We start from the raw sequence: 72,089 nt of genomic DNA, 5'->3' as shown, positions 1-72,089 counted from the left end.
GCCTTTATTACTTAGGCCATGGGGTACAATCTGTGTCCCCCACCCATTGCTGCCCTGGTTTCAGGCCAGCAGAGAAGAACCCTGTGGGCAGGTCTCCCCACCAACACCCCACAATGGACCCTGCTATCTACAAGACCCACTCCCTACGGCAAACTCACCCATTCCCCTGTGACCACAATGGCTCCCTGAGACACAGATCCACCAGCTCTGATTGGACCAAGAGCTCCAACTAGACCAAGAGCTCTGATTGGACCAAGAGTGGCCCTCTGAGACACAAACACAGCAAGGACAGATTGGACCAAAGGCAGCTCCCACAGACACAAAAACCTCTTGTACCTGTTGGAGGAAGATGGGTAGATGCCAGTGCAAAAATACATGCAACAACATAAAGAACAATACGGTACCCCCAGAAGTAGCAATTCTACAACATCAAGACCTGAACATCACAACATAAAAGAAGCAGAAAGAAGCAATCTTAAAAATAACTTTATGAAGATGATAGAGGCCTTTAAATGGAAATAAAAAATTTCCTTAAAGAAAATGAGTAAAAAACAAGATTTGGAATAAATCAATAAATCCCTTAAAGAAAGCCAAGAAAAACAAGAAAAAGCAATTAAATAGGTGAAGGGAAAAGTTCAAGACCTGAAAAAAGAAAAAAGGCGCAATGAAGAAGACAAATATGGACCCTTCCAAGACTGCAGCTGCTCAATGAGACAGAGCCTGCCACCGCTGATTGGACTAAGAGATGAGTCTTTGTTCTCATAGCCAAATACCGCATCCTCTAGGTTTTGGGCCAAGGGGCACAACCCTGTACTCCCACACCACCACCCATTGCAGTCCCAGTTTCAGGCCAGCAGAACAGGTCTCCTGCAGAAAGGTCAGAATATCACCACCACCACCAGATCCTGGAACCCACAAGTGCCAACTCCATCCAACCCAACCAGCACTGATTGGACTAAGAGCTGCTCCCTGAGACAGAGAGTCCATCAGCACCAACTGGACCAAGAGCCCTGATCAAACCAAGAGCTCCCATTGAAATAAGTGTATCCATCAGACCAAGAGACACAGACACCAATTGCACCAAGTGGAGGAAGAGATGGATAGACACCGGTGCAAAAATACAGTCAACAACAAAAAGACCAATATGGTACCATCAGAACCCAGTTGTTCTACATTAGCAAAAACTGAACATTCCCACGCAGAAAAAGCAGAAGAAATCGACCTTAAAATTGACCTTAAGAAGATGATAGAGGCCTTTAAAGAGGCAATGAAAAATTCCCTTAAAGAAATCGAGGAAAAGGCGAAAAAATGGAAGAAATCAATAAAGCCCTTAAAGAAAGCCAAGAAAAAGCAATTAAACAGGTGAAGAAAACACTTCAAGATTTGAAGACTGAAATAGAGACAATAAAAAAGACACAAACTGAGAGAATAAGAGAATGGGGGTGGGGTAGAAGAAGGGGAGGCAGGAGGAAGGAGAAACTGCAATTGGTATGTAAAATAAATAAGGGGATACAAATTAGAAAGGAAGGAGTCAGACTTTTCCTATTTGCTGATAATATAATAGTATACATAAGTGACCCCAAAAATTCTACCAAGAACCACCTACAGCTGAAATACACCTTCAGAATTGTTGCAAGATACAAGATTAACTCAAAAAAAATCGGTATCTCTCCTGTATACAAATGATAAAGGGCTGAGAAAGAAATCAGAGAAACATCACCCTTTACAACAGCCACAATTAATAAAAGTATCTTAGTGTAACTCTAACAAGTGAAAGACCCGTATGAAAAGAATTTTAAGCCTTTGAAAAAGGAAATTGAAGAAGATATCAGAAAATGGAAAGATCTCCCATGCTCATGGATAGTTAGAACTAGCATAGAAAAATTTCAATCTTACCAAAAGAAAAGTCTACAAATTCAATGGAATCCCCATCAAAATCCCAACACTATTTTCCATAAGCCTGTAAAGAAAAATACTCAACTTCTTATGGAAAAACAAAAAACCCAGGATAGCTAAAACAATCTTGGACAATAGGCAACTTCTGGAAGCATCATCATCCTTGACCACAAGCTCTTCTATAGAGCTACAGTAATAAGAACAGCTGTGTATTCATATAAAAATGCATATGAAAGGAATCAAATTGAAGACCCTATTATTAATCCACACACTCATGAACACCTGATTTTTGACAAAGAAGGCAAAAACTGTACAATGAAAAAAGAAAGCATCTTCAACAAATGGTGCTGACATAACTAGATGTCAACATGTAAAAGATTGCAAACAGATCCATATCTGTCACCATGCACAAAACTCAAGTCCAAGTGGATCAAAGACCTCAACATAAATCCAGTTACACTGAACTTGATAGAAGAGAAAGTAGGAAGTATTCTTGAATGCATTGGCACAGGAGACTACTTCCTAAATATAACACCAGTAACACAGACACTGAGAGCATCAATTAATAATTGGGACCCCCTGAAAATGATAAGCTTGTGTAAGGCAAAGGACATGGTAAATAAGACAAAAGGACAGCCTACAGAATGAAAAAGAGATCTTCAACCCCTCATCTGACATAGTGATGATCTCAAAAATACATAAAGACTTCAAGAAACTAGATATCAAAATACCAAATAATCCAATTTTAAAATAGAGAACTCTTAACAGAAAAATATCAAATGGCCAAAAGACATTGAAGGACGTGCTCAACATCTTCTGTCATCAGAGAAATGTAAATCAAAACAACTCTGAGATACCACTTACACCTGTCAGAATGGCTAAGATCAAAAACATTGATGACAGCTTATGTTGGAGAGCATGTGGAGCAAGGGGAACATTCCTACACTGTTGGTGGGAATGCAAACTGGTACAGACACTTTGGAAATCAATATGGTGATTTCTCAGAAATTTAGGAATCAATCTTCCTCAAGACCCAGCTATACCACTCTTGGGAATATTCCCAAGGAATGCTCAATCACACCATAAGGACACTTGCTCAACTATGTTCATAGCAGCATTATTTGTAATAGCCAGAACCTGGAAACAACCTAGAAGCCCTTCAACCAAAGCATGGATAAAGAAAATGTGGCACATATACACAATGGAGTACTACTCAGCAGGAAAAAAAAAAACTGACATCATGAGGTTTGCAGGCAAATGAATGGAACTAGAAAATATCATCCTGAGTGAGGTAACCCAGACTCTGAAAGACAAACAAGGTATGTACTCACTCTAAGTGGTTACAAAATATAAAGCAAAGGATAACAGGACTGCAACCCACAGCTCAAGATAAGCTAGCCAACAAGGAGAATCCTAAGAGGAATTCATGGATTGCCCTGGGAAGGGGAAATAGATGATATATCCATAAGTAAACTGAGGGTGAGGGGGATAGTAGAGGGTAGGGGGTAGGGGATAAGGTCATAAGGGAATAGGAGATTCAAGCTGGAACAGGGACATAGTGGGGGAGCAATGAAAGAGACACCATGATAAAGGGAGACATCATGGAAGAAACTGGATGCTAGGGAAATTCCCAGAAATCCACAAGGATGACCCCAGCTTTGACTACTAGCAAAAGTAGCCAGGGTGTCTGAACTGGACTATGCTGTTAATCAGTTTGGTGAATACCCTAAATGTCATCATAGAGCCTTTCTGCAGCAACTGATGGCAGCAGATGCAGAGATCCACAGACAAGCACCAGGCCAAGCTCTGGGAGTCCAGTCAGAGAGAGGAAAAAGGGATTCTATGAGCAAGGGACATCAATATCATCATAGGGAAATCTACAGAGACAATTAAACCAAACTAGTGGGAACTCATGAACTTTAGACAAACAGTTGTGGAGCCTCCATGGGACTGAACTAGGTCCTCTGAATAAGCAAGACAGTTGTGTAGCTGCATTTGCTTAAGGGGTCCCCTGGCAGCAGGATCAGGATCCATCCCAGGTACATAAGCTGGCTTTTTGGAGCCTGATACCTATGATGAGACATCTTACACAACCTTCATGCAGGGGGATGGGCTTAGTCTTGCCTCAACTGAATGTACCAGGCTCTAATGACTCCCACAGAAGGTCCCAACTTGTCAGAGGAGGGAATGGGAGGTGGGCTGGGAGGGAAGTCTGGTAGGGTTTAGAAGAGAAAAAAGAGGGGGATCTGTGGTTGGTATGGAAAATGAATAACAATTTTCTTAATTAAAAAAAAGAAATGTACTCTATATCTCTTGCTCATATAATCCCTCCTCTCTCTCACTGGTTGGACTCCTGGAGCGCCACCTGGGGGCCTGGCCATGGATCTCTGCATCTGCTTCCACCAGGTATTGGATGAGTTCCATCATGACAGTTAGGGTGTTTGGCCATCTGATCACCAGACTAGGTCAGTTCAGGCAATCTCTGGACCATTGCCAGTAGTCTATTGTCGAGGTATCCTTGTGGATTTCTGGGGACCTCTCTAGCACGCTGCTTCTTCCTATTCCCATGGGGTCTTCATTTATCATGGTCTCTCTTTCCTTGTTCTCCTACTCTGTTCCTGATCCAGCTGGGAACTCCCACTCCCCTAAGCTCTCTTTCCCCCAACCTTTGCCCTCCATTACTCCCCTTAGCCCCAGTTTGCTCATGTAGATCTCATCCATTTCTCTGTTGTTGGGTGATCCCTGTGTTTTTCTTAGGGTCCTCTTTACTAGGTAGCCTCCCTGGAGTTGTGAGTTGCAGTCTGGTTATCCTTTGCTTTACATCTAGTATCCACTTATGAGTGAGTACATACCATGTTTGTCTTTCTGAGTCTGGGTTACCTCACTCAGGATGATATTTTCTAGTTCCATTCATTTGCCTGCCTGCAAACCTCATGATGTCATTGTTTTTCTCTGCTGAGTAGTACTCCATTGTGTATATGTACCACATTTTATTTATCCATTCTTCACTTGAAGGGCATTTAGGTTGTTTTCAGGTTCTGGCTATTACAAATAATGCTGCTATGAACAAAGATGAGCAAGTGTCCTTCTGGTATGATTGTGCATTCCTTGGGAATATGCCCAGAGTGGTATAGCTGGGTCTTGAGGGAGATTGATTCCCAATTTCTAAGAAAGTGCCATATTGATTTCCAAAGTGACTGTACCAGTTTGCATTCCCACCAACAGTATAGGAGTGTTCCCCTTGCTCTACATCCTCTCCAACATAAGCTATCTTTAGTGTTTCTGATCTTAGCCATTCTGACAGCTGTAAGATGGTATCTCAGAGTCATTTTGATTTGCATTTCCTTGATGATTAAGGATGTTGAGCAATTCCTTAAATGTCTTTCAGCCATTTGAGCTTCTTCTATTGAGAATTCTGTTTATCTCTATAGCCCATTTTTTAATTGGACTGTTGGATATTTGATGTCTAATTTCTTGAGTTCTTTATATATTCCGAATATCAGCCCTCTGTCAGATGTGGGGTTGGTGAAGATCTTTTCCCATTCTGTAGACTGTTGTTTTGTCTTATTGAGACCATGATTGGAAAAAGCACAGAGACAAATAGCCAAACCAGCAGAAACACATGAACTGTGAACCAATAGCTGAGGAGCCCCCATGAAACTGGATGAGGCCCTCTGGATAAGTGAGACAGCTGATAAGCTTGCACTGTTTAGGAGGCCTCTAGGCAGTGGGACCAGGACCTGAACTTGGAGCATGATCTGGCTTTTTGGAACCTAGGGCCTATGCTGAGATACTTTGCTCAGCCTTGGTGCAGAGAGGAGGGGACTTGATATGCCTCAACTGAATCTACCAGGCTGGGCTGAATCCCCAGGGGAGACCTTGCCTTGGAGGAGGTGGGATGGGGAGTGAGTTGAGGGGGTAGGCTGGGGGGTGGGAGGAGGGAGGACAAGGGAATCCGTGGCTGATGGTAAAATTAAATTAATTATAAAATAAAAATATTTATTAAAAAAGGAAAAAAAGAAATGTAGAATAGTACATGAATTCCCTTTTCCCTTCTTTGATTTCTTTTGGTTTAGTATTTCTCTTTATGACCTCTTCCCCTTTAAGAGGTAGCCAGAACATTTTTTACAGCAATGCCCACCAACAGCCATAAAAAAGCTGACAGGTAATGCTTTGTATGATTCTTCTCAACTTTATGGCCCTGAGAAAAAAAAGCCTTGTAACCTTGCTATTGCCAAGGTTTATGGCCTTATAAACTGGAAACATTTGAAACTTGAGGCAGAACAAAAAAGGGACATGACTGGACATCATTTGTGTGAATTTTTTCTTTACCTCTGAGATTAGAAATATCCTAAATTCCCTTGGCCTCACTGTGGCTTTTCACCTGAACCCAGGAGGTGGCCTTGCAGAGCTGGACTCCAAGGCCACCAACACTCCATAATTCAATGCCTTTTCTAGTCTGGAAAGCAAAAGGGCAAATGATCATGCACTGATTTTTCTTACTCTCAGAGTTAAATTAATCCTCTCTTCAGTGTTGATTCAGCACAGGAATGAAACTTAATGAAAGGGAAATTAATTTATCACTTGAAATGTTTGCCATTAGAGAAATGTATGGAAAATAAACAATCCCATTGCCAAGATTAAGGCAACAAAAATTTCTCTTATTGACAGTTGTTTTGTATATATTGATGAGTCCCATGTAAAGAACCAGAAATCATTACATTGAGAAACAAATGTTCATTTACATAGTGATCAATGCAATGACATAAAATTCAACCCACCTCTGTAAATCCTGTGGCCCACTGTATCATATGATCAGACAGAAACAGTTGTTGACTCTGCGGAGCTTTTGGAGAAAATGTTCCAACTTTCATATTTTGTCTGAGACCAGTTGGAAAATTCCAGACATTGAAAATATCATACTTTTCCTCTAATTTCATTTGTGAATCCAAAACCACATGGTGTCCAACACTATTTGTGAAATTGATTTGCTTGAGAAAAGGGAGAAGCTAAGAGAAATGTAAAAACTTATGATGAATTCAGTCCCCTAAAAGTTCTACTAAACCAAATAAAACAAAATCTCTAATTGACTTTAATCCCTGAGGTGAAATGCAAGTTACAACAAGCTATTATTATTTTAATGATGAAAGCTTCCAAAATGACACAAGCATAATATTTCTAAACTGTCAGTGAGTGTTAAAAGAAAGCACTGGCGCATACAGTCATGCACACAGGAGGGCACACATAAATAAATAAATAAATAAATAAATAAATAAATAAATAAATAAATAAATACACCAGGATTACTAAAGAATGCTGACTGTGTCAAATATCCAAAATTGACAAATGTGAACCACTAAAGAAAAAGTTCAATTCTCAGTTTGCAAAATTTGATGTTGATCTCCAAAGTATAATAGAAAGGTCAGTTATATAACATAGCTATTGCTTCAGTATTTTAACCTTAAGGGTCTAGTAGCATTTGACTATTTATGATCTACTTTTCCTATTTCTGTTCAGAAATGTATTTAGGGATAATGGGGTATCAAATTAACATGGTCCTGTTACCAAGAGAAGATTCTGAGGTTATTTTTATCACAAAGTGGATATTGACATACACACATTTTAACCATGTTATTGCCATCCATTCAGTGTGGACAATGACATATGTCTGCAATGATATTTAGACAAGAACCTACATTGACTCTTTCATGTCCTTTTTGGTAAAATCTGGCACAAAGCACAATATTGTATTGAGTGTTTTTACTAAGCCTCAGTGTGTCACAGTGCTATTCTTAAAATACACAGGAAGAGAAATTACCTTCCAGGGGTGGGCATTCCACTCTTCATTCCTATAAGACTGAATTTGTCCTTGTTTGACAGTCATCTCATGGAGACTGTGAGCCACAGCATACACAGAATTATATATGTTGTAAGCCTCTTCAGTCATTTCCATTTTCCACAGATTTGAAGGAAATAATTCCAAAGAAGCATTGAATAAACAATGACCTGATATTTTACAGTCAGGTAAAGATAAAGAGCAATTAAAGAAAGTATTCCACAAAATACTAAGACAATGGTCTTCTGGGTATTTAGAAGGAGTATATGTATGGATAAATTTTCTAAAAAGAGAAATCTCGTCATAATGGTTTCCAAAAAAAAAGAGTGCCATGAAATGAACCATAAACCAGAGGTTCTATAATGGTACCAACATACAATTGTGAATTCATGACCAAAACTTTCCATGTTTTTAAGGAATATATTGCATATAGCATTATGCCATATACAAATTCTGTTTCATCATAAATGATAACCACATTTGCAGATGATATTAAGAGCAAGTGAGAAGTTTCTTTGTATGCATATTGAAAGTAAATCAAACTTTTTGACATCATTTTCACAAAAGCTACACACATATTATTCCTTTGAAACTCTTTCATAAAATCTGATAGAATCTGAAGTCCTTTATGGTTATCCATGAGGAACAACCCCACCCAGGTCCAGCTGAAGTGAAGCATCAAAGAGACAATGCCAAATGTCAGATATGTGTCCTTTGAAGCTGTCTGGTAGAGAGAAGAAAGCTGGCCTCCGTCACTCAGGATCGTGTCAAATGGCCCAAAACTAAGCTGAAGGGATTATCAAATCAGAAACAAGAATGAAAATATTGATATAGAACACAAACTTGCACCTGAAGAAGCACTTGGGTTCAGTAGGGACTAACTTGTCTTCATGGTATTTTAAAATCCTATCTCATTCCTCAAGACATATTGAGAGTTCCTGATAAGACACAGAGTTATCTAAATAGGCTCTGTGGGCTCCACCCTCTTCACCTTCTACATCTAAAGGCAGAGTATGTGAGACTACATAACCAAATGCCTGACTTCTCTTGGACAAGCCTCTCTCCTTTACCTGAGATAACACCTAAAATATTTGCATTTCAGTACTGTTTACTTGCTCCCTCATGGCCACATCTCTCACCTGTGGATATCTGTAGAGATTTAGCAGTCTCCCAATATGGCTAGTTATTTCTTGTGATGTTCCCGTAAGTAGAGCAGCAGCTTTGTTCTCCCTTCTACATGTGTAATTGGGAATTTTGATTCCCATTCCTGTGAGCCAATGAAAAGCTTCCCTGAGAAAATCCCATTCATAGTGATCAACATAATAGAGATCAAATCCTAGAGATGTGTTGGGTAAAAGATGAGGGTTCCTGTTGATCTCCTCAATGGCAAATATGAAGGCCAAAGAACACTGGTAGTTCTTCAACTTGAACCTGCATAGAAGTTTTGTAAATATTGTTAAAGTGGACCCATTCCATACTGCGTTACCAGCTTGATGCAACTGCTTTTATAATTTTAATGTCATATTTATACTAACAAATAATTTTATGTAAGCCCAGGAATGGTTATAATTTGAATGTGCAGCACATATTAAGCAATGGTTTCCTTACCTAAAAGTCTTAAGTAAATCTACAAGTCACTGGGAGAAAAGCTGAGTTGAACAGATAGCACTGGTGATATCTTTGAATAAGGAGATCAACATGGCAGACCCACTAGTGTTTTGACACTTTAGGGAAATTATCATCCAATGAAATCTTTCATTTTGAGAACCTATTCTGGTTCTCCAATATTGTCCCCATAGCTTATGGTTATGAATTAGCTATAAGAGAACATTATTCCTAAACCAGAAGATTTTTCTCATACTGTATATTGAACTTTCTTTCCTCTAGCAGTTGATAGGAACAGATAAAGAGATGCACAAATATTAGGCTAATCTCAGGGGACCCAGCAGAAGAGGAAGAAGAAGGATTGCAGGAGCCAGAGGTGTTGAGGACAGCAGGAGAACTAAGGAATCAAAGAGCCAGACCCAAGAGGACTATCCAAAAGCAGGACTCATAGGGGCTTAGAGAGACTGAAGGGGCAAACCAGGTGGCCTGCATAGGTCTGTACGAGGCCCTTACACATATGCTGTTGTTGTTACCTTGGAGTTTTGTTGGAATCTTAACACTGGGAGTGAAGTGTCTCTGACTCTGTTTCTACCTCCTGAGATAAATTTCTTTCTACTAGTGAGTGTGAAGAGTGGAGCTAAAGGAAGCTGTAGTTGTGATGTATTATATATTATAAAATTATTTTTTAAGAAAAAGATTAATTTATATATGTGCTTTTAAATCTGATATATGCATATAATAATGTATATGTAGACATAAATCATGTTACTGTTTTTAAGGATTTTTTTCAATCTTTTTTTAATTAAGAAAATTTTTTAATTCATTTTACATACCATTCAAAGATTCCCCCTCTTCTCTCCTCCTGCCCCTCAACCTCCCCCTCCCAAGACACCCCTATCCCCCCCTACAAGAAGGTAAGGCCTCCCATGGGGAGGTACATTTAGTAGAGTCAGGTTCAAGCCACTCCCCCTGCCTAAAGGCTATGCAAGGTGTCCCATCACAGATAGTGGGCTCCAAAAAGCATGCTCATGCAGCAGGGATGGATTATGATCCTATTGCCAGGGGCCTCCTGAGTAGATCAAGCTACACAATTGTCTCACAATGCAGAGGGCAAACAAAATCCAAGAATACATCAAAAATTATCCACCATGACCAAGTCGGCTTCATCCTAGACATGAAGGATGGTTCAACATATGAAAATCTGTCAATGTAATATACCATATAAACAAACTGAAAGAAAAAAAAACACATGATCATCTCATTAGATGCTGCAAAAGCCATTGAAAAATTCAATACCCTCTCATGTTAAAGGTCTTGGAGAGATCAGGAATATAAGGAACATACCTAAACATAATGAAGGCAATTTATAGCAAGTCAGCAGCCAACATCAAATTAAAAGGAGAGAAATTCAAAGTGATCCACTAAAATCAGGAACAAGACAAGGCTGTGCACTCTCTCAATATATACTCAATATAGTACTTGAATTTCTAAATAGAGCAATAAGACAACAAAAGGAGATCAAGGGTATAAAAATTAGAAAGGAAGAAGTCAAACTTTCACTATTTGTAGATGATATGATAGTATACATAAGTGACCCCAAAAATATAGGGAACTCCTATAGCTTACAAACATCTTCAGTAATGTGGCAAGACACAAGATTAACTTAAAAAATCAGTAGCCCTCCTATATACAAATGAAAAATGGGATAAGAAAGAAATCAGAGAATTATCACCCTTTATAGTAGGCACAAATAATATAAAATACATTGGGGTAAATCTAACTAAGCAAGTGAAAGACATGTATGACAAGAACTTTAAGTCTCTGAAGAAAGAAATTGAAGATATCAGAAAATGGAATGATCTCCCATGGTCATGGATAGGCAGGATTAACATAGTAAAAATGTCAATCTTACCAAAAGCAATCCACAGATTCAATGCAATCCCCATAAAAATCTCAACACAATTCTTCACAGACCAGGAAAGAACTATACTCAAATTCATATGAAAGGAAAAAAAAAAACAGGATATCTAAAACAATCCTGTAAAATAAAGCCAACTCTGGAGGCATCACCATCCCTGACATCAAGCTCTATTATAGAGTTATACTAATAAAAACATCTTGGTACTAGCATAAAAATTGACATATGTACAAATGGAAACAAACTGAAGACCCTAACATTAACCCACACACCTATGAACAGCTGATTTTTGACAAAGAAGCCGAAACTGTACAATAGAAAAAAGAAAGCATATTAATAAGTGGATGTCAACATGTAGAAGATTGCAAATAGATTCATATATGTCACCATGCACAAAATTCAATTCCAAGTGGATCAAAGATCTCAACATAAATTCAGTTACACTGAACCCGACAGAAGAGAATGTAGGAAGTAGTCTTGAACACATTGGCTCAGAAGTCTACTTCCTAAACACAACACCAGCAGCAAAGACACTGAAAGCAATGATTAATAAATATGACGAAACAAAACTGAGAAGCTCTTGTAAGGCAAAAGACAAGGTAAATAACACAAAAGGACAGCCTCCAGAAATGAGAAAAGATCTTCACCAACCCCACATCTGACAGAGGGCTGAAATCCAAAATATATAAAGAATTAAAAAAACTAAACATCAAAATAATAAATAATCCAATTAAAAATGGGCTACAGAGCTAAACAGAGAACTCTTAACAGAAGAATCTCAAATGGTCAAAAGACATTTAAGGAATTGTTCAACATCTTCTGTCATCAGAGAAATGTAAATCAAAACAACTCTGAGATACCACTTAAACCTGTCAGAATGGCTAAAAACAAAAACATTGATGACACCTTATATTGAAGAGGATGTGGAGCAAGGGGAACACTCCTGCATTGATGGTGGAAGTGTAAACTTATACAGCCCCTTTGGAAATCAGTATGATGGTTTCTCAGAAAAATGGGAATCAGTCTTCCTAAGACTCAGCTATACCACTCTTGGGCATATACTCAAGGAATGCTCAATCTTACCACAAGGACACGTGCTCAACTATGTTCATAGCAGCATTATTCATAATAGCCAGAACCTGGAAACAACCTAGATGCCCTTCAACTGACGAATGGATTAAGAAAATGTGGTACATATACATAATGGAGTACTACTCAGCAGAGAAAAACAATGACATCATGAAATTGGAAAGCAAATGAATGGAACTAGAAAATATCATCCTGAGTGTGGTAACCCAGACTCAGAAGTACAAACAAGGTATGTACTCACTCATTAGAGGATACTAGCTGTTTTTAAGGATATTACTAACCACTACAGACTCATTAAAAACAAATAAATGAACAAATGGTTGTTTAAAGAAATAACACAGTGTTTTTGACATATATTTCAAGCTAAACCACAGGCATCTTCATACCTTCAAATCTGTTGGATTAAGTAACTACAACAGGACTAGTTAAATGTTATTACAGCTTTTAAAAAGTAGTGACCATCTCATATTTTTGAAAGGTGGGAAGGCCTATTTATCTATGTGATGCAAAATTGTCTTCATACATACTTAGTAAAGAATTTTCAATGTGTCTTTTTCTGGATCACCCACACTCTGCTCAAAAAATACCTTATCAATTTTTGTAATTAATCAGAATAATTTCATTGGTTCTCTAGTGTTAACATGTATTAATTTGAATTGTGGTATCATTGAGAACTCAAAAAGAGGAGATACTCTTGAATAAATATTCTCAAAATAGATTGTAATTTAATGTGTTAGGCCTATTGAGTCTTATGGTATTAATAAAAAATAAAATGCTAGAATGATGTAAAGTTTGAAATTGTTTTGTTAAAAGAGGGATTTATATATAAAGATTATGACATACGATTGTTTCCAAAATTGGGAAAATCTACAACATTTACAAGTATGAAATTATAAGTGAGTTAAGGTGCACATAGTATAAGACTTAAAAGTAATAAAATCTCAGTGAAATAAGATTAACAATTATTAAAAAAAACTGTACATAATTTAAGTTGAATTTTTCACTGTGTCAAGTCTACAGTGAGAAGAGTCAAAACACAGAGACAATTCCTTCAGTGCTTCCAAAAGAAATCACAGCATGGGCAAGCAAAACTCTTGACTTATGATGCTCACTGAGGGACAATAGCACATGAAAGGCCCTGGAACTTGATCCAGACTGGCAGAGTTTCACATATCACCTTACCAAGCAAAACTCATGTTAACAATGATGCTAAACATATTTGCTCAAAATTTACCTCTTAGTGTTTCCCACAACTTTGTAACCTAGGAGAGACAGTAGCTTATTATGAACTTACACAGGTCAACTCAAAATATCTCAAGTGTTTCCACCAAACTACTGTCCTTACAACAGTAACCAAAATCCTTAGTCTTCTACCATGCATGACAAACACTGCCATATATTTTAGATGGTTTTCTTGCCTATTCTCATTCTATAATAAGGGGAAACTGCCCCAATTATATTTCTAACTACACTCTCACTAGGAATTATAGTAGTCCCAGCAGTCTGAGTTTGTGTGTTGCAGATGTGACCACTTTGACAAAACACACTCCTGGCATGAATGCTGTCAGTAAATGTCTGTCTTATGTTCACAATCTTTGTCATCTGTTTACTTTTATTTGACACACTTAGAAGGACCCTGCTCTGAAGCAGCCTTAAGAGAGAGCTGTATAAACACATAAGATGTTCTGATAACCTCTGAAAGAAGCTAAAGTATCTATGCTAGCCCATATGATAAATAATTTCAACACCAAATAACCTAACCATGGCACTTGAAGAGCTAGACGAGAGCATATAATGACCTCATCATAATGAAATAATTCAAGTTTTGCATAAAAGTGTGTCTAGTTATGTGAATTGAGATAAATGTATATTTTTGAATATATTTTAAAATTACATCTACATGATGAGATTTTATTCACAACATAAAGAAATGTCCATGGCAGGATGTGAAGTTAGGGATGGAGCCAGAAGTGGAATAACTTGATTATATAGTATTTTATTCCTACTTTATAGTTTGAGAAGCCTCCAAAAACAATTTTGATAACACTTGATAAATTTTCATGTGCACTAAAAGAAAATAAAGATTGTTTGCTTATCATCTTTTTAATTATTACATGAAAGATGACCTAATAAGAGGTTAAGCCACAAAAAAATATTGTAATGGAAAATATCTATCACTGGACCCACATTTAATGACCTCTTGTTATGCTGATCAGAATGAACATGCCTATCAAAATGAGAGGAAAATAAACTGAAGAGGAAAAAAGACAAAATAAACCCACTTCCTGAATGTAATCACACAGGCAAGCAACTATAATTGGATTTCTCTGGACACATTGACTGTGCCCATTTCATCCTAAGTTATGAAGGCATACATAGAATCTACCAAGTTTTCTACTTGATATCTTGATCATTTTCCCTGCTCTACTTTCTTCAGATGGTGACTTAGCACTTCACTCAGGTTTTAGCAAAAACCCACTCACACCACAAAGACCCAAAATTATCTTCACTCACTTAATCTTCTAGCACCTGACTCTCCGCTTTGAACTTGCTTCTGCATTTCCATTATACAGGGTTGTGTTCTAAATTGAACACACACCATCTTTCTTCATTTCAGACCTTAATACTTAGATTCTACAGCTACAGAAATGTCTGCATGGATTAGAATAAATCTTGAATTTATAACAATGAATCCGACAAAGGCATTTTTCTCCAGAGGAGCCCACACAATACTATCAAATATCTGCCAATGCCCTCTAATCCTACAGGCATCAAACTAACTAGGAAACAGCTCTCATTGGACACCATTAACATCAATGTGTTTTTCTGAATATATCTGAAATAGTTTGCAAATACTTAGAAACAAGTGTCAAATGAGGAAAATGAAGGTAAATAAACAGAATCTTAAAGATTTCTAATCAAAACTAAAGAAAAATATTATGAGTCATCTATACCTCCACTCCAAAATCTCACATTCCTCCTCTCCAATCTGAAGCAGCCAGCACACACAGTTACTGTCATTGTATATCCCATAAGGAACTCTGGAGTCACTACAGTCATTGACATTACTTCTCACAGGAGAACAACTACACTTTGGAAATTACCCAAAGCAATGTGTCAACTTTGAATTTAATGTTCCTTCTGCAGAGAAATCCATGACAATATTCCACCCTTGACAGCTAAAGGCAAAGCAGAGCAAGTTAGAGAGAATTGGAGAATCAAATGTTAAAGAGCATTAATAAATACAAAGTGCCCTTCTGTCCTATAGAGAAGAAAATGGGTGAACAGAAAACCTACCTGAAAAAGAATTATATGACAGCAAGAGTAGTAAGCATGGAAGGGAAGTAAAAGGCACATTGATGAGCATCCAAAGTTCCTTGAGGACAATGCAAACTGAATTCTAAAAATGAATGAATTCCTTAAAAGCACTTACTGTGTGGTGTTATATATTTCTTTAATGTTAAAATCAATCATTTTTTTCCTGAAAAAGCAATTAAAAGGAGGAACAAATGCAGCAATCACCACATTTCCATCACTGTATCGATTCCATTGGTTTTTCAAAGAGCACTGAGAAGCTTCTAAAGTTCTGGACTCTTCTTCTAGAACAAGAGTCTGCAAGAGCCAGAAGACAGAAATCCAAGAGAACATTGTCATACAGAAGTGTCTGCCACTTTGTAAGCATGGGGACATGGATTTGAAAGTAGCCATCAGCTGGATACACAGCTACTGTGTTTGTGAGCATAAGCTTTTGTAATATCCTTGCTGAGTGAAGTCAATACTCTAATCACATATCTTTTTGTCAGACCTCTTCTACTCTGTGGAGAATTCCGGAACTGTCTTCACTGACTACTCCTATATATCACTCTGTATTCAAGATAAAAACAAGCTTCAAAATATCTTTGGAGATCTTCTTTATCCTCGGGCCTCATGATTATACATATGACAACAGTCAGCAAAACCCCAGGGATGACTCCTCTAGAGTACACTTCCACAAAATCATCTTCCATGATAGTTTACATGCAAAAGTGACTTGGGATGATGCAAATGTTTCCAAAAGAGGAAACCATAGGAGGTAAAAGGAAAACATCCAGAAAGTGTTAAGCCAGAAATGGTCCATTGAAATCAGCAGGATACCATGTTCTCTAAAACTGATGATTTCCTATGCCAATCTAAATTATCAATAGACTGGAGGAATCATAAAACTCTTTCTACATGAGTCATTCAGGTCTACAAACCAATATCCCATCACAATCTCTCTACAATCTAAAATACTTTCTGTCTCATTCCAGGGAAAAGGACAGGAAGAATTCATCAACCCCGAATCAGTGACTTAATAACAATGATGCAGCTGAAAGTTTTCCTGTGTCCCACCCAGTCCACAGCCACTCAGACCCAAGTAAACACACAGAGGCTTATATTAATTAAAACTGCTTGGTCATTAGTTCAGGCCTACCACTGACTAGCTCTTACACTTAAACTCAGCCCATTTCTGTTCATCTATATGTCACCATGTATTCCATGACTTTACCTGTATGCCATTACATGCTGCTCCCTGGACAGCACACTGGCATCTCCTCACTCAGCCTTCCTCTTCCCAGAATTCTCCTTGTCTGTTTATCCCTACTATACTTCCTGACTGGCTACTGGCCAATTAGCGTTTTGTTAAACCAGTGTACAAAAGCATTATCCCACAACATTTCCCCTTTTCTGTTTCATTAAAAAGGAAAGTATTTACTTCTATCACCATCTGTAATTAGAACCACTCCAACCCATTTTTCCATTTCCACCTTCAGATAACTAATGTTCTCCTCTTACTCTCTCTTTTGCTCCCACATGCTGCACTGGGTCCTTTATTTTTGTGGTTTCTTATTTATGTCAGTGTGTGGATTCACATCTGAAGATGTGTAACTAGGAACCAAAGGAAAGGTCATTGTTGGAAATAATATAATCATGTGATTTCAATTCAGAAGACCCTAAGTTTGAATACCCTTTACAGTCATAACAAAAGGAGCAGAGCTCACACCACTACAAAAAATGTTTTCTGTAGTTTATAGGCATGTCATAAGAATACCAAAGGCTGTGAAAGTAAACATTAAGCAAAAAAAATACAAAGTAGAATATTATTGTAATCAAGAATACCATTAACTCAATTAAATGGTATAAAATGCAAAAATGTCCTTTCATACAGCTTATGATAAATTAGGCAGAAAAAAAAATGTCACAACTATCAGGAAATGTGCAGCTAACATTGTAACACCTATGTTTCTGAAGCTTGGTTTCAATTTCATACATTTAACTTTCATACATTAATTAAGAACAAGTTGTGTTCTCTGAAGATGCCTCCAAGGTGATTGACTTAGCAAGAATGATCTACCTTAAATGTCAAAACATAAAGGCATGCACAGTTTCTCAAGCACATATAAAGGGGACAGGTAGCTCTCTATCAGAATGCTTTCCTTCCTACAGTCTCACTTAAGGCAACATATGACCAGCTTTAAATCAGCCTTTCATGATCCCCAGGTTGTGTTGATATTTGGAAGTCTGTGGAACTTGTGAGAATTTGATCCTGACTGGTGACAGTATCTCATTGCATCAGAACACTGAAGGTTGTACCACCTATGGTCTTTGCCTTCAGTCTCTACATCCTTGTCTTCTATCATGTGAGGGTGGCTGATGTCTCTCTCTCTGTAACTCATCCAAAGCTTCAAACATGTCTCCATGGCAACATTGTACTTACTCTTCTGAGATACACAAGGTAAAATACTCCGTTCGTCCTTTATCTTGTTTTGTATGTGTCTGGTAATTTTTCTCAGTGAACAGACAAGTAATTAATACAAATCAATAACAATTGTTATATTATAGGTCAAATCTGTCTACAGCTAATGTATATTGTATTCCTTTATAATAAAGATATACCTAACTTGTAAAGTTATATATAAAAACATATATTTAGTTTTGTACTTTTGATTCTGAAATAACTGTAGTTACTATGGAGATGTAATCCTGTAAAAAGTAATTCAAATAAAAATAACTAACATCTATGATTAGACATAGGCATCTACACACACAAAGAGAAAGAGATAGAGATAGAAACAGAAATGAGACAGATTGAGAGAGCATTTGGTAAGGGTGAAACTTGCATGATTAGTGTTACAAAGTACCAGTAGAGAACTCAAACTAGTTGCTAATGATGCCCCAAACCTCAACACCATTATTTTGAAAAACAAGCCTCAATCACAAAAATCTTTAAGAGGAAATATGCCAAAATTATATCCACTAATGTCTTATCAAAATTATTGCATTTATTTTAAGTATCAAAATAAATTTAAACATTGCTTTTTTCATAAATTTTATGCAGAGACTGGAATTTCTTTCCAGGGAGATTATATATCCAAACGTGTTTTCCATGGTGGGTTTTTAATAAATTTTAACAAAGAATATAAACTTATTTTTTTAATCCAATTCTTTTGGTTTTATTGTTCTGTTTTGTTTTACATAATTCTTTATTGACACTTTGGTAATTTCACATCATGTACCCCAATCTTGATCACCTCCCAGTTTCCCCATATCAGCACCTCACAAGTGCAGCATATTGCCCCAAAAGAACCCCCAAAATATGTAAAAACAACACAAAAATATAAAAAAATAATTCATTCCTCTGTCTTTCCAACACCCTTTCATTCATTTTAGTGGCATTGGAACCTGCAGTATATCATGTAATATACCCTTTCATCCAGTCAGTCCAACACCACAAATATTCATTACAATGAGTCATTGGTTTGGTTCAAGGCCTATCATCATTGGACCATCATAGAAACTCCTCTAGGATATCATGCTGTTGCCCCAAGTCATGAAGATCCTACAGTTATTGTTCTACAGGACCAGTCCTTTTACACACTACAGCAGGTCCTAGATGGGGTGGAGATATTAGGGAGAGCTAACCCAAGGCCTAGCATGTGAGGTATGTGTGGTATCTGAACCAGTAGGTCCGGGCCACTGGAACTGCTCCCCTCAGGCACAGGACAGAGCCAGCTCTCCTATGAATCATGGCAGAGCTCAGCCCAACTGTGACTTTCTTGTTGGTGCTGTAGTAGAAAAGGAGGAAGGTGACCACCACACTCAAGAACAACAGCAAGTAGAATGTCAGGAACTTGGCTGCATTGAATGTGGTTGACAGTTTCCTGGACTTGAAGGTTGTATGTTAGCTCCTAAGTGTCATGAAGCAGAGGTATCCCAGCTCCCAGTGGAAAGTAACAACTGAACCCTTGTTGCATACACTAATGATGTGGTCATAGTTAGATCATGAACATCTGTGTCAATAATGAGAGCAGAGGTGCTCAGCCAAATTCCACAGAGCACAAGTTGGATGATCATGCAGATGCCAAAAGTGAAATTAAGGGCCCATATTATCATGAGTCACCTCCACATAATCCCAGGACAAGTGATCTTGAAAGCCAGAACTACAGTAAGAGTTTTGGCCAAGACAGTAGAGAGCCACAGTGGGAACAGAACCCCAAATATGCTTTGATGTAGTTTTTCCAAGCCACTTCCCACCTCTTTAGAGTGTAATTCAATGCCCCTTCATTGATTCAGACTGTGATAATACAGCACCTACAGTGAAAAATTGCAAATGGTCTACTGTTATTTATTGCTGATAGATACAGCCATTCTTCTTATTGGAACATAGCTTATTCTGTTACTCTGTCTTTACTCACACTGCCTTTGCATTTAGCGTTATCTTTTCTCTTTATGTAGTTACAAGTTATTGAACTATGTTGAATAAACATTATTTGACCTTAGTATCATTATAATGCAAGAGCCCAATTTTGAAAAGGTAATGTAAATTCAGAAAAAAAAATTGTAAATATGGTTTCTTCTGGTTGCTCCTCATAGGACATCAAAAACACAGATACTCTCCATCAAACTCAACCTTTCTGACACCTTGGGAGAATCAAAAAACAACTGACAATCAGGAAACTACAGAAACAAAGGTCCAAGTCTTCAATGATAGAAATGTTTCTAGTGGGAATTGCACTACACTGGCACATAGGAGATCTCATTGTCTAGACAAAGAGTGTAGTCAAAGCAACAAACAAGCTTCCCATTTTAAGGGGATTTTTGAATCCTGGACCACAGCCCTGTACCTGAGAATTACATATATATTAACAAATGCTCATATTATTATGGATTCAACAATACTGAATGGTGAAGGGACAAATGTTTATATCTAAAATACATATTATGTTTCCATTCTATTTATCAATAACGTATGCCAGATAGTTGTATATGAGTTGAAAGACTGTCCCTAGGACAAATGACTCTACTGAACAGTTGTGAAAATATTAAGAGATACAACAAATTTGGAGCAAATTAGCTCACTGAATCGTGTATAGAATGTCATGCTGTGACTCAAGATAGCTGTTGCCTGTGTACTTTCTTTCTACTGAAGTGATCAGCATGCAATGCTTAAACTTACAGTAACCTTGACAAGATTTATGATCAACACAAAATCAAATCTTTAGGCATTTCTGTGAGGTAGTTTCTATATTAGGGGACTAGATGTGGGAAGATACACTGTAATAGCAGGTGGAATCACTTAACTGACTGTTGTCCCATATCAAATGAAAAAGATACTGGCAGGGAAGAAGTATAGAGAAGGATACAGCAGTTAAGACCATCTACTGCTCACACAGAGGACCTGAGTTTTTTTCTCATTAACCACATCTAATGACTCATAAAATACAACCTATAAGAGTTCCAGAATTCTCTTCTGAACTCTAAGTGCTTAAACTCATGAGAACACATCTCCACACAGACATCCACTTGACATTAAAAGATACAAAAATAGTTGTAAGCAACATCATACTTGCTCCAAGCTTTATGGTTGTGGAAGCCTGTGACTCACCTCTCTCTGGCTCCTGCATATTCATTCCATGATAACTGCATCTCAAAACATGAGAAAAATAATTCCCACCTTCTCTAAGTTGAAATTGTAAAGATTTTTAAAGAACTAAAATCAAAGGTCAAATGGTCATGCACTGGTATTTCCTAAGCTGTTGTTGAACTAATCGCCTTGTCAAGCATGTTGGCAGCAACAGAAATTTTTCTAAACATACACTGTATTTTTTAACATGAAGTAAGTCATCATGAATAAACATATTGGAAAATAATTAGTTACATTGACCTGCAATAAAAAATTTCAGATCCTTTAAAGTCTGTTCCTTTGTTTATTTGGGAGGTTCTGAATAAGCCACCAAAGGGCATTCCATTCAAAAACATTTTCATTTATGTGCAGTTCAGTGCTCTTAGATAAGAATGAACCCACTTCTATAAGTCTTATGGGTCATATTATCTTATGCTCAGACAAAATTACATGTTTACCCCATGAAGCACTTGGAGAAAATTTTCCATTTAGGTCTTTAGTCTAAGATTTTATTCAAAATCTGGAAGTGACACTACACAGAAAAATCGTTTCTTGAAAGACAAAAATAAAAGAGAATGAGAGATAGAGAATATCATAATTTGGATCAAATTCCAATCAAAACCCACCCTGTCACCAGCATGATTTTTAAACTGAATATATGTTTAAAGAGGGTAATGATAAATAATAACACAAGTTCCAATGATATTCAGGACAAAGTGACATCTAACAGATGCACAATTAAGCAAAGTTCCTAAATGTCTTTAAAATGAAGCTAAAACCCAAATATGTATGATAATAAACAAAAGATTACATCAGAGAATATAACTGTCCTTATATGTCTAGAACCACAATCAGTGTGGAAATATAGCATTGATAAAATGCCCTCAAATAATCTCTGTTTCTGGAATGTCAGTCAATGCGGACATATAGCATTGATAAAAAACAACCTCAAATAATCCATGAATGTTGACTAAGGCATATTTATGCTTCCTTGAAGAGCTATCTTCTCATATGTATTTAAGGATTAGAGTCAGATTTTAGTGTACAAAACTTGTGTGTTGGTGTCCAAAAGGTAACTAAACTGAAAACAACTGCAGTCGTGTTCACCAGCATGTTGATATGTGAGGGTTTAGTTCTCCTATATCTGCTTTGAGAAATATTTGGGAATCTGGGATTTCAAATTTCACTGAAGATATCACTATGAGGAATTTTTTAAATATTTGTAATCAGACTAGATATTTACTTAAATACATCTACTTTCTGTAGATATGTTTAATCTACACCCAACTAATGACACCCAACTCAGAAGAGACACTGACACATGGTTCTGCGTTGAATTTTGTGCAGAGAATTACAAAAATTCTCTCCAATGCAGTTTGGTAAAACATACTAATATGTAAAATAATGTTTTGAATGCTTTCATAATACAGCAGAATGTCACACAGCTAGAGTTAAAAGAGAGACAGAGAATTTAGCTGTCATGGGGAGACATTCCTTCCCTACATCTGGGAAGCTGAATCCGTACTTGATAGAGAGTCATCTCATGGAGACTGTGAGCCACAAAATGCACATACTGCATGACAGTGTGAAACTCTAATGGAATAAACATACCTGAGCGAATCAGGATATACAGGAGCATGTCATTGTGACTTCAAGACCCAGACTTTCTATGTCAAAAAAACATGTGATAAAAAAGCATGTGATTAAACCCTTTAGAGAATTGAGGTCACTATAAATGATAATCACATTTGATAATGATGCTTGCAACAGTAGGTGAATTTTCAAGAGAGTGTTTACAAAGAAAAGCAGGGTGACTGTAGTCATATTTGCAAGAGCTATGCACACTTTTTTCCTGTCCATCTCTCTCCTCTCAATTTGGATAGAATCTAAAATGACCTCTTTGGTCAAGTGTGAAGACCATCATCACCATGAGGAGCAGATAGATGTAAGCATCAAGGAGACAATATCCAAGGACAACTGCACCCATGGGGACTGTCTGACAGAAATGACAGAAGTGGACATGGTCATTCAGAGTAGTTCACATGACCCAAATATAAGCTGAAAGAAAAATTAATTGGAAATATGATGAATAACATTGGCATCAGAACAATCTTATTCCTGCATGAAAAGTTGGGAAATACTATGGTCAATTACCTGCTTATCTTAGTTTAAAGTCCTCTTTCACTTCTAAATAGTACTACAATGAATTCCTGATGAAACTCAGAGTTTCAAAAATACCTGTGTTGCCCTTCCCCCGCTTCCTTTCACGCTGTCTGTGGCTGTAGGGTGGTCGTGGCCACCGCACCCGGCGCGGGAGGTGGCGGCGGCGGCCCGTAATGCCTGGGAAACTCCTCTGGGGGGACATCATGGAGCTCCAGGCACCCTTGGAAGAGCCCGAGAGCCAGAATAAGGAGAGGCAAAAGAGCTTTATGGATTTCGGAATTTCGGATAAGGGATTATGGACCTGTACTTCCCTGATAGGGTTGTTATGAAGATTTAAACAAGATAAGCCGAAAACATTACACAATGATGGAGTGATAGAAGGAAGTCAAGGCACCATTATGAATCAGATGAGAAAACAGAAACAAGAGAAAATGGCGTTACAGATGACCTGGATGCTCCCAAGCCCAAAAAAGCTAAAATAAAAGAGAAGCTAAATGGAGACACCGAAGAAGGACTTAGTAGACTTTCAGATGAGTTCTCCCCGTCTCATAAGTCGAGAAGAAAAGACCTCCCAAACGGAGATGTTGATGCCTACGAGAAAAGAGTCTAACACGTGAACAAAAGGAACGAGCCTTCTCCAATTTCTCCATTTCTGAGGAGACCATAAAGCTTCTGAAAGGTCGAGGGGTAACATATCTCTTTCCTATGCAAGTTAAAACCTTTGGTCCTGTATATGAAGGAAAAGATTTAATTGCTCAAGCCCGGACAGGAACAGGAAAGACATTCTCTTTTGCCATACCCTTGATTGAAAGGCTCCAAAGAAATCAAGAGACAATTAAAAAACCCGCTCACCAAAGGTACTTGTTTTGGCTCCAACAAGGGAACTGGCAAATCAAGTAGCCAAAGATTTCAAAGATATAACCAGAAAACTCAGTGTCGCATGTTTTTATGGTGGAACATCCTATCAAAGCCAAATTAATCACATTCGGAATGGGATTGATATCCTTGTTGGGACTCCAGGGCGTATCAAAGACCATCTGCAAAGCGGCTGTTTGGACCTTTCAAAGCTGCGCCATGTTGTTCTTGATGAAGTCGATCAGATGTTAGATTTAGGTTTTGCTGACCAAGTTGAAGATATTATTCATGCATGAATCCTACAAAGCTGATTCAGAAGACAATCTTCAGACCTTACTTTTTTCTGCAACTTGCCCACAGTGGGTGTACAAAGTTGCAAAAAAATACATGAGATCCAGATATGAGCAGGTTGACCTTGTGGGGAAAATGACTCAGAAAGCTGCGACCACTGTGGAACATTTGGCTATCCAGTGCCATTGGTCTCAGAGACCAGCAGTTATTGGAGATGTCCTTCAGGTCTACAGTGGATCTGAAGGGAGGGCTATTATCTTCTGTGAGACCAAGAAGAATGTAACTGAAATGGCCATGAATCCACACATAAAACAGAATGCCCAGTGTTTGCATGGGGATATTGCACAGTCACAAAGAGAAATTACCCTGAAACGCTTCAGAGAAGGTAGTTTTAAAGTTTTGGTGGCAACCAATGTGGCTGCCCGCGGCTTGGACATTCCTGAGGTTGACTTGGTGATTCAGAGTTCTCCTCCACAGGATGTTCAATCCTATATCCATCGCTCTGGATGCACAGGTAGAGCTGGCCGGACAGGAATTTGTGTATGTTTTTATCAACCAAGAGAAAGAGGTCAGCTGCGATATGTGGAACAGAAAGCAGGAGTTACTTTTAAACATGTAGGTGTTCCTTCTAAAATGGATTTAGTTAAATCTAAAAGCATGGATGCCATCAGGTCTCTGGCCTCTGTTTCTTATGCTGCTGTTGATTTTTTCCAACCATCAGCTCAAAGACTGATAGAAGAGAAAGGGGCAGTGGATGCTTTGGCCGCAGCATTAGCTCACATTTCTGGTGCATCAAGCTTTGAACCATGATCTTTGATCACCTCTGATAAGGGGTTTGTGACCATGACTCTGGAAAGCCCAGATGAATTACAGGATGTCACTTGTGCTTGGAAAGAGCTTACCAGAAGGCTGAGTAATAATGCTTTATCTCAAGTAACCAGAATGTGCCTCCTGAAAGGAAATATGGGTGTTTGCTTTGATGTTCCTACAAGTGAGTCAGAAAGATTACAGGGAGAGTGGCATGATTCAGACTGGATACTCTCAGTGCCAGCCAAATTACCTGAAATTGAAGAATATTATGATGCAAACACATCTAATTCCAGACAGAGGGGAGGCTGGTCAGGCGGCAGGTCAGGTCGTTCAGGCCGCTCTGGCCGATCTGGTGGCCGATCAGGTAGACAAAGTCGGCAGGGGAGCCAGTCAGGAAGTTAGCAAGATGGGAGAAGACGAAATGGGAACAGAAATCGCTCAAAAAGTGGAGGCCATAAACGGAGTTTTGACTAAGTGTTTGATAGTTGATCTTCCAGTGTGAGCTTGCCTATTTCTGTCTAATCATGTATATTATTCACCAAAAATTAGGTCATCATAGTTGAGGTATTTGTCTGTAATTTGCAAAGAAGTTGGTCATATTTTTTTAAAAAGTATTTCACAAGAATGGTTGTAAACAAATTACTTATCCAGCTATACCTTTGAATTAAAAAAAGCCCCTTTAAAAAAAAATACCTGTGTTAACTCCAGGCTCTTTCTCTTCACTGTCCCAAGCAGAGTGCATAAGGTTGCATCAGGGCATGCCTGACTACTTCCCTTTGAAAGAAGAATGACTCAACCTCTCTCCCTTTCATATGTAGAAAATGGAAGTATCACCAGAGGAATTCTGGTTTCCTATTCCCTCACAACCTCCTCCTTCACCTATAGGAATAGGTTGAGATTCAGCAGTCTCCCAATATATGCATATGTTGCTTCCTGAAAAACATTCATTTGGCTGGTTTTGACATAGTAGAAATAAAATCCAAGGGATGTGTTGATTAAAATATTAGGATTCTAATTATATCCTTAGTGGATAATATGAAAAACAAAGAAAACAGGTAGTTTCTTGTCCTCAACCACCAGAGAGGAATTGTAATTATTGATGAAGAGGACTCATGTGCAACATTTCTATGAATTTAATACACTGGACTTTCTACCTTGAATATCCTGTTTCTATTATATATATATATATATATATATATATATATATATATTTTTTTTTTTTTTTTTTTTTTTTATTTATTAAAAAAAAAAAAAAAAAAAAAAAAATAGATATAGTAAATTTTCCTCAGGTCTCTCACCAAAGACTACTCAAATATTATCACATGATATGTGTAATCCAGTATTTAATAGTATAACAAAATCTTGAAAGTGCATTAGGACTCATAGCATATTCATAAATAATAGTCCCAAAATAGAGAGTCTACAACTATTATATGTATGTAATCAATAGTAGCCTTATTATATGTAACTACTATACTACTACATGAACAGGCTGCAGGTTAAGATGATGGCAGAATAAGACGATATTTTAAAATGTTCTGTCAACTAGGAAGCCAAACAAGATGCAAACACAAACAGGTCAAAGTAATGTGCACCAAGGTTACAGAATTCTGGACTGTAAGCTGTGTAAGGCAGGCTCATAATGCCTGTAAGCTGGCCTTGAGAGTATGCTGCATCTAGGCTAGCTTTTTGCTGGGGAAAGTCATATACATGATGTGGAGCTGAACAAGAGCAGAGGTAGTGTGTTTACTAGGGCAGATCAGAAAGTATGGGGTGTGGAAGTGGGGATCAGCTCATCCCAACACTACTCTTAGATGTTGGAAGTGTATCCGAAATTCAGGGTGTTTGGAACATGATACTGCTGTCCTGTCTCTAATTTAGTCTTTTGTAATACCCAGATTTTTTTTTTTTTTTTTTGGTTTTTTTTGGTTTTTCGAGACAGGGTTTCTCTTGTGTAGCTTTTCGCCTTTCCTGGAACTCACTTGTAGTCAGCTGGCTCGAACTCACAGAGATCGCCTGCCTCTGCCTTCCGAGTGCTGGGATTAAAGGCGTGCGCCACCACCGGTGTAATACCCAGATTTTAGTGGTATGAAATTCCTACTTCTCTTATGATGACTTTCTCGTAAGTAAGTTGCTTTAAGAAGTTCCAGTTTCTTCAATAATCACTGCAGAGACAGATCTGTTTAGGAAATTAATGGGAAAATTACCTTTCTCTAATTGTGTGTTGCTGGAGAGCTTCTCTCCAGCTTCCACCAAGCCCCACAGTCCCACAATCCACATATAAAATAATCACTGGACAGTCACCTAATGTTTTTTAGCATTGTTGGTGTATTCAAATTGGCTACAGGCCTAGAGTATCTGACAGACCATTTTTAGAAGCAGGAATTCTGAAAGACCATCTTACCCTATCTTGGCAGAGTACAGTGGTCGCTTTCCTTGTGTCTCGCTTGTCCAGGAAGGACAGCATTGCATTCATACTGTCATTCATACCTTGCCACATGGCTGCCACTTTACTGGCATCTTTACATGCTGCTTGTCCTGGCGGTGGATGCAGTGTCTCTCCCTCTTCCTTCTTCCTGTTTCCCCAATTCTCCTCTCTCTTTGTCCCGCCTATACTTCCTGCCTGGTCACTGGCCATCAGTGTTTTATTTATATAGAGTGATATCCACAGCATTGTGTATCAACAGATTAAAAAAACACTAGGGCAAGCCCCATGCTGAAGAACAGATGGTAACAAAAAATTATGTAAAAGGTAGTTTACCCTATTTTCTGGTCCTTTGCTGTCTGTCCTATTCTGGATTGTTTTTTATTTTATTTCATTTATTTATTTATTTAATTTATTTTATATGGCTGTTTTCCAATGAGAGGGGGTGCAGATTAAGGTGAGAGGGAGGTGGGGAGGAGCAGGAAGGAGCTGAGGGTGGGAAAACCATGGTCAGAAACTACAGGATAAAAACAAAACCTATTTTCAATAAAAAATGAAGTCAAAATCAGTAATATATTAAAATATTTTTGTCTCATAATTCTGTTTCTGCATTATTTGCCAAGCTGACCTTACTGATTTTCAATTATGTGTTTTTATGACATTTTTAAAAAACTTTTTTTCTTTTGTTGAAAATAATTTTTTCTTCTAGTGTATATCATGATTTTGGTTTTCCATCCCTCTTCACCTCCCAGCTCCACCCATCTCCCCTCTGTTCTAGAGCAACCCCACTTCTTTCTAGCATTAGAAAACCAAAAAGCATCCAAAGGATAGTAATAAAATATAATATAGCATAATTTATATAACATAATAATATAGTCAATATAAAACAAAAATTAACACATCAGAATGGAAAAAATTAACCACCAGAAGGAAATTTGCCCAAGAAAAAGCACAAGAAACACAGACACAGGGACCCATTTGTTCACACGCTCTAAAATCTTATAAAACACCTAACTGGGAGCCATAGTATGTACACAAAGGGTAAATAGTTAATATATAACTGTATGGTAAAAAAGGGAGTTAAAAAATATATATGTAATATAAAATAAAATATAAGATAGAATGTAAAAAGGGAAAAAGGAAAAGTCATGAAAGTATACTATGATACAAGGAACATTTAAACATTCTTTTGAGTTTGTTTTCTGTTGCCCATCTAATGCTGGAATCGCATCTTACTCTAAAAAGCTGTTTATTTGCCTTGTGAGACTCCCTAGGAGAAACTCAGATTTTCCTTTGCAAACAGATAGCTACTGTGTAAGGGCATGTGGCCACATGTGTGTACGTCTCCTTTCAATTCTAAAACTCCATGTGATGCAATCTATACTGTGTAGGCCCTGAGCATGCTGTCTCAGTCTCTGGGACTTCATATCTACATCTATACTGTTGATTTAGAGGGCCTTGTTTTCATGGTGTCCTCTACCCCTTATGTCTATGACACTGTTTCTACCTCATCTGCCACAAGGTTCTCTTAGGCCTAAGGGGAAGGAATTGATGGAGACATAATTTTTGAGCTGAGTTTCCCATATTCTCTCATTCTCTGTATAACGTCTGCCTGTGGGTGTCATCTGTACTTGTTTCCATCACCTGCAGGAGGAAACTGAGCAAGACACTGACATATGCCAGAATATCATTAGTAATCATTCTATTGATATACTCCTTTATTAGAACAGTAGTCATTTGTTTTACAATAGATACTTGACTTGTTTGGTCCAAGGTGCTTGTTCACCAAAGCAGTGTGAGGTATGCTTTCTACCTCTTGCTAGGGGCCTAAAGTCAAATCAAGGGTGGTGATTACTCCCCCAAGCTTTGTGCCAACATTGCACTGGCATATCTTGCAAATGCACACCTGTGTCTGCTTGTGTGTGTGCGGTATGTCTGCTTTTGTATGTGATTTTTCATGCATTATCTTGATTCGTTTTGTTTTCCATTGGCTTGTTTGTTTTATTTCCCTGTTTGTTCTCTAAAAAATACAGAGAAAGAAGTCAGGGAATTGGCTGGGTGGATAACTAGGAAGGATCAGGGAGTAAATGAAGGAGGAAAAACCATGATCACAATATGTTTTATGAAATAAATGTATTTCAAAATGGAATAATGTAGAGTCCTTGAACACTCTGTGCAGCTTGGTCTTTGTGTAGGATTGCTAACAGTGGGGGCAGGGGCTGTTTCTGACTCTTTTGTCTGCTTTTGGGACCCTGTTCCTCCCACTTGGTTGCCTTATCCAGCCTTAATATGATAGGAGTGGTCTAGTCTTATTGCAACTTGATACGCCATGTTTTGTTGATATCCTGCTCATTTCTGAAGATAAATGGAGGGGGAATGGATCTGGTGGAGAGGTAAGGTTAGGGGGAAGCAACTGGGAAGAGGGGAATGAGGGGAAATTATCTTTGGGATGTAAAATATTAGAGAAGTATATATAGATAGGCAAATAGATAGATGATGATGATGATGATGATGATGATAGATAGATAGATAGATAGATAGATAGATAGATAGATAGATAGATAGATGAATAAATAAATAGTCATACAAATGAACCAATTCCCAAAGACAGATTCAAGCTTGTTTTTACTTTAACTGTACAGCTTCAAATAATTTATCCTGGGCTTTATTCTTGCAAGTTTATACACTGAGTACTACTAATGAGAGTTAGAGATGAAAATATACAAGCAGGCAGACAACACAGAAGACTTACATATTTATGCAAATTATAGTACACTAGAAAAGGGAGGATCAAAAAGTGTTGTTCTCAGAGAGAGAATTTGAGGGCTTTTATGAAATGTTGATGAATTCCTGAGAAAAAGGTATCCATAAGTGTTCAGGATTCACACAATACACAGTTTCAATTGAAATAATATACAAAATTTTATCTAAAGTGAAGAATTGTGAACAGGGCAGTACAAAAACTATTATTTGGATATCAATGGTCAGGGAGAGATCTGAGTACAGGTTCTGATGATCTGGACACAGATGGGCAATTGATATTCTTCACAGATTTAAAAGAAGCTTCCTGTAATTATCTGTTGTCTAGAGAATTCAGTTTTCTGATATCCAACTTTTGATTATAATATAAAGATTTACATTGGTCTTCATTCTACTGTAGCATGTGGGTCATTAAGCAATCAGTTGGCAAAATATTTCACTCATGTCAAAACTGAGCTTTTCTTGAAAGAACACATTTGTTACTTTACAGGCAGAATTATGAAATGTTGAAGAGATAAAGAATAATATACAACTCACTTCTTTTCTCTTTAGTACTAATAGACAAGTAAAATGAACATTATAAAACTCAAATTTCTAATGTAGAGGAATATATAAATCATATTTGAAGAAGAGAGCTTAAATCTTGATTTCATCAATACATGAAACCAATAAACAAAAAAAAATATGAAACAGAAACATTCACTACATATGACTGTTGGGATGATGCTAAACTGTCTTAAAGACTTACATATAATTTTTAAAAAAACATGTGGATTAAGCTGTAGGTTGGAAATTTCTCTTAGAATGTGCCTTGTTCTTGATGCAATGCAGTGAATTCCTATCTGGTCTTAACAAAATAATGTAACATTTGGGGGCAAAGATGCAAACCAGGAGGCCTGCACTGGAAGCCAAGATAGAGAACATTTCCATGGCCACCATGACCTTCCCCTTGGTGCTATGATACACAGGAAGGAATGTGATCCACACACTAAAGAACACCAGCATGCTAAATGTCAAGAACTTGGCTTCATTGAATGTGTCAGGTAGGTTCATGGAGAGGTAGGCCATAGTGTAGCTGCCAAGAGCCAAGAGGCAGAGGTATCCCAGGACACAGTGGAAGGCAGCAATTGAGCCCTTGTTGCAAACAATGATGATGAACCCATGTTCAGAGTGAGCATCTGAGTCAACAAATGGAGGAGAGGTGCTCAGCCAAACTCCACAGAGTACAAGCTGGAGGAGGGTGCAGTTGGGAATGATGAAGTTAGGGACCCTTGATATCATCAGCCACCTCATCTCATTCTCCCTGGAATGGTGACCTTGAAAGCCAGAACCACAGTAAGAGTTTTGGCCAAGACAGTGGAGAGAGCCACTGTGAACAAAACCGCAAATGTGATCTGCTGAAAGATACAGGTGACTGTGTTGAGGTGACCAATGAAGAGCAATGGACAGAGGAAGCAGAAGATTAGAGTGATGATCAAGATGTAAGTGAGAGCCCGATTGTTGGCCTTGACAATGGGAGTGTTGTGGTGCTTCACAAAGACAGCAAGAACACCACCTGTGAGTAGAGAGCAGCCCAGGCCCATGCAAGTGAGTACCATTCCCAAGGGGTCTTCATAGGACAGAAATGTCACAGCTTTCTGGAGGCAGTGGTTCTGCTGTGTGTCGGAATAGTGACTTTCAGGACACTTCACACTTCCAAATCTAGTCAGGAATAAATGTTATCTCGAGTTTGTGCTCTGACTTCCCTTTTATCCCAAGCCCCTTCCCAGCACCAGCTGTCTGGCATGTTACCTACATCTCTTCCCTTCATTGTTTCAGATTCAATAAATTAGTCTTCCATAGTGAAAATTCCTAAATTGTCTGAAATCAATAATTCCAAACTGATCCTGTCTATTGTCTTTATTGGGACTTGATGTGAACAATTCTGTTCTCTACCTCTTCATACTTAATATGTTTATATTTAAGTGGCAATCTTCTCCTATATATTATAATAAATTATTAACCTAAATTGCATAGACCAAATTTATTCATTAGACTCCACCCTTGTGAAACACGTCAAGTGTGAATTTGTTATATGAGTTCAGTACAGGAAAATGTACTTTCAAATTTCTTTGTGGTAATGTTGTTCTCAGTCATTGGCCCAAAATTTATCTATTTTTATGCAGTTAATTGGATTCTCCAGTTTCTTAATTTGCTGAACGTTCACGCAGAAATGAGAATCATTAGATTCCTCATAGCCTGAAAACTTCCCTCTGTGAAACTGTTTAGTGTTTAGTCATTTGCATGGAGAAAAGGTTTATTTAACAGATAGGTGTAAAAGGTTTTTGTTTTTGTTTTTGTTTTAGTTTTAGTTTTTTACACAGGGATCTCGTGTAGCACAAGTGTTCTGGAACTCACTCTGTAGAATAGGCTGGCCTCAACTCAAACTCATTCATACATATGTCTGCCTATGGTGATATTTTATTTGTATTCAAATGTTATTTGTATGTTAATATATAAAGTTGCCCAGGGGTCAGAGCTATTAGCAAGCCATAGGAAAACAGGGCAGTGGTGGCGTATGCTTGTAATCCCAGCACTTGGTAGGCAGAGCTAGGTAAGTCTCTGTGTGTTCAGGGATAGAGCCAGTATTGGATGCACATGCCTTTAATCTCAATACCAATCAATAGAAAACCTGGAGGTCTATACAGACAGGCCGTGATGAGGCGGTCATGTGGCTGGGTTTACAACAAATGAGAAGGCAGAACAGAAACACTATAAAAAGATAGACACACAGGAAATAGCTCTGGTTCAGAGAGGTAGGACCACCACAGGAGAAAGGGTAAGGTTTTAGCTCTTAGCTCTGACCTCTTGGCTTTCTTCTTTGCATTGGTTCTGTGTTTCTTATTTAATAAGACGGTTGGTTACATCTACATCTGCCTCTGCGTCTAGAATGCTTGGATTAAGGCATGTGCCCCCATTGCCTTGTAATATAAGACATTTGTACTAGTCTTAGTTTGTGATGGTGTGATATTTTTTAATATTTCCCAACGATAACTTGTGAGTTATATCTAAAATAAACAATATATAGATATCAATGTATTTATTCCATGTTTTCACTTGGTTAATATATTCAATATTCTTCAAACTGAATTTTTCAAATTGGTATTTGTTGAACTCTTACCAAAAATTTATTGAATTCAAGATTTTGCTAGTGCCAAGATTATCTTTTTAAGTCAAGAATTTATTACAGGCACCAAAAGCTGATTACACACACATATTCATATGCATGATCTCCCAAAATAAGAACAAGGCACTTCTTGCTTAGTGACTTCATACTCTCATAGAGTAGATTTGTTAATAATTTTATAGGAAGTAAGAAATAAAGAGAGATAGATTGCAATAGTTAATCTTGATGGAATTTAGAATTTTGGAGGAGACAAATGTCTGGGTGAGTTTGTGAGGGCATTTCAGTTGGGGTTTCACTATGGCGGATGGTATTAAACCTACTGAGAGTATGGGCACCCTTCCACTGCCTAGAGTCCCAGACTACATAAAAAGAAACAAAGCTACTGGAGCACAATTTGTCCATCTCTCTTCCAGCTTCCTGATTACAGTACCAACATGGCCAGCAGATCCTGCTCCTGCTGCCATGAGATCTGTACTCTTAAACTAAGAGGCAGTTTGTCAAGTATTTCGTCAGAGCATCAAGAAAAGTAACTAACTGATGAATAAATATGCATATATATTATTCTTCCACAAATCAGAGGAGTCGTGTACATTTTACATAGCACACATGCAGCTGTTGTTGAAATAGACATATTAGGGCTATTTCAATGTAAACATGAACAAATGCTTCTTGCATTAGTTGTATATAAAGATATCATAGGTGAATATTATATATTTAGTTACCATTTTCTGTAAAAGTAATTGATACCCCTATATAAACAGAATGTGCAGTTATTGAGAAAATATTGCCATATTTATGCATCCAAATCTTCATAAGCTACCAGAACACAGAGAACTAAGCTAAAACAATACTTTTATATCCTAAAAAGATTAAGTCATATGCTACATAATATTTGACCATTTTCAAATTGATTGCTTAAAAAGGTGAAAACATGACATATAGTTTTATATTTATTACTTTTATATCCTCTAATGATAGTGCTGGACTTCACTGTAGTGTTAGTAAAGTTAGCACTCTTAGACTTCACTGATAGGTCTGATTGCACATTCACTAACAGGTAAATATCTCAAGATATCATCCATACATGCTTGGGGTGCTGTGTCTACCTGTGACTACTCACAGCATCTGAGTTCTCTAGCAAGTTCCTTGCAAGGATGGTTTGAGGGTGCTCTGTCTATGACCCCACTGAAGACCAGGCTTGATTCATGTGATCTGGCTGGCCGGCAAGTGTCCCCTTCCTCCCTCACCACTCCATGTACATCCTTCCTGAAGGTGCACACTTGTTCAAAGAGGAGGACCTTCCCTGACTGGAGCAGGAAAAAAATCCTCCATCATGTGTATACAAGTAGCTGCACTCCCCTGCTAGAACCTCCACACAAGCTCTCAAGGGTATCTTTCATTGTGTGACTTCACACAATCCTCTCTCTCAAGGCACTCCTCTTCAGTTCCCCATGGATTTACTGGCTATTGGTTTCTAACAGAGCATAAGTTCATCACAGCCATAATCCCATGTCTTATTTAGTAAAGAGCACAGGGCATATAAAACATGCTAAATATTTCATAGCGATTTAAATATGTAATTTTGTGATTTGAAGAGTAAGATTCTCTGTTTTGAGCCGTTTAACAGCTTTGTTTTAGTTTCTTCTTTCTCAAACTATTTTGAATTGTCTTCTTGAACTGTAACCCTTTATGGTTTGAGGGGGAGGATTTAGGTTTCCTCCAATGTATAAATGTAACATGTTCATGAACTTACCATGCCGCCAATGAACACAAAGCATCTATGTGCACAATTAGTCTTGACGGTCTGTATAGCCGTTCTTTTTTTTTTTTTTCTGGTTTTTCGAGACAGGGTTTCTCTGCGTAGCTTTGCTCCTTTTCTGGAGCTCACTTGGTAGCCCAGGCTGGCCTCAAACTCACAGAGATCCACCTGGCTCTGCCTCCCGAGTGCTGGGATTAAAGGCGTGCGCCACCACCACCGGCAGCCGTTCTTAATATACATGTTTTTAATGAGTCACCTTAAAAGACACCCCATTTGTTCAGCCTTGGTGTAGGGAGGAGGGGAGTGGACCTGCCTCAACTGAATCTACCAGGCTGAGCTGAATCCCCAGGGGAGACCTTGCCTTGGAGGAGGTGGGAATAGGGGGTAGGTTGGGGGAGAAGGCTGGGGAGTGGGAGGAGGCAGGACAGGAGAATCTGTGGCTGACTTGTAAAATTAAATTAATTATAAAATAAAATAATATTTTTTTAAAAAACCCTAAAATTAGAAAATTTGTATTTTTATGAAGAAATCTTTAAATCTCTACATGTATGGGGAAAGGAATATTGATTCAAAATATTCAAATTAATAAACAAAGACTCTCATTAGACAGAAATAATAATGATAGGATGTGGTAGTATTTTCTGTATGCTCTAACAAATAAGCTTTCCTGATTTCAGAGGGCAAAGCCAGCCAATGGTTAGCCATAGCTGCTGGTCAGTGGTGGCACACATCTTTAATCCCAGCACTTGGAATCACATGCCCTTGCTCCCAGTAATTGGGAGGCATATGCCTTTAATCCCATCACCACAGACATTGAGACAGGAAGTGATATTGGTGGGCAGAGAAAGGAATATAAGGCAAGAGGAGACAGGAGCTCAGTTCCTTTCAAGCCCAGGAGTTAGCAAGGTAAGAGCTAGAGGCTGAGGCTTGCTGTTTTGTCTCTGATCTTTCATCATTTACCCTGATATCTGGCTCCAGCTTTTATTAAGATCAGTTAGGTTCTGTGCAACATAGGAAATCCTCTCTGCTTTTCTAGCCATGTTCATGATTTTGTCTATGTGTGCTCTTCAAATTCACTATTTCAATTACTGCATGCCTATTTCCTGTACCTTTGATGTATTTCCACACAAGATTCCTCTCTTGTGACCAGATCTGCCATGAAAAACAGAATCTTTCACTTCAGTTTTCAGTTGCTGTAGGAACAGAAGAGTGCATCTCTACATGGGTTAATCTCAACACTAACACTAATGGAAGTGATGATGCCATTTCAACTAGTTGTCACAAGACAGTATTCTGTAATTTACCTTCTATGTACAATAATGCTTCCATTAATACATTATACAAAATAGAGTCATTTGTATAAGTTACTAAATGAGCACTATAATTGATTTAGGCTTAGGTTAATCAAATAAAAGAAGTGATACAAATCTAGATTCCATTCCATAATACAAAAACAACCATTGGTTTAAAAAATTGTGCTCAATGGAAGATTCTCATGGTATGTTTGTAACAATCTACACTATGTACTACAACTATTTTAGGAATTTAATACCCATGCTGTAGACTTCTCTCACCACCCTAGATGTTACGTAGCATTATGCTTCCTGTACACATATGGAGATGGAGGTAAACAAGGAAGGAAAGATATTCATTAAGGGAATGATTGAAAGTTATTTATGCAAGATATTAAAAGGATGGAATATGGATAAAAGATTGTTTGGTACAAAGCACCTGTTGCTCTTAAGAAGGGCCCATATTCTGTCACTAGCATATACATGGTGGTTCAGTGCCATCTTTGATTTCATATACAGGTGATATGATGCCCTCTTCTATCTTCCATGTGTCCCAAGCAATCATATGGTTCACATACATACATGTATGCATGCAAAGCATTCAGAGACAAAACAACATGAACAATCCTTACTTAAAACATTTATAAATATAACCAGATGTAAACCAAATAAATTCTGAACATCTTTGATAAATCCAGAGCTGTGACTGGAATAATGAAAGTAAGGATGATAAGGACACAACCATTAAAAGTGTGCACACTATGAACTAAATAAATGCTTTCAAAAACATGGAAAGTTGATAATTAATACCGGAGTAAACTGAAGCCAACAGAGTAGGACAGACAAAGTGGTTTTGTACAAAGACCAATGCCTAGAGAGAACAAACAGCATTGATCAGTTATGAATTTCAATGGCCCAGACTGCAATTTAAAATGATACAATGAACTGAAACATTTTTTTCTTTTAAAGGACACAATAGGGATTATCATCACTGATCTTTCATGAACTTTTCCACCTCCTTAGACATTGACAAATACTGTGGCGAGGTAGAAATGCCCGTTACACTGACCGTTACTGTCTCATTGGAAATCTCATTGTCTGGACAAGGAGTACAGTACAGATCATGGCAACAGGTCGCCTTGCCCTCCTGGGGGGGATTTTCTGAATCCAGGAACACAGCTCTCACTGCACACAGAGCGAAGAAGCTGAGAATGAAATACATGAGAGAAAATGCTAGGGAGAAGAAAGGTTGAAGATAATAAATAGATTATTTTTCAATATTGAACAATGAGATGGCAAGTTTTTATATTTATAATGGTAAATTGTTGTGTTGACACTTCTAGTTTAATATGGTATGTCTTACAAAGTTCAATGTATTAAAACAATGATCCAATGATAACAAATCTTTGAAGATTTCTTGGAGTGTAAGAGGTAAGGCAAAAAAAAAAAAATAGACTTGAAGTTACATCACTGAATATATGTCTGGAAGGACAACCAGAATGCCAGAAAGTGTCCCTGCTGTGTGCTTTCTAATGGCTGGAGGGAGCAAAATTTTTATAATAGTGATATTTAATACCTCTTTTGTTTCAAACTTGAAAGGATTTCAAATTACAGTGAAAACAAGTTTTGGTGACATGGTGTGAGAGATCTATATTGGGGTATTTGAAAAAGGAAGACATCCTCTAAAAGTAGGTAGCACCATATCATTGACTATTTTTTTAGCCAGAAAAAAAGGAAAAGGAATGTAAAGAGCAGTTTTCACCTTTATCTACTTCCTGACTGAAGAAGCAATGTGAATAACTTTCTCAGGCTCCTGCAGCCAAGGCTGTCTAAATGTTGATGGACTGTACCTACCACATGACACCCTGTTATGTCTAAGATCTTAAGTTGCTTCTGTTTGATATATGATTTTGATTGTTTGATCAAATGTTTCCTTTAGCAGGAGCAAGACATTTAATTAACCTACAGCTTTGTGCCCTCCATGCTCCAATGCTTTTTCCATGGCTGGGAACCCGAAGGGCAAGTGACTATCCACTGATATTTCCAATTCTTAGGGTCAAATTAATCCTCTTTGCACTATAGATTTAGCACAAGGATGAAACTTAATAAATAGACAATTGTTGCTCAAATTTCTAAAGAACATATAATAAAAAACAGAGCCAGAAATACTGAAAAATCATAGAGACAAAGGAACAAGACACCTTCACGTCTTACCTCACCAACTCTATGAATCCTCTGACTATTGCTTCTGCCACCTCAGCTGAAAGAGTCTAGGCCAAAAGGCTTCCTCAGTGAAAGACAGCCTGACTGTTGGTTTCCACATCCCCAGCTGAAAGACTCTCATGGAAAGCTTTATTTTCTGTCTCCTCACACTTTATGTACCCTCTCCACCCAACCATGTTAGTACCCAGATTAAAGGCATGTGCTTCCAATGTACTGGGGTTAAAGGTGTGTACCACCACTGCCTGCCTGTTTCACTCCTAGACTGAATCCATCTCATATAGTACATAGTGACTTTGAACTTACAGAGATCCAGATGGAACTCTGCCTCCCATGTACTAGGTTTAAAGATGGTCTCTATGTTTGATATAGTGGCTGATTTGTCCTCTAATCCTCAGGCAAGCTTTATTTGATATACAATATATCACTACAGACAATCAATTTATCACTTGAAATATTATCCATGGGAGAAATGTATAGAAAAATAAACAATCATATTGCCCAGGATAAGTCAACAAAAAATTCATCATATCGACAGTTGTTTTGTGTATATTAAATAGTCTCTCATAAAGAACCAGAAAACATTACATTAGGAAACAAATGTTTATTTACAAGTAATGCAATGCAATGATATAAGATTCAACACATCTTACTAAATCCTACAGCCCACTGTATCATATGATCAGACAAAAACAGTTGTTGACCTGGTGGAGCTTTTGGAGAAAATGTTCCAACTTTCATCATTTCTCTGAGACCATTTGGAAAATTCCAGTAGTTGAGAATGTCATACTCTGCATCTAAATTTCTTTGTGAATCCAAAACCACATTGTGTCCAGCACTATTTTTGAAATGGATTTTATTGAGAAAAGGGAGAAGCTAAAAGAGATGTAGAATCTTATGATGAATTTAGTCCCATAAATACTCAACAGAACCTAAAGAACCAAAGTCTCACACTGACTTTAATCTCTTATCTGAAATGCAAGTTACAAGCTATTAATGACTTTAATGATGAAAGTCCCCAAAATAACACACTCATAATGTTTCTACACCTCAAGTGAGTGTCAAAAGAAAGCATGACAAAACAAACACACACACAGAGAGAGAGAGAAAATCAAGGATATCCCAAAAATGCTAATTGAGGCAAATATCCAAAATTTGCAATTGGTAGCTATAGACAATTATTTAAGGAAAATGATCAATTTTCAGTTTTTAAATTTTGATGTTGAATTCCAATGTGTAATAAAATGGTCAGTTAGCTAACATAGTCATTGCTTCAACATTTAAGCCTTATAGCTCTGATAGCATTTGACAGCTTAGTATCTACTTCACCTATTTCTGTACTGAAATGTATTTAGACAGAATTGGGTATCAAATTGAGCCTATTATTATGAGATTCTGAGAACATTTGTAATACAAAGTGGATACTAACATACATATATTTCATCCTTTTTATTGCCAATGACACAATTTATCTGCAATGTAATGATTTTTAGACAAGTAATTGCAAACAGCTTGGCATGTGATCTTTGGTAAAATCTGCCATGAAGTAAAATAGTATATTGGGTATTTTTGTAAATACACAGTATGTCACATTGCTATTGGTAAAATACATAGGAAGAGACATTACCTCCAAGGAGCGGGCCTTATCCTCCCCATTTACATGAGGTTGAATTTGCACTTGTTTGACACTCATTTCATGAAGACTGTGAGCCACAGCATATACAGAATTATAGATATTGTAAGCTTCTTCAGTCGTGTCCATGTTTCACAGATTTGAAGGGAATAATTCCAATGAAGCATTGGACAGACAGTTACCTGATATTTTACAATCAGGTACAGACAAAGAACAATTGAAGAACATATTCCAAATAAGAGCAAGATAATGGTCTTCTGGGTAATTAGAAGGGGTATATTTGTGCATCAACTTTCTAAAATCAGAAATCTCATCATGGTGGTTTGCAAAAAGGAGAGTCCCATGAAATGAATCAAAAAGAAAAGGTTCTCTGATGGTACCGACATCCAATTGTGAATTTATGACCCAGACTTTCCATGCTATTAACAAATGCATTTGACATAGGATTATAAAAAGTAAGGATTCGTTGTCATCATAAATGATAACCATGTTTGTCGATGATATCAGGAGCAGCTCAATAGTTCCTTTGAATGAATAGTCCAAGTAACTCAAGTTTTCAGACATCATTTTCATGAAAGCTACACACACTCTATTTCTGTGCATCTCTCCTCTCAAGTCTGATAGAATCTGAATTCCTTTATGGTTATCTATAAGGACCAATCTGACCCAGGTCCAGCTGAAATGAATCATCAAAGAGACAATGCCAAGTGACAGAGATGAGTCATTTGGAGCTGTCTGGTAGAGAGAAGAAAACTGGCTTCTGTCACTCAGGATAGCATCAAATGGCCCAAAACTAAGCTGAAGGGAATTTAAAATCAGAAACAAGAATGAAAACATTGATATAGAACACAATCTTAGACCTGAGGTAGCACTTGGGATTCGTAGGCTCTAACTGATGTTCATGGTATTTTAAAATACTATCTCATTTCTGAAGACTTTTATTGAGAATCCTGAAAAGACACAGAGTTTTCTAAACACCCACTGTAGGCTCCAACCTTACTCTTACTATTCTCTATCACAAGCAAAGTATATGAGGCTACTAAACAATGCCTGACTTCTTTTTGATAGACAAGTGATAGGACTCTCTCCTTTACATAAGAAAACATTTGAAATGTCAGCATTTTAGTACAGTTTACCTGCTCCCTCACACTCACTTCCCTCACCTGTGGATATTTGTAGAGATTCAGCAGTTTCCCCATATGTGCAGATGCTGCCCATGATGTTCCTGTAAGTAGAGCAAAAGCTTTGTTCTCCCTTCTACATGTGTAATTGGGAATGTTGGTTCTCATTCCTGTGAGCCAAAGAAAAGCGTCCCTGAGAAAATCCCATTCATATCTATCAACATAATAGAGATCAAATCCTAGAGATGTGTTGGGTAAAAGATGAGGGTTCCTGTTGATCTCTTCAGTAGCAAATATGAAGGCCAAACAACACTGGTAATTCTTCAACTTGAACCTAGAGAAACATTCTGTCAGAATTGCTGAACAAGACTCACACCATACTGCCTACCAGTTTAATGCAATGGTAATTTTGTAATTTTTATGTCATATTTCTACCAACAAATAATTTTATATCTTTTCAGGAATGGTTATAATTTAAATTTCCAGCATATATAGCAAGTAATGGTTTCATCACCTAAAAGTCTTGGGTGGATCTACAAGTCCTTAGGGAAAAAGCTGAGTTGAACTGATAACACTGGTTATATCTTCTATAAGGAGATCCACATAGCAGACCCACTAGTATTTTGACACTGTAGAGAAATAATCAGCCAATTGAATCTTCTACTTGTAGAACCAATTCTGGTTCTCCTTCATGTTCCCTACTCCTACAGTTAAAAATTACCTTTAAGTGATTATTACTCCTAGACCAGAAGACATTTCTCCTATTATATATAGCCCTTTCTTGACTCAGGTAGCTGATTGGAGCAGATGAAGACACCCAGAGTCAAACATTAGACAATCTCAAGGAACCCAGGAGAAGAGGAGGAGGAAGGATTGTAGAAGCCAAAGGGGTTGAGGACAGCAGGGAAACATAACACACAGACTCAAACAAGCAGGGCTTATATGGCTCTTAGAGATAGAAGGAGCAACCATGCGCCTACATGGGTTTGTGCTAGGCCTTCCATAAACATGCTATGGTTGTTATCTTGTAACAGTTGAGGAGTGAGTTTCTGCCACTTTTGCCACTACTGAGATATTATTATTTCTCCTTCTGGGCTGCCTCACCCAGTCTTGATATGAGGCTTAAAATCTAAACTTACTGAATTTTGTAATGCCATGTTATCAACTTAGAGACCTGATCTTTTCTGAGGGGAAACAGAAGGTCAGTAGATCTTGGGAAGAGGGGAGGTGGGGGTGCCTTGGCGGAGTGGAGCTAGGGGAAGCTGTTGTTGTGATGTATTGTATTACAGAAGAATAAAATTATTTTTAAGAAGATGATTATTTTATATCTGTGATTTTAAATCTGATATATGTATGTAGGAATGCATATATAGAAATCAATCATGTTAATGATTTTAAGGATATTTCTAACTACTACAGACTCATTAAAAACAAAGAAAATGAACAAATGAGTTTGAAAGATCCAACATAGAGCTCTTTCCTAACTTTTAAACTAAACAACAGCAATCTTCATACCTTCAGATCTGGTGGACTAAGTAACTACTACAGGATTAGTTAAAAGTTAATAATCTTTAAAAAGAGAGGAGTTGACCAGCCAGTATTTTTAAAAGTGGGAAGAAATATCTATGTGATGCAAAATTTTATTTGTACACATTAAGTAAATTATTTTCAATGTGACTCATAATGTGTCACCAACACTCTCATCAGAAACTAGTTAACAATTTTCTATAAGTAAGTTGATTAATTTTATGGCTTCCCTAGGCTGCACAGGTATGAATTTGAAATGTGGTATCATTGAGAATTTAAAACTAGGATGTACTCCTGAAAAAAATATTCTCCCAACAGTTTGTAAACTTATGAGTTAAGCTCATTGTGTCTCATGGTATTAACAAAGATAAAATGTTAAAATGATGTGAATTTTGAAATTGTTTTTAAAAAGAAGAATTTATATATCAAGATTATGATATGTGGAGTTTTCCACAGTGGGTAGAAAACAACAAGGCATTTTCAAGTTATGAACTTACAAGTGGGTTAATGTACATGGAGATCAAGATTTAAAGGTAATACCTATGGTATTAAAGTTTTTGTGGAATAAGTTAAACAATTATGCAGAACTGTCTGTCATTTAGATTGAATTCTTCCCTGTGTCCATTCTACAATGAGGAGACTCAGGACAGTGATACAGTTCACTCAGTGCTTCCAAGGAAAGTCACAGTCAGGCCAAGCAATGCTGTTGACTTATGATCACTAAGAAGGATAGTAGCACATGAATGGCTTGAACAACCAGAGATTCTTCAGAAGCCCAAGAGAATGATTGGGCCTGAATTCTCAATAGGCCTCTACAGAACAAAAACAGAACTTAAGTTTTACTAATTATGCAGTCTTGAGTGTACACCAGTAAAGTATGATCACCATTAAAATGCTCAATGTATCTCTTTAGCAATTTAAGGAATAGCAGTCCTCAAAAATTATGCTTAGTTATATGAAATGTTATTTAAAGAATAATTTCTCACTTCTGATTGTCCTTGGGTTAAATAGATAGAGTTCAATTTCCCCATAGAAGACTATGGCTTACTTCAGCACCACAGTGTCTATCAACAGCTCAGAAAAACCAAGGAATCTCTCAAATCTCATGTCAAATCTAAAAGCTATTTTTACAAACTATGGAACATTGTCTCTTTCACAATGTGCACTTCCCACAGGTAGAATGTGTCCTTCAGTACACTAATTATTCATGCTCTCTGATTTAAAGGGATGGCATGGCATTCTGTCTCAAAATTAATCAATTTGGAGATTATTCTGGAATCTCACATGGGGTCCTTGGACTTCAATTAGCTTTTCTTACAGAGCACCAGGTAACTGTTCTTTATGCAGGAGTCTGATGTAACAAACAACTGATTAAACTTACCTTCTTTTGAAGGCTCTAGAACATGGACTAGACCAGCATAGATTCACATTTCACCTTACTAAACAAACTCATGTTAATAATGATGCTAAAAGTATTTGTTCAAACTTTACCTCTTGTTTCCCAAAAGATTGTAATAGAGGAGAGAAAGTAGCTTATTCTGAACTTACACAGGTCAATTCAAAGCGTCTCAAATGTTTCCACCAAACTACTGTCCTTACAACAGTGACAAAAATCACACCTTCTAACATCCACGGCAAACCCTGTTGTGGGTATTTAGTTGATTTTCTTGCCTATTTTCTTCCTATAATGAGGGGAAATTGTGTCAAATATGTTCCTAGCTACACTCTCAATAGGAGGTATAGTAGTGCTCACTATCTGAGTTTATATGTTGCAGAAGTGATCCCACATGCAAACACATTCCTAGTATGAATGCTGTCATCAATGTCTCTACTATGATCAGAAATTTTTCATCTCTCATTTTTACTTTGGACGCTTAGAAGGACTGCTCTCTGAGGCATTCTAGATGATGCCTTTTCTACATCACCCCTTTGTTTAGTTCAAAAAGTTAAGAGAGATCTATCTCACTGTGGCCTGAGGATGTACTTAACCTTTGTTCTGCTCCTCCTCTTGTATCCTAGGGATATGAACATAGGCTCTAAGACTTATTTATGCAATACTGATGAATAAAGGCAGAGAATCAAATATAGTTAACAACAAATTATTAATTGTCACTCATATCAATGTCTTTTTATATAGTTAAAGTGTAAAGTAATTAATTACTTTTTACTTTAAGTAAATTATTAATTGTCACTCATATTGTCTTTTTTATATAATTAAAAGGAGAAAGTATCCTTTGAAGAGTGAAGCACATGATAATTATGACACAAGTAAAGTGATAATAAAACCTAGTATTGAGCATAACATTTAAAATGATAACATATTTAAATAGAAAATTTTAAATGTTCATTGAACTTGAAAGACGCTTCAAAGGACCTAAAGTATTTATGCTAGCCCATATGATACATAATTTCAACTGGAAATAGTGATGGGATTTGAAGAGTTAGAAAAGATCATATAATGTCTTCATCATGAAGAAATGGTCCAAATTTTGCATAAAGTATATCTAGCTATAAAAATACATTGAAAAAAATGTATATTTATTTGGAAAATATCACTTAAATTTAAAAAAAATGTTTTAAAGTTACAACTGAATGATAAGAACTTTATTCAAAATAATAGAAACTATCCATGGCAGGATATGTAGTTTCATACTAATGAGGGCAGAAGTGGAATAACTTGGTCATATAGTATTTTATTCCTATTTTAAAGTTTGAGAATTCTAAAACACAATTTCTATAACATGTCTATAAAATTTCATGTGCACTAAAAGAAAATAAGGATTGTTTGCTTATCATCTTTTTAATTACATGAAAGATAACCAAATAACAGATTAAGCCACAAAAATAACTATAATGGAAAATATCACTGCACCCACATTTAATGACCTTCTGTTATGCAGATCCAAATGAACATAGCTATGTATATCCAAATAAAATGTAAGGAAAATAAACTGAAAAGGAAAAAAGACAAATTAAGCCCACTTCCTAAATGTAATCACAAGAGAATGCATCTATAATTGGATTTTTATGGACATATTGGCTGTGGCCATTTCAGCCTAACTTGTCATGACTATCTTATTATCAACACTTTCTACTTGGTCATTTTTCCTTCTCTACTGACCATCAGCTGGTGACTTAGCACCACCAGGATTTCATGAAAAATACAATCAAATTGCAAGGACCTAATTTTATCTTCACTCTTAATTGTCTATCAGATGACTCTCCACTGGGAAAATGCTTTTGCCTTTCCACTTTATAGGGTTGTGTTCTAAATTGAATGCAAGCCATCTTCCTCCATTTCAGATCTTAATATTGGGATCCTACAGTTACAGAAAAACATTAATGGAATAAAATAAACCTTACATCCTACTCAAAGAATCATACATGTGCATTTCTCTCTAACAAGAGTCCATACAATTCTTCCAAATTGTTTGCCAGTGCCCTCTAATCCTATAGGAATCAAACTAAATAAGAAACAACCCTCACTGGCCACCATCAACATCAAGTTTCTTCCTGAACATAACTGTATCGGTTTGCAAATACTTAAAACAGGAATGAAATGGGGGAAATAAGCTAAGTTGACAGAATCTATAATATTTCCAATCTAAATTAAAGAAAAATATTGTGAGTCATCTGAAAGGATTGTAATATAAGAAGTCCCAGCTCTAAGTTCTCACATTTCTCCTCTCCAATTCGAAGCAGCCAGCACATGCAGTTCCTGTCACTGAAACACATATAAGGAACTCTGGAGTCACTAAAGTGGTTGACATTATTTCTCACTGTGGAACAACTACATTTTGAAAAATATCAAAAGTAATATGTCAAGAATGAATTCAGCATTCCTTCTGCAGAGAAAACCATGACAATATTCCACCTCTGAGCAGCTAAAGGCTTGACAGAGGATAGAAAGGATAGAAGTATCAAGTGTTTAAATAGTATAAATAAAAACAAACCGATCATCTAATCTTTAGAGAACAAAATGATGATCAGGAAAATACACCTGAAAACAAATTATGTGAATACAAAAGAGGGATGCATGGATCAGAAATAAAAGTTACATTTGTGAGCATCCAAACTTCTTTGAGAACAATGAAAACTGAATTCTGAAAATGAATACATTTTTTAAAAGCACTTACTGAATGGAAATAATTTCTCCTTCAGTAAAATCAATCATTTCGTCCTTGTGAATATAGTCATAAAGATAAACAAATGCAGCAATCACCACATTTCCATCACTGTATCGATTCCATTGTGTTTTCAAATGACACTGAGAAGCACTGAAAGAGAACACAAGAACAAGGGTCTGCAGGAGCCAGAAGATAAAAATCCAAGAGAACATCTTAAAATAGATGTGTCTACCACAGTGTAAGCATGGGCACATGGGTCTGAAAGTGGCTATACTATATACTATAATCAGGTGTATACACAGCGTGTGTGTTTGTGAAGACATGCATTTGTAACATTGTTGAAGAGTGAAGTCATCCCTCATAATCACATACTTTTTATCCAAGCCTCTTCTACTCCATAGAGAATTCATAAAATCATCCTGCCGTTAGTCTTCTCGTGTGAGATCCTGAATTCATTATAAAAATAAGCTTCAAAATATGTTTGGAGATCTTCTTTAGCCTCAGGCCACACAATTTCATGTACAAGGACAAATAGCAAGACCCCAGGGATCACTTCTCTTGAGTACACTTGCCCAAAACTCTGTAACATAATAGTTACATGCAACAGTGACTTGGGATGATGCAAATGTCTTCCAACAGAGGATACCATGGGAAGTGAGATGGAAAATGTGGAAAGAATGTGTAATCCAGAAAGAGCACATTGAAAGTCAGTAAGACACAACTGCTTTCTAAAACTGATTATTGCCTATGCCAATCTAACTTGACAATGGCCTGGAGGAGTCTTAAAAACCCTTTCTGTATGAATCATTCATGTCTGCAAAACAGTATTATATCAGTGTCTTTCTACAGTCTAAAGTATTCTCTGTCTCATTCCTTGGAACCTGATAGGGAGACTTCATTAATTTCAAATCAATGGGTTAATATCACTGCTTAGATTAGTTTCCCTATTTAGATTTGGAACTCTGATCTACTCTGCTAATGTGTCTTCTTGTCAATTGTGAATCATTCATACAATATAAAATCCGTATTCCTCACTATATCCATACAAAAACATTACCCTCTATTTATGCTTTACTTTGAACATGAAGTATTTATGAAACTGTTCCATTTTCAAAAACAACAAAAGAGCTCATGTAGTCCACCAAGCACATGTTAGTTCACAATATTTAATGGAAGTTAACCTAAAGGGGCAAAAGTTCCATGACTGATAATTTAAATTTTCAAGGATTTCACATGAATATTTATGCCTAACAGCTCAGCGATAGATTCATATAGGTTCTATGGTATAGGCAAGGCCTTTCTTCTACTTGATTGCATAATCTAAGTGACAAAGGTGTATAGAGCAGGTAGCTCCTATCCTGAGCACTGTCACTCATGTTAATATATCTCTGTGTTATATATAGACTGAAAGGGTCTCCCTTCTGAAAAAAAAATAGCATTTGCTGATTATAACAATCACCTGCACTTTATCTTGAGGGAAATCTTAAGTGACTACAGACAAAAGTCTTCCCAAAAGTTCTATTAAAATTGAAGTCCTGATATCTTGTGAGTCCAGTTTGGAAATGTGTTGCTTGCTGAGGTGGTCAGTGTGGATAAGGTCATTATGAGTGGACCTGATGTGTTAGGAAAGAACCTCCTATGGCATGGCAAAAATGTGGACCACGGAATCTAGGGCTGCTGAATCTTCTACAACCTGACTCTCAGAAAAGACAAGTTACTCCTCCTCCTTCCTTCCTTCCTTCCTTCCTTCCTTCCTCCCTCCCTCCCTCCCTCCCTCCCTTCCTTGCTTCCTTCCTTCCTTCCTTCAGAGGCTCAGAGGACAAGCAGACCCAGAGAAACACTGAGTTTAAATTTCTGTGTGCCAGAGTTGTGAAAGAAGAGAATTCTCATGTTTTTTTTTTTTTTTTTTTTTTTTTTTTTTTTTTTTTTTTTTTTTTGGTGGTGGTGCATGCCTTTATATTTTTTTTTTTTATTTCTTTTACAATACTATTCAGTTCTACATAATAGCCACAGATTCCCTTGTTCTCTCCCTTCCTGCCCCCTCCCCTTCCCCCAGCCCACCCCCATTCCCACCTCTCCAGATCAAGGTCTCCCCGGAGGACTGGGATCGACCTGATAGACTCAGTCCCAGCAGGTCCAGTCCCCTCCTCCAGATTGAGCCAAGCGTCCCTGCATAAGTCCCAGGTTTCAAACAGCCAACTCATGCAATGAGTCCAGGACCTGGTCCCACTGCCTAGATGCCTCCCAAACAGATCAAGCCAATCAACTGTCTCACCTATTCAGAGGGCCTGATCCAGTTGGGGGCCCCTCAGCCTTTGGTTCATACTTCATGTGTTTCCATTCATTTGGTTATTTGTCCCTGTGCTTTATCCAACCTTGGTTTCAACAATTCTCGCTCATATAAACCCTCCTCTTTTTCACTAATTAGACTCCCAGCACTCCAACAGGGGCCTAGCCGTGGATGTCTGCATCCAGATTCCTCAGTCCTTGGATGGGGTTTATGTCACAACAATTAGGGTGTCTGGCAATCCCATCACCAGAGTAGGTCAGTCCTGGCTGTCTCTCGACCATTGCCAGCAGTCTTTTGTGGGGGTATCTTTGTGGATTTCTTTGGGCCTCTTTAGCTCTTTCTTTCTTCCTTTTCTCATGTGGTCTTCATTTACCATGGTCTCCTATTCCTTGTTCTCCCTCTCTTTTCTTGATCCAGCTAGGATCTCCCGCTCTCTTTCCCTCGACCCTCGCCCTTCATTGCTCCCACTCCTGTCCAGGCTTTTCAAGTAGATCTCAGCCATTTCTCCGTCATTGGGTGATCCCCGTGTCTTTCTTGGGGTCCCGTTTTCCAGGTAGCCTCACTGGTGATGTGAGTAACAGTCCAGTCATCCTTGTTCCACATCTAGCATCTTCCTATGAGTGAGTACATACCATGTTTGTCTTTGTGAGTCTGGGTTACCTCACTCAGGATGATATTTTCTAGTTCCATTCATTTGCCTGCAAACATCATGAAGTCATTGTTTTTCTCTGCTGAGTAGTATTCCATTGTGTATATGTGCCACAATTTATTTATCCATTCTTCAGTTGAAGGGCATCTGGGTTGTTTCCAGGTTCTGGCTATTACAAACAATGCTGATATGAACATAGCTGAGCAAGTGCTCTTGTGGTATGATTGAGCATTTCTTGGGTATATGCCCAGGAGTGGTATAGCTGGATCTTGGGGGAGATTGATTCCCAATTTTCTAAGAAAGCGCCATATTGATTTCCAAAGTGGTTGTACAAGCTTGCATTCCCACCAGCAGTGGAGGAGTATTCCCCTAGTTCCACATCCTCTCCAGCATAAAGTGTCTTCAGTGTTTTTGATCTTAGCCATTCTGACAGGCGTAAGGTGGTATCTCAGAGTTGTTTTGATTTGCATTTCCCTGATGATTAGGGATGTTGAGCAATTCCTTAAATGTCTTTCAGCAATTTGAGTTTCCTCTGTTGAGAATTCTCTGTTTAGTTCTAAAGCCCATTTCTCAATTGGACTGTTGGTCGTTTTGATGTCTAATTTCTTGAGTTCCTTATATATTCTGGATATCAGTCCTCTGTCACATGTGGGGTTGGTGAAGATCTTTTCCCATTCTGTAGGCTGTCACTTTGCCTTGTTGACCGTATCCTTTGCTCTACAAAAGCTTCTCAGTTTCAAGAGGTCCCATTGATTGATGTTTGTCTCAGTGTCTGTGCTACTGGTGTTATATTTAGGAAGTGATCTCCTATGCCAATGCGTTCAAGAAAAATTCCTACTTTCTCTTCTAGCAGGTTCAGAGTAGCTGGATTTATGTTGAGGTCCTTGATCCACTTGGACTTAAGTTTTGTGCACGGTGACAGATATGGATCTATTTACAGCCTTCTACAGGCTGATATCCAGTTATGCCAGCACCATTTGTTGAAGATGCTTTCTTTTTTCCATTGTACACTTTTGGTTTCTTTGTCAAAAATTATATGTTCATAGGTGTGTGGGTTAATGTCAGGGTCTTCAATTCGATTCCATTGGTCCACATGTAGGTTTTTATGCCAATACCAAGCTGTTTTTATAGCTCTATAGTAGAGCTTGAAGTCAGGGATTGTGATGCCTCCAGAGGTTGTTTTATTGTACAGGATTCTTTTGGCTATCACGGGTTTTTTGTTTTTCCATATGAAGTAGAGTATTATTCTTTCCAGGTCTGTGAAGAATTGTGTTGGTATTTTGATGGGGATTGCATTGAATCTGTAGATTGCTTTTAGTAAGATTGCTTTATTATGTTAACCCTGCCTAACCATGAGCATGGGAGATCTTTCCATTTTCTGACATCTTCTTCAATTTCTTTTTTCAGGGACTTAAAGTTATTGTCATATAGGTCCTTCACTTGCTTGGTTAGTGTTACCCCAAGGTTTTTTATGTCATTTGTGGCTATTGTAAAGGGTGATGTATCTCTAATTGCCTTCTCAGCTTCTTTGTTAATTGTATATAGGAGGGCTACTGTTTTTTTGAGTTGATCTTGTATCCTGCTATGTTGCTGAAGGTGTTTATAAGCTTTATCAGTTCCTGGGTGGAATCTTTGGGGTCACTCAAGTATACTATCATGCCATCTGCAAATAGGGAAAGCTTGACTTCTTCCTTTCCAATTTGTATCCCCTTAATCTCCTTATGTTGTCTTATTGCTCTGGCTAGAACTTCAAGTACTATATTGAATAAGTATGGGGAGAGTGGACAGCCTTGCCTCGTTCCTGATTTTAGTGGAATTGCTTTGAGTTTCTCTCCATTTAATTTGATGTTGGCTGTTGGCTTGCTGTAAATTGCCTTTATTATGTTTAGGTATGTTCCCTGTATTCCTGATCACTCCAAGACTTTTATCATGAAGGGGTGTTGGATTTTGTCAAATGCCTTTTCTGCATCTAGTGAGATGATCATGTGGTTTTTTTTCTTTGAGTTTGTTTATATGGTGTATTACATTGATGGACTTTCGTATGTTGAACCACCCTTGCATCCCTGGAATGAAGCCTACTTGATCATGGTGGATAATTGTTCTGATGTGTTCTTGGAGTCTGTTTGCAAGTATTTTATTGAGTATTTTTGCATCAATGTTCATGAGGGAGATCGGTCTGTAGTTTTCTTTCTTTGTTGCATCCTTGTTTGGTTTAGGAATCAGGGTAATTGTAGCCTCATAGAAGGAGTTCTGTTTCTATTATGTGGAACAATTTAGAGAGTATTGGTATTAACTCTTCTTTGAAGATCTGGTAGAATTCTGCGCTGAAACCATCTGGTCCTGGGCTTTTTTTTGGTTGGGAGACTTTTAATGACTGTTTCTATTTCCTTAGGGGTTATTGGATTATTTAAATAGTTTATCTGGTCTTGATTTAACTTAGGTATGTGGTACCTATCCAGAAAAATGTCCATTTCTTTTAGGTTTTCCAGTTTCGTGGAGTAGAGGTTTTTGAAATATGACCTTATAATTCTCTGGATTTCCTCAATGTCTGTTGTTATGTCCCCCTTTTCATTTCTGATTTTGTTGATTTGGATTCTCTCTCTCTCTGTCTTTTGGTTAGTTTGGATAAGGGCTTGTCCATCTTGTTGATTTTCTCAAAGAACCAACTCTTTGTTTCATTAATTTTTTGTATTATACTTTTAGTTTCTAATTTATTAATTTTACTACTCACTTTGATAATTTCCTGGAGTCTGTTCTTCCTGGGAGACTTTGCTTCTTCTTGTTCTAGAGCTTTCAGGTGTGCTGTTAAGTCAGTAGTGTGGGATTTCTCCAACTTCTTTTTGTGCTATGAATTTCCCTCTTAGCACAGCTTTCATAGTGTCCCATAAGTTTGGGTATGTGGTGTCTTCATTTTCGTTGATCTCTAGGAAGTCTTTAATTTCTTTCTTTATTTCTTCCTTAACCCATTGGTAATTCAGTTGAGCATTATTCAGTTTCCATGAGATTGTAGGTTTTCTGCAGTTTTTGTTGTTGTTGAAATCTAACTTTAAACCATGGTGGTCTGATAGAACACAGGAGGTTATTCCAATTGTTTTGTATCTGTTGAGATTTGCTTTGTGGCCAAGTTTGTGGTCGATTTTAGAGAAAGTTCCATGGGGTGCTGAGAAGAAGGTATATTCTTTCTTGTTAGGATGGAATTTTCTGTAGATATCTATTAGGTCCAATTGGGTCATGACATCAGTTAAGTCTTATTTCTCTGTTAAGTTTCGATTTGGGAGATCTGTCCAGTGGTGAAAATGGGGTATTGAGATCTCCCACTATTAATGTGTGGGGTTTTATATGTGGTTTAAGCTTTAGTAATGTTTCTTTTACATATGTGGGTACCCTTGTGTTTGGGGCATAAATGTTCAGAATTGAAACTTCATCTTGGTGGATCTTTCCTGTGATGAGGATGTAATGCCCTTCTTGATCTCTTTTGATTGATTTTAGTTTGAAGTCTATTTTGTTGGATATCAGGATGGCTACACCCGCTTGTTTAAGACCATTTGATTGGAAAGTCTTTTCCCAGTCTTTTATTCTTAGGTAGTGTCTGTCTTTGAATTTGAGATGTGTTTCTTGTATGCAGCAGAAAGATGGGTCCTGCTTTCGTATCCATTCTGTAAGCCTATGTTTTTTATAGGTGAATTAAGTCCGTTGATATTAAAAGATATTAACGACCAGTGATTGTTCATCCCTGTTATTTTTGGTGGTAGTGTGTGTGTACTTCTCTTCTTTGGGGTTTACTGTTGTGGCTTTATCTATTGCCTGTGTTTTCGAGTGTGTATCTGACTTCCTTCGGTTGGAATTTTCCTTCTAGGGCTTTCTGTAGGGCTGGGTTTGTGGATAGGTATTGTTTAAATCTGACTTTGTCTTTGAATGTCTTGTTCCTTCTGTCTATGATGATTGAAAGTTTTGCTGGGTATATTAGTCTGGGCTGACATCCATGGTCTCTTAGTGTCTGCATTACATCTGTCCAGGTCCTTCTGGCTTTCAAAGTCTCCATTGAGAAATCGGGTGTTATTCTGATGGGTTTACCTTTATAGGTCACTTGGCCTTTTTCCTTTGCTGCTCTTAATATTCTTTCTTTATTCTGTACATTTAGTTGTTTAAGTATTATGTGTCGAGGGGACTTTTTTGGGGGGTCTATTCTGTTTGGTGTTCTATAGGCTTCTTGTATCTTCATAGGCATTTCCTTCTTTAAGTTGGGAAAGTTTTCTTCTATAATTTTGTTGAATATATTTTCTGTGCCTTTGAGTTGGTATTCTTCACCTTCTTCTATCCCTATAATTCATAGGTTTGGTCTTTTCATGGTGTCCCAAATTTCTTGGACATTTTGGTTCATGACTTTGTTGGCTTTAGTGTTTCCTTCGACTGATGAAACTATGTCTTCTACTGTATCTTCAATGCCAGAGATCCTCTCTTCCATCTCTTGCATTCTGTTGGTTATACTTGCATCTGAAGTTCCTGATCTTTTACTCAGGTTTTCTATTTCCAGCATTTCCTCTGTTTGTGTCTTCTTTATTTTTTCAATTTCCCTTTTCAGTTCTTGGACCGTTTCCTTTATTTGTTTCATTGCTTTTTCATGATTTTCTTTCAGTACTTTATTGTTCTCTTCCTGTACTTTATTGTTTTCTTGCAGGACTTTATTGTTTTCTTGCAGGACTTTATTGTTTTCTTCTAATTTGTTTGCCCTTTCCTCAAGTTGTTTACAATGTTCTTCCAATTTTTTTGTCTTTTCCTCTACACAAGCCTCTACCTTCTTCATGATGTTATTCATAAGGCTACTTTGTTCTGCTTCTTCCAATTTTTGATGTTCAGGTCTAGATGTTGGAGGCGGGCTAGGTTCTGGTGATGCTGTATTGCTTTTCATTTTGTTGTATGTACTTCTGCCTTGATGTCTGCCCATCTCCTTGTGGTTCCTTCTTGGTCTTATCAGTGTACTTGGTTCAGAAAGAGCTGACAGATTCAGGAAGTCTCTCTCTCTTGTCCAGATGGGAGTTCTCTTGTCCAAATGGGAACTCCGGGGCAGGATGGAAGCTCTTATCTGGACCGGAAGTCTGAAGAAGGATGGGAGGTTTTTTCCAGACAGGAAGTCCAGGGTAGGATGTGTGCTCTCTGGTCCAGAATGGAATTCGGGGGCAGGATGGGAGCTGGGGGACGGTCTCTAAATCTCAGGAAGTCAAGAATTCTCATGTTTTAAAGCACTCATTATTGGTTCTTTATTGTAACATTACCAGATAAAAGCATTATTTCTATAGATGGTTGGGCTAGTAGAAAATGTTTACTACAAATAATCACCAGAATAACTCCAAATTTACCATACAATTCCTAGTATATGTGACTAGAATATTTATTATTCTCATTCTGTATTTTTGGGTCTGATACTTGGAGTACATGATAGCAATAAGTACTTTAGGTCCGATCCTGTGTTTCTGTCACACTTAATTTAGCTTACAGTTCAAATATCAGTGTCAGAATAGAAATCAAAACCCCTTATACTGCATTGTACTGGGGACTGTGCAAGTTGGAAAAATGGATATGGAGATGAGAGAGGTCTTAGAAATTGTGATGCAGAAAAAGATTTTGAGTCAGTCAGACTCTGACTTAACACTAGCTTTTAAAAATGACATTATAAAATGATGGATATCCTTAAGATATTTTCCTGTTAGCATAGATGTTATGGATTCTCCTGCCATCCTCTATGCACCCATACATCCTCAGTGTACCCTTCTGCCCCATTATATCTACTTCCTACCACTTTCCATGTGTCCTAATTCTAGTCTCTTCTTCAAAGTGGTGCACACTTCCCTACAGGAGAATATTTCTCGCACTCTCAGCATTCCTTACTCACCATTTCTCTCCTGTCAATCTTACCCCAAAAGCTAGTATATATATATATATATATATATATGTGTGTGTGTGTGTGTGTGTGTGTATGTATGTATGTATGCATAATATATATAGTATCTTACATGAATCATAGGTATTTCATGTAGATAATAAATATTATGCTTCCCTATAAACTTTACAGAAATCCTGTCATTTCACTCTTCTTCCTCACACTTCTGAATTTACCTCTGTCCACATACTTAATTTAGAAACACCCCACTCCATTTTCCCAATTCTACACTCAGAGAACTTATATCCTACTCTTCCCTTCTCTATTGGTCCCACAAGCTGCAGCGGTTCCTTTATGTTTTGTGATTTCTAATTTGTGTCCGTTCATGAATTCACACCCGAAAAAGTGCAGGTAAGAACCAAAGTAAAGATCATTGTAGGATATAGTACAATAAGTAATTTCAATACAGAGGACCCTTAATTTGAACACCTTCAGAGTCAAAAAAACAAGACCAAAGTTCGCACTACTACAAAATTATTTTCTATAAGTCAGAGATATGTCATAAGAATCTCAAAGGCTTGGAAATTAAACATTAGCAAAAATATGTATAATATTTTGTAATCAAGTATAACAATCCCTCACTTAAATGGTATACAATATAAAAATGTTATTGCATGCAGCTTATGATGAATTAGGATGGAAAAAATGGTGCCACAGCTATTGTAAATTGTACAGTCAACACTACAACGTTGGTTGTTTGTGAAGCATGATTTTCATAAATTTAACATATTATGGGAAAATGTTAATCTCTGAAGATGCCTCCAAGGTGACTGACTTAGCAAGAATAAAATGATCTTGAAAGTCACAACATACAGAAATGCAACTCTTTCTCAGGCACATATAAAGGGGACAGCTAGCTCACTATTGGAATGCTACTGTCTGACTTAAGACACCATGTGACCAGCTTAGAAATCTTCTCCAGATTATTTTGATATTGGGAAGACTGTGGAACTTTTAGAATTTGATCCTCAATGGTGAAAGCAGATCATTGCTTTAGGACTTTTAATGTTATACCACCTACTGGCTCAGGCTTTCTGACTCGACTTCCTTGTAGTCTATCATATGAGGAGTGGATTATGCCTTCACCTCTCCCACTCCGTAATTCATCCTGAGCTCCAAATGTATCTGCATGGAAACACTGAATTTATTCTTGTGAGGCACACAATGTAAAATATTTTCATCCTTTACATTGTTTTCTATGTGTGTGGTCATTTTTCTCAGGGTCAAGAAATGACTAAAACAAATTAATAAAAATTGTTACATTATAAGTCAAATCAAATCTTTTTACATCTAGTACTACATATTTTTTATCCTATTAGAATACAGAAATACCTAATTTTTTAAGTAAAGTATTTAAAAAGTATATCAAGTGTTGAATTATGGAGTCTGAGATAACTATGATAGTTAGGAAGATGTGATCCTGTAAAAATATTTCAAGTAAATATGACACCTATGATAAGATAAAACATACACACACACTCATACACACAGGCATACACAGAGACAGAGACAGACAGACAGACAGAGACAGAGAGAATGAAATAATTTCATGAGGGAGAAATTTGGTTGATTAGCAATGGAATGTGCCAGTAGAGGACTCATAATAGTTGCTAGTTAATAATGTCAAATACCTAAACAGCATTATCTAGACAAACAAGCCTCAATAATAAAATCTCTAAGGGACTCAATAGTCAAACCATATCAAATCATGTCTTACCATATTACTGGATTTATTTTTAGTAGTAAAACAAATTTTAACATGCTTTATTTAAGAAATTTTATGCAGAGACTAGAATTTCCATGCAGGGAGATTATATGTCCAGATATGCTTTCCACGATGGGTTTTCAATGAATTTTAACAAAGAATGTAATTTGCTTTTTGAAAAATTATCAATTCTTTTGGATTTATTAGTCCAATATTCAGACTGGTCTATGGTGAATAGTCAAAACTTCCCAGTGAAACAATGAAGAACTCAGACCAACTTAGATTTTTCTTTATTTTTCTTTTTAAATTTGTTCTTCTGTTATATATTACATTGCTGTAGCTGGAGAGTTTCTCTCCAGCTCCTGCCAAGCCCCTACAGTCCCGCAGCCCACTTATAAAATAAACACACACACACACTTATATTATTTAAACTCTTTGGACTAATGGCTCAATCTTCTAGCTATCTAGTTCTTACATCTTAAACCAACCCATTTCTATTAATCTATAAGTTGCCATGTGGCTTGAAGCTTACTGGTACCTTACATCTCACTTGCCATGGCAGCAGCTGGCAGTGTCTCTCTTACTCATCCTTCCTGTTCCCAGAATTCTCTTTTCTGCTCATCTTGCCTATACTTCCTGCCTGGCTACAGGCCAATTAGCATTTTATTTATACAGAGCGATATCCACAGCACTCCCCTTTTCTTTTTTTTTTTCAAAAAGGAAGGTTTTAACTTTCACATAGTAAAATTATACATAGCAAAACAATTATCAAGCAAGAATTACAGTTACAATGTTAAATAAGATATCCTATCAATCCTATATTTGTGAGTCTAAGGTTTCATATCTAACTTACCTTTTATTATAATTGAGAAAAGTATAACTATCTAGTCTTCAACTACATCAAAGACCTCAGAAGGATATAATATTACCTGAGAAATGGGAGAAGGATGCAAGCAACTTTTAGGAGTCTTGAGAGAGTAGACAGAGACAGCTGGCAGCCTGAACAGTTACCCAAAGTTTCTCTGTAAAGTTGGGGCATCTGTCTTCAGCCCATAGGCCTAGAGTCTCTCAGTCACTTCTCTCTGTGTCCTCTAGAATGTCAGGCAGTTTCCTCTGTGAAGCAAAAACCTGAAGGACCATTTTGCCAAGCAAAGTTCAGTGGTCACCTTCCTATGGGTCCTGCATGTCCAGTCGATTAAGCAGTCCAAGCAAGAACAATTTCTTGCCCAAATGGCTATTTTTGCCAAGGTGAAGATAAACTCTATATAGAGTGTCTTCGATGCTCATACTCCTCTCTGAAGTAAATCAGTGCTAGCAGGAGCAGACAGGTCATCCTATTCAGAAAGTCTAAATTTTTAAAACATTTTAAATGCCATATTCTGTAGGTCTTTGAAGTGTTTGAAGATTTCCTATATATCTGAAGTATATCTATGTATACCTAGAAGGCTTAACTAACATGGCTACAAATATGATTATCATAGATGACTAATTATTAATAGATTTCTTAATTATCCATTACAGTTTTTAATGAGCTGTACAAACATAATACCTTAAACAAGAGTAGAAATATACACACAGTATAACAAAATTAACCTTACATTTGTATCAATAAACTAAAATCTATACCAATGTAAAACATTTTAAACAAGTTGTTTCTCTTTAAAAGTAGATTCAATAATCTACCCTTTTATCCTATCATATCTATATCCCCTTTTCTTTTTTAGAAAGAGATTATATTTATAATCAAACTGTTTTAAATAAAAATAATGGTTTTTCTCTGTCCCACACCAGAGGGCTCGTCTGATAATGGGACACAAGAATCTCTTAACCTTTTAGCAATATGCTTGGGGTTAGAGAAGGAGTGAGTCAATTCCATCTCCAAAGCCAGCTTGGTATATTTGGGAATTTAGGCATAGCTTCTCTTACTACTTCCTGCTGGAGGGGGGCGCTGTATCTTATGGGGACACAAAGAAAACTTTAGGATTATAGAGTAGTCCGTGAGGGTGTATCATCTGAGCCAGTTGCCTTGAAACCATTCTGGATATTGGATCATTTGGGCTATGGTGTCATCAGAGACCTTTCAGGGGGTATTGGCTGGTCAAACCTGATGTATCTTAATCTGGGACAAATCCATAGCCTCTGGCTTTCTGTGGAAACAAAAGCAGAGTCTCTTTTCCAAAGCAACATATCCTTAGATCCAAATTTTGAAGTCAAGGTATCTTTAAAATATACATATTGGCTAAACTCAACAGCTTTTACAATCAAATGGTTCTCTGCAGTTAAAAATCCCAAAGACAACAAAATCCAGATTCTCTGTGTAATATCCATCTTTACATGGCTTATTTTTTATATTACCTTTACTGTCTCTTTAAAGACTTTATTTTTAAAACTATTTCTTTATATAACTATATATATATATATATATATATATATATATATATATATAGTTATATATATTCCTTTTTCTTTATATATATATTTTTTTTCTTTATATTTCTTCTTCTCTCTTCCAAGCCTACGTGCATTTTCACACACATTGTAAAGCATTTAAAGTCTTGTTCCATCTGAATTTGTCTTATTGTGAATCTATTGCTTTAAACTGCAGCATTTGTAAGACTGAAACAGCACTGTGGCTGCTGGCTCTGCCCACCTCAGCTTCCCAACATGGCGGTGGTGTGTTTACTGCCAGCTACTCTCAGAAACAGTGGGTCTATGTTTCTATCAAAGCAGTGTATAGCCCAAAAACCTCTTTCTTTTTCTTTCTTTTCTTTCTTTCTTTCTTTTTTTTTTTTTTTTTTTTTTTTTTTTTTTGTACTAGCAAAGGCTAAATCCACCAGGCAGCATACTGTGCTGCTTGCACACGCCTCATTCATGCCATAAATGGCCCTTCAGGTTCCTGCTTCACAGAGGAAACAGCCAGACATTCTAGAGGACACAGAGAAAAGTGACTGAGAGACTCTAGGCCTGTGGGCTGCAGACAGATGCCCCAACTTTACAGAGAAACTTTGGATGACTGTCCAAGCTGCCAGCTGTCTCTGTCTACTCTCTCAAGACTCCTAAAAGTTGCTTGCATCCTTCTCCCATTTCTCAGGTAATATTATATCCTTCTGAGGTCTTTGATGTAGTTGAAGACTAGATAGTTATATTTTCCTCAATTATAATAAAAGGTAAGTTAGATATGAAACCTTAGACTCACAAATATAAGATAGGATATCTTCTTTAATTTTGTCAAATACAAATAGACTAGATATTATAAATATACTAAATATTGTAACTGTAATTCTTGCTTGATAGTTGATTTGTTATCTGTAATTTTACTATGTGAAAGTTAAAACCTTCCTTTTTGAAAAAAAAAAGAAAAGGGGAGTGCTGTGGATATCGCTCTGTATAAATAAAATGCTAATCGGCCTGTAGCCAGGCAGGAAGTAAAGGCAAGATGAGCAGAAAAGAGAATTCTGGGAACAGGAAGGATGAGTAAGAGAGACACTGCCAGCTGCTGCCATGGCAAGTGAGATGTAAGGTACCAGTAAGCTTCGAGCCACGTGGCAACTTATAGATTAATAGAAATGGGTTGGTTTAAAATGTAAGAACTAGATAGCTAGAAGATTGAGCCATTAGTCCAAAGAGTTTAAATAATATAAGTGTGTGTGTGTTTATTTTATAAGTGGGCTGCAGGACTGTAGGGGCTTGACAGGAGCTGGAGAGAAGCTCTCCAGCTACACATTGCAACAACAGTTTCCACTCCTTCCTCCTCTCGCAGTTCCTTCCCCACCTCACCCCTTCTACCACTTCCCTCTTGAAAAAGGGCAGGCCTCCCTGGGATATCAACTAGATATGGTAAATCAAGTTGCAGTAAGACTAAGCACTTCCCTTTATGAAGGCTGGACTAGGAAAACTAGTAGGAGGAAAAAGTTCCCTGAATCAGGCAAAAGAGTCAGAGACAGACCCCTATCCAAATATAGGAGTCCCGCCGGGCAGTGGTGGCACACGCCTTTAATCCCAGCACTCGGGAGGCAGAGCAGGTGGATCTCTGTGAGTTCGAGGCCAGCCTGGTCTCCAAAGTGAGTTCCAGGAAAGGCACAAAGCTACACAGAGAAACCCTGTTTCGAAAAAAAAAAACAAAAACAAAACAAAACCCAAATATAGGAGTCCCACAGGAAGACCAAGCTACACAATTATGCCATATATGCATAGTGCCTAGGTCAGAGCCAGGCAGACTCCCTGATTTGGGGGTCAGTCTCTTTGAGATGCTATTAGACAAGGTTAGTTGATTCTATGGGTATTCTTTGGGTGTCCTTGACTCCTGTAGCTTCTATCTCCCTATCTTCAAAGGATTCACTGGACTCTGCCTAATGCTTGGCTGGGAGGAATCTCTGTGTTTTTTCTATCAATTGCTGTATGAAGCCATTGAGATGATGATTTTATCTTATGCCTATTTTATACTTTCTGAATGTCCAGAGATGGTGAGAGCAAAAGTGTGAACACCTTTGCCTGGATTTTTAACTCTAGTAATATTGCTCAAAGGGGTCATTGATGTTTCTGTTAGTTATTGCAATATTATTCCACAATGATAATGTTCCATATGTAATGATGTTCAAATGTTGAGAATATAAACATAGGATGCAAGTATTGATGATATAGTGAGTATATTCTTTAAGGTTTGAAATCCTTCAACAACAGCGCAGGTTATTCATAAAAATGAGAAATTTCACAACTATAAACTTCATAACTTGACAGATTCCTTGGCAAATACTGATGTTTCAATATTTTTTTGTTCAATGTAATTTCTAATGATAGATACAAGATATTCCTCTCTACATGCAGATTCTATTACCAAAAACATCCTTAAGACCTTTGGGGTTTTTTTTGTACAAACTGATAACATTTACATACATTTGTATGATGTCTTATATTCACAAGATCTAGCTGTAATAGTGATGAAAACCTATTTATTGAGAGATGATGGTCACTCCTTATGCTGGACATCAAACATATAGACACTGGTCCTCAAACCCAACCTTTCTGATGACCTTAGGGGAACCAAGAACAAGCTGGAAATCATGAAACTACAGATACAAATATCTAAGTCTTCAATATTTCCAAAATTATAAATATAAATATGGTTTTAAAAACTTAAAATGATGCTTTTTAAATAGTTTATTTTAAATTGTGTGATGAAATAAAGATGATGCAGTGGGATGGGGAAAGTCTTGTCCAGGGAACAATGCCTAGAATAGATGAGCAACATAAAGCAAGTATGTCATAAATGACACATTAATATTTTGATGAAAATAAAATGAACTGAAATAATAAATGCTTTATAGGAAAAATATTGTGTAAAATTATCTGCTATACATATTTTAGACCCCAATTTCCCTGACAATATCTAGAAAATCATAATCTAGGGGCAGCCATATACATGATTTTCCTTCCATCAGGCTTTATTGTGCTACTGATTTTGGCCACATCAATGTCTTATACTTTCTTTTTTTTAAAAAAAACACAAACTCATCTATTGCCAATATTTTTTTCTTTTTTTTTCATTTTTTAAGAAGAAATTTTTTTAATTTGACACAGCAATCAGAGGTCCCCCTCTTCCCTACTCCCACCCTACCCCCAGCCTTCCCCCCAACCAACCCCCTTTGCCCCCCACAATAAGGCAAGGCCTCCCAAAGGGAGCCACATCCAGTAGAGGCAAGTCCAAGCCCTTCCCCCTGCCACAAGGCTGTACGAGGTGTCCCATCACAGGTAGTGGGCTCCAAAAAGCCCTCTCATGCACTAGGGATGGATTCTGATTCTACGGTCAGCAGGTCCCCCAAGTAAATCAAGCTGCTCCCATAATTGTCTCCCATTCAGAGGGCCTAGTCCATTCCAATGCAGGCTCCACAGCCATTGATCTAACTTTCATGAGTTCTCACTAGTTTGGTTTGGTTGTCTCTGCATTGGTTGTCTCTGCAGGTTTCCCTATCATAATCCTGATGTACTTGCTCATAGAATCCCTCTTCTCTCTCTCCAACTGTACTACTGGAGTTCTGCCTAGTGTTTGGCTGTGGATCTCTGCATCTGGCTCCATCAGTCATTGAAGAAAAGCTCTGTGATGACAGGATATTCACCTGTCTGATCACTGGGACAAGCCAGTTCAGTTCAGGTACACTCTTCACTATTTCTAGTAGTCTAAGCTAGGGTCATACTTGGGGATTCCTGGCAACATCCTTAACTCCGGGTTTCTCTCTATCCGCATAATATCTCCCTCCATCATGGTATCTTTCTCATTGCTTTCCGACTTCATCCCTGATCCAGCTTGATCATCCCATTCCCTTATGTTCTGATCCTCTATGCCCTACCTTTCAATGCACACCGCTCACCCCCATTTTGCTCATGGAGGTCTCATCTATTTCCCCATCTGAGGACTATCCATGCATCTGTCTTTAGGTCTTCCTTGTCAGCTAGCTTGTCAGAAGTTGTGGGTTGTTGTCTGGTTATCATTTGTTTACTTCTAGTATCCACTTATAAATGGGTACATACCATGTTTGTCCTTCTGAGTCTGAGTTACCTCACTCAGGATGATATTTTGTAAATCCATCCATTTGCCTGCAAATTTCATGGTGTCATTGTTTTTCTCTGCTGAATAGTACTCCAATCTGTATATGTATCACATTTTCTTAATCCATTCTTTAGTTGAAGGGCATCTAGGTTGTTTCCAGGTTCTGGCTATTATGAATAATGCTGCTATGAACATAGTTGAGCATGTGTCCCTGTAGAATAATTGAGCATTACTTGGGTATATGCCCAGGAGTGTTAAAGCTGGGTCTTGAAGAAGATTGATTACTAATCTTCTGAGAAACCAACACACTGATTTCCAAAGTGGCTGTACAAGTTTGCACTCTGATCAACAGTGGAGGAGTGTTCCCCTAGCTCCATATCCTCTCCAACATTAGCTGTCTGCAGTGCTTTTGATCTTAGCCATTCTGAGAGGTGTAAGATGGAATCTCAGAGTCATTTTGATTTGCCTCTGTCTGAATACTAAGGATGTTAAGCAATTCCTTAAATGTCTTTTGGATCTTTGAGATTCTTCTGTTGAGAATTCTCTCTTTAGATCTATAGTCCATTTTTAAATTGGATTGTATATTATTTTGATGTCTAGTTTCTTGAGTTCTTTATGTATCTTGGAGATCAGCCCTCTGTCAGATGTGGAGTCAGTGAAAATCTTTTCCCATTCTGTAGGCTGTCGTTTTGTCTTATTTACTGTGTCCTTTGCCTTACAGAAGCATCTCAGTTTCAGGAGGTCCTATTTATTAACTGTTGCTCTCAGGGTCTGTGTTACTGGTGTTATATTTAGGAAGTGGTCTCCTGTGCCAATGTGTTTTTCTTCTGTCAGATTCAGTATAACTGGTTTAATATTGAGGTCTTTGATCTACTTGGACTTGAGTCTTGTGCATGGCGATAGATATGGATCTATTTGCAATCTTCTACATGACATCCAGTTATGCCAGCACCCTTTGTTGAAGATGCTTTTTTCCATTGTACAGTTTTGGCTTCTTTATCAAAAATCAGGTATTTATACGTGTGTGGGTTAATGTCAGGGTCTTCAATTTGATTCCATTGGTCCACGTGTTGGTTTTTATGCCAATACCAAGCTGTTTTTATTACTATAGCTCTATAGTAGAGCTTGATGTCAGGGATGGTGATGCTTTCAGAGGTGGGTTTGTTGTACAGGAGTCTTTTAGCTATCCTGTTTTTTTTTTTATTTTTCATATGAAGTTGAGTATTGTTCTTTCCAGGTCTGTGAAAAATTGTATTGGGATTTTGATGGGGATTGCATTGAATCTGTAGATTGCGTTTGGTAAGATTGCCATTTTTACTATGTTAATCCTACCTATCCATGAGCAGGGGAGATCGTTCCATTTTCTCATATCTTCTTCAATTTCTTTTTTCAGCAACTTAAAGTTCTTGTCATACAGGTCTTTCACTTGCTTAGTTAGAATTACTCCCAAGGTATTTTATATTATTTATGGCTTATTGTAAACAGTGATGTTTCTCTGATTTCTTTCTCATCCCATTTATTATTTGTGTATAAGAGAGCTACTGACTTTTTTTAGTTAATCTTGCATCCTGCAACATTACTGAAGGTGTTTATCAGCTGTAGGAGTTCCCTGGTAGAGTTTTTGGAGTCTCTTATGTACATTATGATATCATCTACAAAGAGTGAAAGCTTGTCTTCTTCCTTTCCAATTTGTATTCCCTTGATCTCCTTTTTGTCTTATTGCACTAGCTAGAACTTCAAGTAATATATTGAATAAATATGGGGAGAGCAAAGAGCCTTGTCTTGCTCCTGATTTTCATGGAATCGCTTTGAGTTTCTCTCCACTTAATTTGATGTTGCCTGTTGGCTTGCTGTAAATCACCTTTGTTATGTTTAGGTATGTTCATTGTATTCGTGATCTCTCCAAGATCTTTATCATGAAGGGGTGTTGAATGTTGTCAAAGGCCTTTTCAGCAGCTAATAAAATGATCATGTGTTTTTTTTCTTTCAAGTTGTCTATATGGTGTATTACAATGACAGATTTTTATATGTTAAACCATCCTTGAATCTTGGGATGAAGCCTAACTGAATATGGTGGGTAATTTTTTTGCTTTGTTCTTGGAATTGGTTTGCCAATATTTTATTAAATATTTTTCCATCTATGTTCATGAGGGAGATTGGTCATTCTCTTTCTTTGTTGCATCTTTAGCTTGGGAATCAGAGTAATTGTAGCCTCATAGAAGGAGTTTTGTAATGTTCTTTCTGTTTCTACTGTGTGGAACAATTTGAAGAGTATTGGTATTATCTCTTCTTTGAAGATCTGGTAGAATTCTTTATTGAAACCATCTGGTCCTGGGATTTTTTTTTTGGTTGGGAGATTTTAATGACTGTTTCTATTTACTTAGGGGTTATTGGTCTATTTAAATTGTTTATCTGGTCTTGATTTAGATTTGGTATGGGTTACCTATCCAAAAAATTGTTCTTTTAGATTTTCTAGTTTTTTGGAATACAGGTTTTTGAAGTATGACCTGATGATTCTCTAAATTTCCTCATTATCTGTTGTTATGTCTCCTTTTCATTTCTGATTTTGTTAATTTGGATTCTCTCTCTGTCTCTGTGTCTCTCTCTGTCTCTGTCTCTGTCTCTGTCTCTCTCTCTCTCTCTCTCTCTCTCTGCCTTTTGGTTATTTTAGATAAGGGCTTGTCTATCTTGTTGAGTTTCTCAAAGAACCAACTCTTTTTTTCATTGATTCTTTGTATTTTTCTCCTTGTTTCTATCTTATTGATTTCATCCCTCAATTTGATTATTTACTGGCATCTATTTCTCCTGGGTGAGTTTGCTTCTTTTTGTTCTAGAGCTTTTAGGTGTGCTGTTCAGTCACTAATGTGAGATTTCTCCAACTTCTTCACATGGGTATTTAGTGCTATGAATTTTCCTCTTAGCTCTGCTTTCATAGTGTCCCATAAATTTGGGTATGTCGTACATTTATTTTCATTGAATTCTAGGAAATCTTTAATTTATTTATTTATTTATTTATTTATTTATTTATTTATTTCTTGACCCATTGGTGATTCAGTTGACCATTATTCAGTTTCCATGATATTCTAGGCTTCTGTAATTTTTGTTGTTGTTGAAATCTAACTTTAAGCCATAGTGGTCCGATAGAATACAGGAGGTTATTCCAACTTTTTTGTATTTGTTGAGATTTGCTTTGTGACTATGTGGTCAGTTTTAGAGAAAGTTCCATGGGGTGCTGAGAAGAAGTTATATTCATTTTTCTTAGAGGGGAATGTTCTGTAGATATTAATTCCATTTGAGTCATAACATCTGTTAGGTCCCTATTTCTCTGGCAGATCTTTCTAATGGTAAGAGTGGGGTGTTGAAATCTCCCACTATTAATGTGTGGGGTTTGATATGTAATTTAAACTTCAGTAATGTTTCTTTTACATATGTGGGTGCCCTTGTATTTGGGGCATAAATGTTCATAATTGAAACTTCATCTTGGTGGATATTTCCTGTGATGACTATGTAATGCCCTTCTTGATCTCTTTTGATTGATTTTAGTTTGAAGTCTATTTTGTTAGATACAAGGATAGCTGTAAGTAAACTGTTGTAAATCGTTTGAGTTTTGCAACTCTGTGAATTTGGTGTCCTGGGTTTCGGCAACAAAAATGTTAGAAAACTGGTTGCAAAACATGAGTTTTGCAGCTCTGTGGATTTGGTGTGCTGGGTTTGGGCACCAAAAATGTAGGTAAGTTGGTTGCAACAACTCGGGGGAAAGGTGTCCTGACTACGTGCAAAGTCAGGCAACACCTTGAACTGCTTAGGACAAAAAAACTGCAAAAAGACAGTTCAACCCTGGAGGGCAAGGTATCCTGGACACCTCAAGCTGCTCAGAACAACAACTCTGCCCTGAAGGTATCACAGACACCTAGAGCTGTTTAGCACAGCCCTGACAGCTGGAACTGCAAAGAAGCAGCCCAACCCTGGAAGGGAATTTTTTCTGACTTCTTAGGAGAGTCAGGCCTAGAATTGCTTCATCAGGGAAGGGTATCCTGACTCTTTGGGAAAGTCAAGGTATACCTAGTGTGATGGGAAATGGTCTCCCCACAGGATATAGCAATCCTGCTCCTCTCCTGGAGAACCTCTACAACTGAGCTTTGCTCAGGCCCCACTTAAGGGGACTTCCTAGCAGAGCTCTGCATCTCCAGCCTAAGATTTCGCTTCTTTTGCTTCACTCTGCAAAAGGGGAAACCCCTGCAGAAATGTAGCATTCTCCTCTGGCTCTGGAGAAAGGTGTTACTTATTAGCTCTCTATCTATCTATCTATCCACTGAGGGGCGTCTCAGCAAAGATCTTCTGTTCAGCTCCTCCTTGCTCTGCTGTTTCAGCTCTCCCTTATTTTGTCCACTGGGGGATGTCTCAGCAAGGATCTTCTCTACACCAGTGAATGAAGACCTTCATACCCAAAAAACTCTTTTGAGAAAGAGATTTATTTGGGAAGGAGGAGTCCAGGAAAGTAACTGCCTCTACTAGGGTGGAGAGAATAGCCATTTTTTTTCTGACTAGGCAGGGCGGTTTACACAGGAAGTCTTGGGGGTGGAGTCAACCATAGGTTCTACTATCCTGCTCTGTGATTGGTTGGTTTCACAAGTCAGTTGGCCAGGGACAGAGATGCCTCTGATCTGACTGGACGAAACTGTTTCGTTCTGCCCTAAGCTATGTTTCCCTAGTTCTGGGCTCCAGGATCAGGGTGGATTTCTTTAGCCAGCCCCTTTTCCCTACAATAGCTACACTAGCTTTCTTCTTAATACCATTTGATTGGAAAGTCTTTTTCCCAGCCTTTTACTCTGAGGTAGTTAGTGTCTGTCTTTAAAGTTGAGGTGTGTTTCTTGTATGCAGCAGCAGAATGGGTCTTGATTTCGTATCCATTCTGTTAGCCTGTGTCTTTTTATAGGTGAATTAAGTCCATTGATTTTAAGGAACTGTGGTGATACTTTAATTCTGCTGAAATGTGATTTTATTTGTATGTTAATAAAGTCTGCCTGGAGATCAGATGTCATTAGCAAGCCAGGAATAGAAGTCAGGTGGTGGTAGTCCATGTCCTTAATCCAATCACATGGCAGGCAGAGTCTCTGTGTTGTCAAGGACACAGCTAAGCATGGTGACTCTTGAGTCTTTATTCCCAGTACCATCCATAGAGACCAGGAGGTCTGTATAGACAGGCAGTGACAAGGAAGTCATGTGTCTGGGCTTAGAGCCAATGAGAAGGCAGAACAGAAAAGCAATAAAATGCAAGACACACAGGATGAAGGTCTCTCTCAGGGGAAGGACAACAGTGAGTGGTAAGCTAAAGGGAGTCATGGCACTTGCTTTGATCTCTTAGGCTTTAACTCTATATTTGGCTCTGTGTTTCCTAATTTAAAAAACTGTTTAGAGCCGGGTGTTGGTGGTGCACGCCTTTAATCCCAGCACTCAGGAGGCAGAGCCAGGTGGATCTCTGTGAGTTTGAGGCCAGCCTGGGCTACCAAGTGAGCTCCAGGAAAGGCGCAAAGCTACACAGAGAAACCCTGTCTCGAAAAACCAAAAAAAAAAAAAAAAAAAAAAAAAAAAAAAAAAAAAAAAAACTGTTTAGAAATTAGTCTACATTTGGTGTCCAACGTGGCAAGAATTCATTAAAAACCATTGGTGGTTAGGGGACACTGCTCAGCCAGGGGTTACAGGCCCCTGCTCAAGCAGAGTTTACAGGCCCCAGGCTTGGCCAGAGCTATAATCAGTCAGGTCTGGCTGCACATGGTCAGAGCTGCACTCAGTCATAGCTGCAGCAGCTACACGAAGCTGGAGATGCTTGTAGCCAGATCACCAACTCATCTGGTTGGAGCTTACAAAAGCTGGAGTTCAGGCCTCGAATTGGTTCAAGCTGGAACACATGGCACATAGCTTTTTTCTCTTCTCCTGGTAGACAGTAGGCATTTGATTACTTGCTTTCTCTCTCTCTCTCTCTCTCTCTCTCTCTCTCTCTCTCTCTCTCTCTCTCTCCCTTCCTCCCTTCCTCCCTTATTCCCTTCCTCCCTTTCTCCCTCCCCACAACCATGCTAGGTAGCTGTTTTGAAATTCCCTCGGACTTCTACCAGTCTATGCAGACTTGGTAAGTCAATTAAGATATCAGATATCAAAGAGGAAGAAAATATTTAAAGGAGAAAATTTTTTCCAAATTAAAAAAAAAAAAGGTAATGTCTTTACAATAGAAGGCAATTGGTCTTTATTTGATAAAACATTAGGAAATCTGATAATGAAACAATTATATAAGAGGATTAACATTGATGGAATGTACATAACATCAATTGTGCATATTATTAGTTTACTTATCCTTATTTAACAATTTAAAAAGATAGTCAATTTAAGTGCCAGGATAAAAAGCTTTAGGAAAACCTGTTAAAAAATAGTTATAGAGAAATTCAAACTCAGACAGAAGAATTTAAAGGTGAAATTATTTCAGGATTGGATCATAAGGTTACAGAAAGAAAGCCTGTTTTCAAACAATCAAACTTAATTAATCTGGTAATCGTATAGCAGCTACCTGATCAAGTACATGTAAAAACTAACTGGACTCCAGTTGAAATGTTAGATTTAAGAAGGTTTAAGGAAATTAAATGGAGAGAAAAATCAAAGAGATTCCATGAAAATCAGGAACAAGACAAGGCTGTCGGCTCTCCCCATACTTATTCAATACTGTACTTGAAGTTCTAGCCAGAGCAATAAGACAACATAAAGAAATCAAGTGGATACAAATTGGAAAGGAAGAAAACAAGCTTTCAATATTTGCAGATGACATGATAGTATACATGAGTGACCCCAAAAAATCGAACAAGGAACTCATACAGCTTATAAACACCTTCAGCAATGTAGCAGGATACAAGATTAACTCAAAAAAATCAGTAGCTTGCCTATATACAATTGACAAACAGGCTGAGAAGGAAATCAGAGATACATCACCCTTTACAATAGCCACAAATGATATAAAATTCCTTGAGGTAACTCTAACTAAGCAATTGAAGGATCTGTATGACAATAACTTTTAAGTCCCTGAAAAAAGAAATTGAAGAACCTGTCAGAAAATGGAAAGATCTCCCCTGCTCATGTATAGGTAGGATTAACATAGTAAAAATAGCAATCTTACCAAAAGCAATCTACAGATTCAATGCAATCCCCATCAAAATATGAACACAATTCTTCACAGACTTGGAAAGAAAAATACTCAACTTCATATGGAAAAACAAAAAACCCAGGATAGCCAAAAGAATCCTGTACAACAACCTCTGGAGGCATCAACAATCCCTGACCTCGAGCTCTACTATAGAGCTACAGTAATAAAAACAGCTTGGTGCTGGATTTAAAATCAACATGTGGACCAATGGAACCAAACTAAAGACCCTGACATTAATCTGCACACCTATGAACATATAATTTTTGACAAAGAAGCCAAAACTGTACAATGGAAAAAAGTAAGCATCTTCAACAAATGGTGCTGGCATAACTGGATGCCAACATGTAGAAGGCTGCAAACA

At 37.5% G+C, this 72,089-nt stretch overlaps 3 pseudogenes; 1 reads left to right on the top strand and 2 right to left on the bottom strand.

Moving 5' to 3' along the window:
- LOC114682208 overlaps positions 1–13,540 on the bottom strand; it is a 21,318-nt pseudogene extending 7,778 nt beyond the window's left edge.
- Positions 13,541–23,603: 10,063 nt separating this feature from the next.
- On the top strand, positions 23,604–26,076 carry LOC114682219 (annotated as a pseudogene).
- Positions 26,077–31,345: 5,269 nt separating this feature from the next.
- LOC114682209 lies at positions 31,346–47,754 on the bottom strand (annotated as a pseudogene).
- Between the last annotated feature and the right edge of the window lie 24,335 nt (positions 47,755–72,089).

This window comes from Peromyscus leucopus, chromosome 23, assembly GCF_004664715.2.
Source record: "Peromyscus leucopus breed LL Stock chromosome 23, UCI_PerLeu_2.1, whole genome shotgun sequence".
NCBI classification, from domain to species: Eukaryota; Metazoa; Chordata; class Mammalia; order Rodentia; family Cricetidae; genus Peromyscus; species Peromyscus leucopus.
This window is presented reverse-complemented; position numbering and strand designations above follow the sequence as displayed.